This window comes from Schistocerca cancellata, chromosome 3, assembly GCF_023864275.1.
Source record: "Schistocerca cancellata isolate TAMUIC-IGC-003103 chromosome 3, iqSchCanc2.1, whole genome shotgun sequence".
Lineage (NCBI taxonomy): Eukaryota > Metazoa > Arthropoda > Insecta > Orthoptera > Acrididae > Schistocerca > Schistocerca cancellata.
In genome coordinates, this window is record NC_064628.1 from 739745260 (window position 1) to 739817348 (window position 72089).

Consider the following 72089-nt stretch of genomic DNA (forward strand, 5'->3'; position numbering starts at 1 on the left):
AGCGAATCGACTGGCATGCCCGTGTCCCCCCCCCCCCTACCCCTCCCCCCCCCCCGACTTAAATCCTGTTGAGCACGTGTAGGGTGCTGCGCTAGGTAAACGTACCGCAGCACGTCCGCCTATACAAACGACCATTCAACAGTGCTCAACCACGGCTATGGAGGAGTGGAACGCCCTGGCACAGGAACTCCTTTGATTGATTTTAATAGGGAAGCTAAAACAGCTTAGGTCTGGCCCGCCACTGCCCGCATCGAAACTAGGTTTATTGTGCGGTATCGCTCCCTGTATATCTACGAGGGTCACTCCAAAAGAAATGCACACAACTTTTTTAAAAAAAATTAATCTTTTATTCTACATGTTTGAAAGTTTTACAGTCTGTAGATACGTCCTTTAGGAACAATATTTTCATTTCTCCACATAATTTCCATCCCTCACAACTGCCTTACTCCATCTTGGAACCAGCGCCTGTATATCCGCACGGTAAAATTCTGGACCAACCTTTTGGAGCCACTTTTTGGCAGCGTGCACAAGGGCGTCATCATCTTCAAAGCTTGTTCCACGAAGAGAGTCTTTCAGTTTCCCAAAGAAATGATAGTCACATGGAGCCAGGTCAGGACTGTAAGGCGGGTGTTTCAGTGTCGTCTATCTGAGGTTTGTGATCGCTTCTATGATTTTTTGACTGACATGTTGCCGTGCATTGTCGTGCAACAGCAAAACATCCTGCTTTTGCCGATGTGGTCGAACACGATTCAGTCGAGCTTGAAGTTTCTTCATTGTCGTCACATATGCATCAGAATTTATGGTAGTTCCACTTGGCATGATCTCCACAAGCAAGAGTCCTTCGGAATCGAAAAACACCGTAGTCATAACTTTTCCAGCAGAAGGTGTGGTTTTGAATTTTTTTCTTGGGTGAATTTGCATGATGCCACTCCATTGATTGCCTCTTCGTCGCTGTTGAAAAATGATGGAGCCATGTTTCATCACCTGTCACAGTTCTCCCAAGAAATTCATCCCCACCATTCTCGTGCTGTTTCAAAAGCTCGCTGCATACCGTTCTCCTTGTTTCTTTGTGACCCACTGTCAACATCCTGTGAACCCACCTGGCACAAACCCTTTTTAACGCCAACACTTTCAGTATTCTGCAAACACTTCCTTCCCCTATCCCAACGTAGCGTGACAATTCGTTCACTGTGATGCGTCTGTCAGCAGTCACCAATTCATTAACTCTCTGCACATTGTCTGGGGTGTGTGCACCACGAGGCTTGCCGCTGCGAGGAAAATCCTCAATATTGCCGTGCCAGCTTTCATCACGTAACCTGCTTGCCCACCGATTAACTGTACTGCGATAGACAGCAGCATCTCCATACACCTTTTTCAACCTCTTGTGGATGTTTCCCACTTTCTCGTTTTCACAGCACAAGTGTAGCAGCCATCTTAAAGATGTGCTGTGACGGCGCCACTCACCGGAACAGGTTGAACTAAGTTTGAAAACAAGCAGGAAGGATGCACCTACACATTGTAAAACTTTCACAGATGCAGAATTAAAACTGTATTTTTACAAAAATAGTGTACATTTCTTTTGGAGTGACCCTCGTAGTAAAGCCAACCAGTGCGCTTAAATAGTAAAAGGAGTCCCTCTAGCAGTTTTTGTTAGACACGATTTCTTGAGGTCTTCGTATTTTACTCTCCAATGCCATGCATCCGAAGGTTAGGTGTGATGCAGTTTCTTCACTCTCATCACAGATCCTACATTTAGGGTCCCCTTCAGTTATACCCATTGTGTGTAGGTGTTCTTTGAAATTCCCATGGCCGGTCATCAGTCCAGTCATGAGTTTGATCTCTTTCCTGCTCAATCCCAGGATTACAGAGCTTCTTTTAAAACATGGCTTGGGAATCATTACCTTACCACGTTTTTGTTTATGGACCTTGGTCCAATATCCTACCTGCCTTGTGACCAGCATGGCATCACTTCACATACCAAGCACTGCCGCCCATGGTGATCACACATCATATTAAAAACCATGTCTCGCCGTTTCTAATATCCAGGGGATCATCTTGCATCGCGGGTGCTTCGGTGTATTTGTTGTCTTTGAATAAAAATGTCATTTCTGGTGATCTCATTGCTTATTTCTTTCATTCAGTTGCTGCAGTACACTACATAAGATCTTTCTATGTGTGGACCAAGTTTCGAACTGTGTTAGTTGACCGCGTTAAAAAATGGTTCAAATGGCTCTGAGCACTACGGGACTTAACTGCTGAGGTCATCAATCCCCTAGAACTTAGAACTACTTAAACCTAACTAGCCTAAGGACAACACTCACATCCATGCCCGAGGCAGGATTCGAACCTGCGACCGTAGCGGTGGCGCCTAGAACCGCTCGCCACTCAGGCCGGCTGACCGCGTTATATCACGTGACAGTTAATTTTGTTCTCAAGTTTTGCACACCAGGCTATAACCTGGATTTCCATCTGTTCATGAGTACAAATATACCTCACTACTTCTGGGTGCTTGCGTGTTTTTAAAGATCAGTTTTGGGTCGAAATCTGACTGAAATATTATATCACCAGTAGCACATTGATCAAACCTAAGGTAATGTTTATCAAAAAGTCTCGGAATGCTTCAGCAGGAATCATTATTTTGTCATATTTGTCCTTTATACAACGTAAGATCCCACCACACCAAAATCTTTAAATCGATGTCAGCAAGAGACTAAGAAAAACATCCCGGTCGCCACAAGCCTCCAACAAATTAAGCTGAGGCCGAGGCCACAGAGTGCTGATTTGTAAATCTTTGAAGCCCCGTTAGTCTCAAGGTACCTATTCCGTACTAATTACTCTTGAGCACCTCGTACTCCAACTCCTGTGAACTCGGTACTTCCGTGGCGTCAAACTGCACCAGTCAGAGCGTAATTCCCGAAGATCCATATATTTCTTTTCTTGCATAACTACAACATGGCGGGCGCGAAGTGTCGATAGACAGCAAAAGAAAATCTTTTCCGATTCTGCACAAATATGAGGCTGTTAAATCCGACGTTCCACATTTTTGGAGAATTATAAAGAATGGTTTCAAAACTAGTTGAAGAATAGTAACAATGTTGTATGATTCAAAACTCGTTTATGATCGAGAAACTGATAGGACGATCATAAAATTGATTCCGTTTCATTTATCTTTTTTTTCTTGATACTTAACGTTGTCGAGTAAAATAATGCAGTGACATGCAGCAGAAATCGCTCAGTTAGGTATTATTAAAAAATGTTCAAATATGTAAGAAATCTTATGGGACTTAACTGCTAAGGTCATCAGTCCGTAAGCTTACACACTACTTAACCTAAATTATCCTAAGGACAAACACACATACCCATGCCCGAGGGAGGACTCGAATCTCCGCCGGGACCTAGGTATTATATTAGTTAATATTGGAGAAGTAATTTGCAAACCCACGTTCGTTAATAACGCGAATGACTTGAACAAGACTGACTTCCTTTGTTCAGACGTTCAACTAATTACTATAAAAATTACGAATTAGTCAGCGAGCATTCACTATCTACAACCTGACAAAATAAATTTCAAATGTATCTAGCAGTACTTTATAAACTAAGCTGAAATAGATTTTACATACTTGGTATTTGAACTGATTCATTGTCTAACACTGTTTATGTTACGAGTAAAATGGCATGTGTTGCATCTTTGCGACTACAATAACGACCTTACTTCACCAGATACGTTTCGTTTCATTTTAAAAGATCTTCAGTGGTCACAGCAAAATGTTTTTTACAGATCTGTTTGGCGACATCGTAACCAGATCTCAAGTTTTAAATTACTATCATCAAACACGTCCCGTGTTTTAAATTACTACTAATACTCACGTTTTTGAGCTTCTTCTCCATTTGCTAACGTACCTCTGCACACAGGTGTTCGATTTAAATTGCAGTCCACTTCATTGTTTTTTACCTTTGTCTCGAGTACTTTTTGCGTCGAAATTCGATCGTGTTTTGGTTTGTTTATGTGGCAGTGGCAACGTCTGCTGTTCCTCTGTGTCTTTCTATGTTTCGACTAACTGTTTGATTAGTAACGGTACAAACAAAGGAGCGGGTAGAGGGCATTCAAGCGAAAAAATAATCCTAATACACATATTGAGGATTGATGGACCACCTTGAGATGTGAGTTTTCAATTAATTACTCATTGCGACTTGTTTCGGTGCTACACTGATCATCATCAGACCCTACTTACATCAATGTGATAACATTAGTCATCCAAGAAGCACAAAGAAAAACAATGTTACAATAACTGCTATCAAATACTTTTTCATAAATAAACAAAATGATACTTCAAATTATTGAAACTCGTTATCAGTTAGACAACGAAAATCATACATAAATCGTATTTTGTTCTGTCCACTAATAAAATTAACTTTAATCACCATATGGCTACCTGTCAGGTATGTTGCTTAACAAGGGTAGCGACTCATTAAATAAATCAACCTTCGAGAGTATTTAGTAACTGAAACATGGGACTCTGGGAAAGGTAGGATTCGGTATGGATGGGGCCTTACTCAGTTACCGTTGGTTGCTGTGTTTTTTTCTTAATCACGTACACTTTATTTAGAACCAATTGCAAATGAGGTTGACAATAAGGAACAATATCAAATTTGACTGTTAAGACACAATGTCTAATAAAAAAATTCTTAAGCAAGTTGCACTCACTCCGGAAGGCCGTATTCACCCGAAATTCAAATTATTTGTCGGCTGAAGGCCCCAATAGTAATAACTCAAAAACAATTTAACGGCTGAAAGCCTTGATTGCAGATTCTTAAGAACAGTTAAACTTCTCCAAGAAATAATAAAATATTTTCTTTTAAAAAAAACCAGTCATCAAATTTTCACTATTAAGAGACAATATCTAATTAAAATTTCTTTAGACAAATTGCATTCATGGCTGAAGACCTTACTGACCAGAAGTTCAAATTATTTGTCGGCTGAAGGCCCCAATAGTAACAACTCAAAATTAAAATATTTTTAAGAAAAAACAATCATCACAATCTGATCAAACCAAGAAAGAAGTGGGCCTCAGACAGTGCTCCAGGGATCCGCCTGGGAAAGTCGCTCAACTTCATAACCGATGAGACAGGCAGCCACGAGTAGTATTCACTTAACCACATGGCAACTCAAACTAGTGACAGTTTAAACACAGACCAACACTCTTGCAAAATCTATCTAACGTCTGGTAAGCGACACAACGATGGAATAACCCAGGCAAGGAGGAACTGGCGGACAGCACTGCGTCTTCATAATCCGGTGTTTAGAACATCCAGAAGCAGAAGGACCCAGTACGACCAAAGTAGTCCAAAAGAAACAAATACTCGAACCACAATCAAGGAGGCTGTCGAACTACACGCCTTACCGGACAATAGCGACAAGGCGAGGAAAGGCACACTGCCGCGAAAATACGCTAACGTCCAGGACAGGTAACCGGGGCGTTAGCAGCCACTAGGCAGAAAAAATACCGCTGATTGAACTTCATCAATAAACACAAGGAATTGAATGATTAATAATAAAAGGTGGAGGGCGGCTAATTAACTTCGCCAACTCCAAACACTCCACTCGCTGCTCTTAGTCTCAGCGACTCTGCGAGCAGCAACGTGCGAACAAATGGCGTGCTCTCAAAATATTGGAGGTTTCACTACAGGTTTAATGTTTACTCAACTCAAACGTCCTGGGTCCGATGGAGAACGAGGTTGTCACCCTCGTAACTACAGCCCTTCGATCCGACAATGCCTCGCGCTGCAGGACCTCACTGCTGCTCTGTCCCAACCGAACTACCCAACACACTCCGACCCAGATAACTCTTGTCGTCCCTCTTAAGATAGTACCACTGTACTAGATATCGATAACCGCTCGTGGTCAGACAACACTAGCAAACGTTGTGGCGCCATTAATCACAAGAAGAAAACGAGACGCTACTATCCCTATTACACGATGCCAACCTACCAATGGCACCAACACGAGCCTCAACAAGGCTCAGTAACAGTAATTGTGAATTCAAATGACTACAAAATATGACTTTCTCAGTGAGAGTAGCGAGTCGTATACAGGGTGACCCAGCTATCTTCAAAATGGTTCAAATGGCTCTGAGCACTATGGGACTTAACATCTGTGGTCGTCAGTCCCCCAGAACTTAGAGCTACTTAAACCTAACTAACCTAAGGACATCACACACACCCATGCCCGATGCAGGATTCGAACCTGCGACCGTAGCAGTCGCGCGGTTCCGGACTGAGCGCCTAGAACCGATAGACCACCGCGGCCGGCCCCCAGCTATCTTGACCACCCAAAATATCTCTGGAACAATAACAGCTATTGGAAAACGACTTTCACCGGTATCAATGTAGGGCTGGGGCCCATGAATGTACATATTTGGAAACATTCTAAAACGAAAGCATATGTGTTTTTTAACACAATGTTTTTTTAAATGGATCTCCTATATTTTTTCTTCAGCAATCCATAGTATGACAAAGCACATACACAATGGCGTTGATTGCATCGCAATATTCCCATTACATCCCGAGATATTGAGACGCGAAGTTGACGCTTGAAACACCAGACATGCGCTGCTAGCGCACGTCCTGAGGCTCAGGCGTGAACCCCATGCTGCCCGTAATCGCGATGTGATTGACATGCGTAATCACACTTCCATACTTATCAAGAGGTCCGAAACGAATAATACGGTCTGCTGCCATCCTGCATTAACGTCGTACATTCCAGCAGGCATTTATCCCATAGGGTAGGGGTGATGCGGTTCTGTAACATATCTGTATACCGCAACGTTAGTCACAATGTTAACTTCGCTTATCGTTAATCCGTTACTAAAAAGGTAATGCCGTTCAACGTTAAAACTTTACTTTACTGTAGACCTAGCGCAAGTGACAGTTAATCATTCACTCGTAATAGTAAAATTCATGTTGATGGTTTTAGTGAAACGAGCAAGTGGACTAGAAGTTTTACCGTTGTTTAGGTAAAAATGTTTTGATTTGGGAAGTTCAGGTAGGACATAGAAGATGAATGTAAACATGTTTAACCAATTAGTTTTATTATCACATAATTAACAATGTTATGTTTATCTAATGCGTTAAATGACAAATTGTTGCAAACAAATGTTTCTTAACATCACTGGGTAAAATGGCCCTTTGTTGAAACTTCCACTGTGATACCAGCACTACGTACTAAACATAGCGTTCACATCTCATGCTCAAAGTGATGCCCATTGGCTTGCATACATAGGGTCACTCTGCGGATGAAGGATGCCCTACTTCGTGCTTCTGTTTCCTCTTTGACGGCTGTCCAAGCATCAATAATGCGTTGCTTCATGTCCTCTGGTGTTGTTGGTTCATGTTGGTAAACAGTATCCTTCACTGCTCCCCAAAGAAAATAATCCAGCGGTGTAAGATCCGCGGGCAGGCCACCTAACTGGGCCACCTCGTCCAATCCACCTACCAGGGAACTTACGGTTCAGAAGTCGTCGTGCTCTTAAGGCGTTATGTGGAGGGCATCCGTCACGCTGATACCACATGACCATTCAGAGGTACGGTGTCCAAGAGAACAGGAAGATTGTGTCATATAAACCTGGAGTATTGTCTGCCATTTTGGATGCCATTTATAAAGAAAGGTCCGATAATGGTATCTCCAATAATCCCACACCAAACATTAACTTTCCACGGACGTTGATGCTCTACCTGACGGAGCCATTTTGGATTGTCTGCGGACCAATAATGCATATTCCTCATATTGACAATTCCTTTGTTAGAGAATGATGCCTCGTCGATAAAGAGAACATCTGCAAAAAAATTTGGATTAGTCAGAAGTTTTTGCTGAGCCCACCGACAAAATGTTACCCTATTGCGGAAGTCATTTCCAGGAAGATCCTGGTGTAAATGAACATGGTAAGGATGAAATTTATGACGTTTAAGAATACGCTATGCACTTGATTTCGACACACCAACTTCACGTTCAATTTGACGTGTGCTGATTTGAGGATTCACAGCTATGGTAGCGAGCACAGCAACTTCAGCACGTTCATCTATCCATGTTCTAGGACGATGTCGAGGTCTTGGATTTAAGCTTCCCGTTTCACGTAGACGAGATGTGAGACGACCAAACATCATGCGCGAAGGCGATGGCTTGTCAGGGAATCGTCTTCTGTACAGTCGTTCTGCCTGAACAGCATTTCGTCCACCTACAACAGGGTACAGTACAGGTATGTAGAGTAGGGTAGAAAACAGACATATTAACTTAATAATCATAATGTTCGCTAACAGTACTATCAACAAACAAGCAATCTCATAACGTATTTCCCGTCAACGTACATTCTCCATAGATCAGCAGCATTTCTACCATATCTTCATGTGTGTACATTATACTGTACAGTATAAGTTCCACAACACAACGTTTATTCACAATGTGTACTACCTCCGTGCCGTCACTAGATTACTCTGATGCACGACTACACTGGCAAGCGGTGTACTGAACGCCAAAGCAACAACAAATGGGATGCTCGGAGGGTGGTGGAGTACAGGAGTTTGCATGGGTCGCAAATCACAAACAAGGCGAAGTGGTAACTGTGGCACTAGTGGGAACTACGTTGGACACTTGACTAGGTAGAGCCAGGCCCTGCGCGACAGGCACAATGGGTCATATAACGCATTAGATAAACCTTATTTTGGGTGTGCAAGATAAATAAGACAACCTGACGGGTGTACACCGTTCGGGACTAGTTCATATTGTGTACGTAGATACGTAAAACCTGCAAGAGGGAAACCATTATGTGCTTATGAGAGTTGATGGCAGCAGACCATATTATTCGTTTCGGACCTCTTGATAAGTATGGAGGTGTGATTACACATGTCAATCACATCGGGATTACGGGCAGCATGGGGTTCACGTCTGAGCCTCAGGACGTGCGCTAGCAGCGCATGTCGGGTGTTTCAAGCGTCAACTTCGCGTCTCAATATCTCGGGATATAATGGGAATATTGCGATGAAATCAACGCCATTGTGTATGTGCTTTGTCATGCTATGGATTGCTGAAGAAAAAATATAGGAAGTCCATTTAAAAAAAACATATGTTTGTGTTAAAAAACACATATGCTCTTGTTTTAGAATGTTTCCAAATATGTACATTCATGGGCCCCAGCCCTACATTGATACCGGTGAAAGTCGTTTTCCAATAGCTGTTATTGTTCCAGAGATATTTTGGGTCGACAAGATAGCTGGGATACCCTGTATGTTGATCACATAAGTCAACCAACTTGCACATCTACAAAGTATTCCACCGTCAATATAAGCACCTTATCAATGATACATTAATCCAAAAATAGATTAACTATCTACAAAGTTCAACTATCTATGTCTCATATAAGTAAAAACGTGAGAAAATAGTTCTTAAGTAACAACAAGTGTAAAATTACAGCCCCAACAACAACGCAGCATTCAAAATCTTAAGGACTGCCCTCCAGGTTATAATAAACCGCACACATTCTCTACTCAACACAGAGATCAAGTCTGCAGTCATGGCAAAATAGGACCACAAACAAATCGTCTCTATAAAAACCTTTATAATACCATCTAGCAGACACAACCAATACAGCCTTCTACGTGACAAGGATAGCGCATAAGAAAAGTAAATTCGAACCCTACCAGGAGGTGCGTGTTGTCTCATAAATAAGATACCACTAGAATCACATAATGAACAGCCATCGCCAAAGCCTAATAGTAGTGATGTATGTGGCGAATGCGTAATAACAACTGCAACACATAGCTATGCAAATCCTAGGACATGCTGAAATTTGTGAATGGACGAGTCCAAAGCAATACTGCTCTAGCGTTAGCTACTGAAAGAACTGAATCCCTCGAAGTGCCCATAGGTCATACATAATAATACAAATCCGGCATTAGACGGATACTACAAGCAATACATAGTCTAGTATGGGTCAGCAGTGATACTTGTATTAATCACTATACACCAAATACACAGGAAATGGCCATATCGCATGTGGAGTAGTACAGGTATATCGCATGTGGAGTAGTACAGGAATAGAAAAGAGTGCCTTTCCCTGTGTGTTTTGTGTAAATTGTCTATTATTGGTATCCCTTCTGACCTGGGCTGGAAGGTATTATTTTCCAGAATGAAACTGATTCGTAGATGGGCACCAAGTTTTATTATCGCTCTGGGAAGAAGAGCGTTGTCCACCGCAAGAATGGAATGCATGCACATTTCTCCGGCGCCAAGTTTAGCGGAGGAGAGTATTGATATTAGTGCCACTCTCTTATTGAAAGAACACTGCTACGCCATGTCTAGGCGGTATTTCTGGGGTAGTGTTATAAGTATGCCATCAGCAGTGTTTGCACGAACAGCTTGACTATTGGAGGGAACAATTTTTGGTGACTCCACGTGGATTTGGTGTCGAGGAGGGAAGAGAGGAAAGATTTTTGTGGCATTTGGTGGATGTCCACTGCAGAGGACTGTCTGGAGAGATCAGTCGAGGTACGCCGTACGCTTGGCAAATTGACGGAGAGAAGCCCCTAGAGGACATTCACTGTTTTTTCGGCGTGCCAGCCGTTATTCTCTGCACATCTCGGCGCGAGGGTACGCCGGCCGCGACATTTGCAGTTACGCACCTATTGACAATTTCCACCTCAACCGTTCAGCAGTTCAGTGCTGAGCATATTTGCATCCCGGGCGTATAAGCAATCTTTGTCTGAGTCCATCTGACTGGCAGCCTCGTATTTCACCCAACCCAAGTCGTATTGACGTTCAGCCTGTGGTTCACAATCTCGGTCAATACCTCATATACAGGGTGGTCCATTGATAATGACCGGGCAAAATATGTCACGAAATAAGCGTCAAACGAAAAAACTACAAAGAACAAAACTCTAGCTTGAAGGGGGAAACCAGATGGCGCTATGGTTGGCCCGCTAGATGGCGTTGCCATAGGTCAAACGGATATCAACTGCGCTTTTTAAATAGGAACCCCCATTTTTATTACATATTCGTGTAGTACGTAAATAAATATGAATGTTTTAGTTGGACCACTTTTTCCGCTTTGTGATAGATGGCGCTGTAATAGTCACAAACGATAAGTACGTGGTATCACGTAACATTCCGCCAGTGCGGACGGTATTTGCTTCGTGATACATTACCCGTGTTAAAATGGACCGTTTACCAATTGCGGAAAACGTCGATATCGTGTTGATGTATGGCTATTGTGATCAAAATGCCCAACGGGCGTGTGCTGTGTATGCTGCTCGGTATCCTGGACGACATCATCCAAGTGTCCGGATCGTTCGCCGGATAGTTACGTTATTTAAGGAAACAGGAAGTGTTCAGCCACATGTGAAATGTTAACCACGACCTGCAACAAATGATGATGCCCAAGTAGGTATTTTACTTGCTGTGCAGCTAATCTGTACATCAGTAGCAGACAAGTTGCGCGAGAATCGCGAATCTCAAAAACGTCGGTGTTGAGAATGCTACATCATCATCGATTGCACCCGTCCCATAATTCTATATATTTCTATCATCAGGAATTGCACGTTGAACGTCGTGTACAGTTCTGCCACTGGGCACAAGAGAAATTACGGGACGATGACAGATTTTTTTTTTTTTTTTTTTTTTTTTTTTTTTTTTTTTTTTTTTTTTTTTTTTTTTGCCCGCGTCCTATTTAGGGACGAAGCGCCATTCACAAACAGCGTTAATCTAAACAGGCACAATATGCACTATTGGGCAACGGAAAATCCACGATGGTTGCGACAAGCGAGACATCAACGACCTTGGCGCGTTAATGTATGGTGCGGTATTATGGGAGGAGGGATAATTGGCCCCCATTTTATCGATGGCAATCTAAATGGTGCAATGTATGCTGATTTCCTACGTAATGTTCTATTGATGTTACTACAAGATGTTTCACTGCATAACAGAATGGCGATGTACTTCCAACATGATGTAAGTCCGGCACATAGCTCGCTTGCGGTTCAAGCGGTATTGAATAGCATATTTCATGACAGGTGGATTGGTCGTCGTAGCACCATACCACAGCCCGCACATCCCCGGATTTCTTCCTGTCGGGAAAGCTGAAGGATATTTGCTATCGTGATCCACAGAGAACGCCTGACAACATGCGTCAGCTCACTGGCAATGCATGTGCGAACATTACGAAAGGCGAATTACTCACTATTGAGAGGAATGTCGTTACACGTATTGCCAAATACACTCCTGGAAATTGAAATAAGAACACCGTGAATTCATTGTCCCAGGAAGGGGAAACTTTATTGACACATTCCTGAGGTCAGATACATCACATGATCACACTGACAGAACCACAGGCACATAGACACAGGCAACAGAGCATGCACAATGTCGGCACTAGTACAGTGTATATCCACCTTTCGCAGCAATGCAGGCTGCTATTCTCCCATGGAGACGATCGTAGAGATGCTGGATGTAGTCCTGTGGAACGGCTTGCCATGCCATTTCCACCTGGCGCCTCAGTTGGACCAGCGTTCGTGCTGGACGTGCAGACCGCGTGAGACGACGCTTCATCCAGTCCCAAACATGCTCAATGGGGGACAGATCCGGAGATCTTGCTGGCCAGGGTAGTTGACTTACACCTTCTAGAGCACGTTGGGTGGCACGGGGTACATGCGGACGTGCATTGTCCTGTTGGAACAGCAAGTTACCTTGCCGGTCTAGGAATGGTAGAACGATGGGTTCGATGACGGTTTGGATGTACCGTGCACTATTCAGTGTCCCCTCGACGATCACCAGTGGTGTACGGCCAGTGTAGGAGATCGCTCCCCACACCATGATGCCGGGTGTTGGCCCTGTGTGCCTCGGTCGTATGCAGTCCAGATTGTGGCGCTCACCTGCACGGCGCCAAACACGCATACGACCATCATTGGCACCAAGGCAGAAGCGACTCTCATCGCTGAAGACGACACGTCTCCATTCGTCCCTCCATTCACGCCTGTCGCGACACCACTGGAGGCGGGCTGCACGATGTTGGGGCGTGAGCGGAAGACGGCCTCACGGTGTGCGGGACCGTAGCCCAGCTTCATGGAGACGGTTGCGAATGGTCCTCGCCGATACCCCAGGAGCAACAGTGTCCCTAATTTGCTGGGAAGTGGCGGTGCAGTCCCCTACGGCACTGCGTAGGATCCTACGGTCTTGGCGTGCATCCGTGCGTCGCTGCGGTCCGGTCCCAGGTCGACGGGCACGTGCACCTTCCGCCGACCACTGGCGACAACATCGATGTACTGTGGAGACCTCACGCCCCACGTGTTGAGCAATTCGGCGGTACGTCCACCCGGCCTCCCGCATGCCCACTATACGCCCTCGCTCAAAGTCCGTCAACTGCACATACGGTTCACGTCCACGCTGTCGCGGCATGCTACCAGTGTTAAAGACTGCGATGGAGCTCCGTATGCCACGGCAAACTGGCTGACACTGACGGCGGCGGTGCACAGATGCTGCGCAGCTAGCGCCATTCGACGGCCAACACCGCGGTTCCTGGTGTGTCCGCTGTGCCGTGCGTGTGATCATTGCTTGTACAGCCCTCTCGCAGTGTCCGGAGCAAGTATGGTGGGTCTGACACACCGGTGTCAATGTGTTCTTTTTTCCATTTCCAGGAGTGTACACTGAAGTTGACGGACATCATTTTGAGTATTTATGGCATTAATGTGGTATTTACAGGTAATCACGCTGTTACAGCATGCGTTCTCAGAAATGATAAGTTCACAAAGGTACATGTATAAAAAAAATGGCTCTGAGCACTATGGGACTTAACTGCTGAGGTCTTCAGTCCCCTAGAACTTAGAACTACTTAAACCTAACTAGCCTAAGGACGTCACCGCAGCGGTCGCGTGGTTCCAGACTGTAGCGCCTAGAGCCGCTCGGCCACTCCGTACGTGCATCACATTGGAACAACCGAAATTAAATGTTCAAACGTATCTACGTTCTGATTTTAATTTAAGAAACCTACCTGTTACCAGCTGTTCGTCTTAAATTGTGAGCCATGTCTTAGTGACTATTACAGCGCCATCTATCACAAAGCGGAAAAAGTGGTCCAACTAAAACATTCACATTTCTTTGCGTACTACACGAATATGTAATAAAAAATGGAGTTCCTATTTTTTTAAAAACGCAGTTGATATCCGTTTGACCTATGGCAGCGCCATCTAGGAGGCCAACCATAGCGCCCTCTGGTTTCCCCCTTCAAGCTAGACAAGTTTCGTTCTTTGTAGTTTTTTCGTTTGACGCTTATTTCGTGAGATATTTGACCCGGTCACGATCAATGGACCACCCTGTATACTCAGAAAGTGTTGTTGCTATTGTATTACTGTGCAGGAGGTATCGTTTTAACTTGACCAGTTTTCCCTTTAATAACTTTGCCATCCATCAACATCACCTGTCACAGTGTATTTTGTTTCGTGTTTGCTTTGTGTAATTTTATCTGTATGCTAATTCTGGGAATTCACGTGCTGGCTTTGTAATAAAGCAAGTCTGAAAAATGCAATATTCCATTTCACTATCCTAAAATCCTGACTATTTGAACTAGAATAAATTTTTGTGAGCTGACAGTACGTAATGAGGGTAGGAAACCTTACACAATGTCTTTCAGATATGCTTCCATGTTTCCTCATTCTAAGGACTTTTCACAAATATATTTACGTGACTGTTTTCATAAAGATTGCGCTTTTTTGTATATTAGGGGCTTAGAAATTCTCTGAGTGGTTTTGCACAAGGGGGCGATGTGAATCTTTGTATCCATTCAACATTCATCTACCAGTATTTGTATCTAGTTTGACTTGCATCTTTCAAATGGAAAAGGCCGAAAACTCTCACTCGTCAATGATATTTTGCTAATATAATTTGTGGATATCTTGTATTGACGTCTGGTGAATTTATTTCCTTCGATATAGTCAGGATCGATGTGCGTTGCTGATTTGTTTCATGCAGTATGCCATCTGACGAGTTAGTCCAGAAACATTGATGGAAATACATTATGGAGGTAGCTTTCCTTATTATTATTACTATTTTGTAATTTATGTGAGAGAGGGAATCTTTTATACTGAAAATTTTCTTTAATCAGGAGACAGATGCACATCTGATTGGTGAGTACCGTGAATGTTTGCATCTACAGCAACTGGACAAATAAACAGTTGTGTTAAATTTTTGCCACCCGCAAGAGTGATTTTTCTGGAATATCTCCTCATTATCAATTGCTAGCGGTGGCCTTAAGCTTATACGAGGCCCTGATTATTCTTTGATTTATTTATCTTTTTCATGCAATCTTTTTCATGTTCCACTCTTTTGCAGCAGCAAACTGATGTGTATGTTTCTTGCTGTTTTCAGTTTTGTCGAGATAAGTTCATCGATTTGTCACCACAAAGAGTGCAATTTCTTTGTGCGTGTCAGATGTAGAACTCAGGTGAGGTCTTTGGAGATAGTTAAAAGTACACTCATGCTTCCACTTACTTTGAGCTTTCAGACAAAGCAATATAGATACCATTATTATATCAGATAAATATTATACATTTACTAATTTATGTGTGTTTATGATCATTTCTGTATGTTTGTAGACAAGTCAGGTGCGATTATTACCATTATTTTATACAACAGCACAAACAAGTGCCTTCCATGGTTTGTTCCTACAGGAAATGACCCACATACATTACAGTGTACTCAAGTGTTACGTAATTCAAGTGCTTAACCTTTTAGTTGATTACTCTGTTCAGTCTCCAATGTGTTTACGATAACGGTAGTTCAGTGAGTAGCCCAGATAGTTACTTTTACATATATGTTTCACTTGGCAACTCCACCCAGGATTTATACTAATTACTGAGATAATTATAATAATTACTCCTGTACATAAGTACCCACACTCCTACCACGATTTATTCAGCTACTAAGTTTAGTTACATTTTAATAGATACCTTTTATTCGGCGATAACTACCAAGACAGTTAATTCGTGGGTTTAAGCAGATTAGTCGAAGTTGGCTACTTCTACGAGTACTGTTTGTTCAGTAAGTCAGTCAGTAAGCTTATATGAGTATATAAACATTTAAATTATTAGCAGTGCCTGGTTGCTGGTTTTGCTTATTTGTAACACATAAGCTGTATCGCCACACAGCCACAGTCTCATTATGTCAATTTTCGACAAAATAGATTTATGAATTAGAAGCTGAATCGGCTACTAAAAACGTATGTTTTTCAGTCTTCAGTTTCTCTGCTTTATGAATGAAACGTTAGCACTCTATTCTTCAGATATAGCGTACTGTTTATTCTTACCTGATTTTTTTTTCCTGTTCATATGGGAATTATCTCCAATGAGCTGACTTATGTACGACGATTAGTTAGTATGTGGTTAACAATAGCTCCCCTGAAAGAATGATTTCATGGGTTAAAGACGTAATAATTAAGAAGACATTTGCTTATTTGCTGATAATGCAGTATTCTAAATAGCTTTTCTTTAGCAGACCATAAGGTAAAGGCATAATTGAGGCTTGTGTAACTCAATAATTAGAAACATCAAAGCATATTCAGTGACCTTGATAATCGTTATAACAAGGCATAATTGAGGCTACTGTAACTCAATAATTAGAAGCATCAAAGCATATTCAGTGACCTTGATAATCGTTATAACAATTACCGACATCACAAATACTATTTTCGTAAATTAAAAGTCTGTTTTGTGAGTCAACAGTAATTTGAAATTCGATCTCTGGACAGACATTTTAGCAAAATATTTTTTTTCTTTCTGTGCTCATTACGCTGTTTCCATATTTCGAAACCATATAAATATTAATCAGAAGCATCAACATTTCATGACAGCCACATTAGAAAAAACCATTTATTTAAATTGAGGATTACAGAGGGCTCAAATGAGAAAATAACTAATGGAAGTAGAATCAGTTTACAAAATACTGTTCAAAAGATAATCCTCAGTTCGACATCTTTTTTGGCTGGTGGGAAAACATGAACCTCCAGAGGAATTTAAGTTTTAATTTGTCAACTGAAAAGCCGATGAATGTTTTACGACCTCAGCCGCTAAATTAATCACACCGATTCGTTCCGGCGGTAATGGATTGCTGAATTTCCCTCTCTTTCGTTCCCTCTTTCTACATTGCTCTGAAGAGACAAGAGTCCGCTGTGATAAATGAAACAGGGCTGAAGGGCGTGCGTGTAAAACAGAAAGCCCACGAGGCAGCTTCCCCACCCCTCACCCCAAACACGTCTGGTGCCACACTGTGCGATGTTCGCCTCTCTGAAGCGTCTGAAAGGCCAGCAGACACAATTACTGGCGCACATGACGGCAGGTGGCGACTCTGGTGCCGGGACCGCCTCTCGGGGCTGGGTCTGTTGTCTGGAGCACGCATCCAGCCGAGAACGGCTCTCGTCTGAGCCGCCAGCCATAATTGAAGTCCGCCCGCCGTGCTGCTAGTCCCCATGTGTGCACACTGTTAGCGTGTTCAAACAAACTAACCTAGCACCGACGTCAGGATGTAATTAGAGGCGATGAATCATTTATACGCACACACTTCCTACAGAACTTCATTGTCGATCAAGTCACGCAATCTTTCGCATCCTATTCTCAACTATTCTCTACTATTACCTACAGTATATCGCCCCTCACTATTTTTTCACTCTAAACAACAGTCATGAATACTTGGCAAGGCAATGCAATTGTGTGGTCCTGGGAAAATACATAAAAACCACCGTCCATCACCACTTTTTGAGTTAGAGCATTTATCCTTGAATGAAACACATAGTGAAACATATTTACAAAATACTGCTTCGTTACAGTAAAAGTAAGTGAAATAGTATGACATGTTTGGCAGAAAAAGGCCCCTAATGGTAGGTTCAGCTGCCTAATTGGAAGGCTTTTCTCTACCTTCATGCACAAAACCACCTCTGCTTTTCGAAGTATGATAACTGTGTACTATCTAACATTGCACTGTATTACTTTAGCCGTATTCGATGGGTATGGATGGGGATGGAAAGAAGTCATAAATGTACATTTAATTTAAGTGCAAAATAGGGAAACATAATTATTATATTTTCCTGGCATTTCTAATTAATCATGGACATAAAACATCAGATTTAAGATTTTTTGTGAAGATACCCTTCAACTGAACAGAAGAAATTTCTCAACAGAAAGTCCTTTATTTCAGTCTGTATTACTTAATGTGCTCTGTATAGTAATTTGTTGAATACATGTGTAGCCATGTATCTGACGACTTTCTGTACTACCATTAAGCCCCTGAGGTATGGGGTAGAGGTTGTTTTTGGACCTAATATATATTCATGCTTTGTACTATTTTTTGTGAAAACAGAAATATCGGCAATGACAAAGGACATTATGTGTAAATTGTGAAGCAGCCTTTTTGTCGTAATATTTAGTTTTTTTTATTAAAGAGGTCGCTGTAGGGTGCTCCTGGATTAACATCAGATATAGTACCTTAACATGCTGCCATATTCTGAAAATACTATCTCCGTGAAAAATCTACAGAGCAAGAACCAACTCGTTTTGCCAACTTATTTATTAAGGAAATTACAATAAACCACCAAGAGTAACACACTCTTCAAAACCAACAAAACAATAAGGATCCCTTCAGCGGATCAAGCAAATAACAACTAATTCCTACAATCAGATTTCCCTTCGACTCTACACCCGTACAACTGTTCCACGCCGAAATCGGCTATTAACAGCTGCTACCTAGCATAACACGACGGAAGTGACGTATCACAATCGTTGCTGAAGAGAGGATAGTAGAGGTGGCACACCGCTGCACCGGGCGACCATCTCCGCACTAGGCGAGCCAAGAATTGCCCGCTCAACGGCTGGGCGCCTGCTTATCTAGCCCCGGGCGGAAGGATACTTCCCGGACTATTTGCACACACTTGATTGCCAGAAAAAAGCTCGTCGATCGTCGCGTCCCCTTCCTCTGCTATTTGTTGATGAAATCTGATGGACGCTGGCCATACCTACGTTTTTGTTGTCAACTGTGGTACTTGCTAGTAAATACTCTTGCGTCGGTCTAGCTTCGCAACAGAGACGGCAACCCGCATCGCTGATCTGTCTGCGGAGTAGCCGCTGCAGTAGGCGTCTGTGGTGACAGCAGCACCCTGTAACTGATATTTCCCCAGGAAATGATACCATAATTCATTAATTCATTAGGGTAAGTCCAGGACAGTTGGACCACTGGGCCAGACAGACCAGTGGCATATTCCACAAATGCACCACTAGAGAGCGGCTCCTTTTTCTTTTTTTCCTGAGAGCTTGCAAATGTGTATGTATGAAACTAACCTAAAGTGTCATCGAGTTCGCTGCCTGCAGACAGAAGTCGCTGTGGAACTCTCCTAGACAATTGCGAGAGATGGATGACTGTTATTTGGAAGAGATTGAGCACATGTTGTAATGAAGGAGATATGCAGTGTAATTAAATTAAGCTTCGATCCCCCTGACCCCACTGAAGACGGCAACAGTGCCAGATCATATTTAATTGTCAGAAGACACGTCTTTGTCAGCAAAAGGAAGAGCAGGAACTCACACACAGGCTACCCAATCACTTCAAATCTCATCAAAAGACCTACTAATCCCAAGCTCATCAAAAGAACAGAGTTATCTGGACATGTCAAATTCCTTCACTGGCTCAACTTCGGGCTCCATTCCTACTAAATCTACAACTTCCAAGATTTCAGACCTGACTACTCCTGACCCACCAAAGACAAAGCTTTTGGAAGAAATATCACCTATTACTGATTTAAAATCATGAATTTTAAGAGGAAGGCAGCAACTGTATCCAAAAAGCTAGACCCTGCTGAAAATACTGGAACTGTAACGAAAATGGGGAATAAGAAAAGAAAGGAAACAGAAGAAAGGCACAAAAGGATCATCAAAGGCAAACACTGGCGAAGAGGAAAAAAGACTGAAATAGCTAAAAAAGAAAAATACTGCAAACAGCTCACCATGTTCATTCGGTGCCGACATTGTAAAAGATCCCGAAAATAACTTTGCTAAATAGGATGAAAATGAATGTGTTGCGTGTTTTGAAAGCTATTACGAAACTAATGAAAATGACGATTGTATACAGCGAGTTTTCCGTTCACTATGGTCACATTAACGTTATTCAACACTTCGTAATAAGTATAACTGCTGTGGTGACATAAACATAGGTAGTGCTTGAGCAAAAGCAACAGCTCATTACAAAAGCCGATGTTCAATCAAGATTTATACTAAACTGATAGGGCTAAAATTGTTTTGGTCTAAAATATTTAACAGTACAATTCTGTGTTTATTATTATTCATGTGTAGCCATTTTCATATGCTTTTGTATTATAAGTGGCAGTACATCAATAAAATACTGTAAATAATTTTACATGGCACACTATATGAACGAGCTACCACAAGCGAAACAAGTTGAAAAACACTGATTTTTTGCTGGACTTACCCTAGTGAATGAAAATATACAGAATAAACTAGTTTCTTCACTTTTCAATTACTTATAGCAGTAATTTGTATTGCAAACATAGCTGAAGCAAGATGTTTCATTAAATATAGGCAATAAGTTTTCCAAGTGACATTGCGACCTATCTCTACACTCAAAAACCTAACACTGTCTACTTCTTGTGTTTCATTGTTCGCAAAACTACGTAGTTCTGTGAAAAGTACTGAACTGTAGCAACTCAGTCGCCTCAAAATTCAATGACAATCCATTCGCCTTTTACCATCTGTCGAGTAACTGGAGTGGTACTATTCTTTTTTTACTCCTACGCTTGTGTCATCTGCAAAAACTAAAACATTTACATCTACTGAAGCTGTAAATAGAACAACTTTTATTGTTGCATAGAATCATTATTCTTTACTTTAAAATAAATTCCAAACTGCTTGGTTTGATTATATTCGTTTATTAGGCTGGATTTCGAAGCTCTGATGATTTCATCATCAGACACATACCGTGGCCATCAAACATATGCGTATGTGCCAAATCTATATCTACATAATCGTGGGGTGGTATCGCACATAGCTTCACCTTAACTATACGTGACACTGTTCCATGAACATGCAGATATCAAGAGCACAGCAATTTGATTGTTACGGTATGTGCCTAATGTTCAAGGCATCAGAGCTTCATAGTCGATCCAATAAACCAACAATATCGAAGACAGCTGTTTTGAATTAATTTCAAAATAAAAAGCGTAAACTGTTATTCTACGAAGAAATAGTACATCAGCTGACGTCCCCATCTCTTCAGCAAAATGGAAGATGAAAGATGATCACTTATGGCCACTTGGAATAGCAGAGGGCCCGAAATCGAACCTTTATGTGTATCCTTTTATGGATCACTATGCTTTTTGCTGCGACTGCATCGCAACTCGCTTCATTATTTTACTACTGTTTTCAGCATAACTACTTAAATATTTATTTTAGGAGCATTCATAATATTCAAAGATTATGTTGGAGATTTTGATGAAGTTTAATTTTGTCCAACGTGTTTTGGAAGGTTTTTGTAAGAAATGCAAGCTGCCTGCTAAGGAAGTGTTCAAATCAAATTATCTGTTACTGACAGAAATAAATTATTAAACGTTTCATCAATTCAACGACTATTTTTGATCAGTTAACTGCGTATCTTTGACGAAATTTCTTCATTTTTAATGCTCTGTTTCTCTTGTCATATCTACATGTGCTTACATACTTTGCAAGACGATGTACGGTGCGTGTCGGATGGTGCGATGTACCACTGCTAGTCACTTCCTTTCCTGTTCCACTCGCAAATAGAGCGAGGCAAAAGCGACTGTGTATATGCTTCCGTATGAGCCCTAATATCTCATATCTTATTTTCGTGGTCCTTAACCGAAACGTTTGTTAGCGGCAGTAGAATCGTTCTCCCGTCAGCTTCAAATGCCGGTTCTCTAAATTTTCTCAATGGTCCTTCCCTTCAGCGATTCCCATTTGAGCTCCTGAAGCAGTTCCGTAACACCTGCCTGTTGTTCGAACATACCGGTAATAAATCTAGCAGCTCGCCTCTTAATTGCTTCTACGTCTACCTTTAGTTTTCCCTGATGCGGATCTCAAACACTAGAATAGTATGCAAGAATAGGTTGCACCATCGCCCTAAATGCAGTCTCCTATAAAGACGAACCACACTTTCCTAAAATTCTCCTAATGGATCCCAACCACAATCCTCACAGTGCTCGTTCGGTGCCGATTCAAGCAGCACTTTAGGACACTGTTAACGCTGTATCCAAATATTACGCATTAACCTACATTTTTCTACCTTTAAAACTAGCAGCCGTCCATCACACTAACTAGAAATTTTGTCTAGTTCATCTTGTATTCTCCTACACTCACTCAATTTCGACATCTTCCCGTACACCATCGCATCATCACCAAAAAACTGAGGATTACTGCTCACGCTGTCGAGCAGATCATTTTGTAAAAGTAAATAATAGCAGCCTTATCACACTTTCCTGGGGCACTCCTGACGGTACCGTTGTCTTTGATAAACAGTCGCTGTCGAGGACAAAAAAATGGTTCAAATGGCTCTGAGCACTATGGGACTTAACAGCTGTGGTCATCAGTCCCCTAGAACTTAGAACTACTTAAACCTAACTAACCTAAGGACATCACACACATCCATACCCGAGGCAGGATTCGAACCTGCGACCGTAGCAGTCGCGCGGTTCCGGACTGCGCGCCTAGAACCGCGAGACCACCGCACGACCACCGCACGACTCACGACTCCGCCACAGAGTGAAAATCTCATTCTGGAAACATCCCCCAGGCTGTGGCTAAGCCATGTCTCCGCTATATCCTTTCTTTCAGGAGTGCTAGTTCTGCAAGTTTCGCAGGAGAGCTTCTGTAAAGTTTGGAAGGTGGGAGACGAGATACTGGCAGAAGTAAATCTGTGAGTACCGGGCGTGAGTCGTGCTTCGGTAGCTCATATGGTAGAGCACTTGCCCGCGAAAGGCAAAGGTCCCGAGTTCGAGTCTCGGTCGGGCACACAGTTTTAATCTGCCAGGAAGTTTCATATCAGCGCACACTCCGCTGCAGAGTGAAAATCTCATTCTGAACTCTAGAACTGTCACAGTGGAATCTGGAAGCCAGTAAAAGCAGCCAACAATTATCTTGGTTTCACAGATAACTTCAATGTCACATTCAACTCTGATATCACCACAGACAATATTTTTGTCAACTACAATAAACACTACGCCTCCCATGGTGCGTAAACTGTCTTTCTGAAACACGTTCCATGACTCGACAAACATCTCAGAGCTTTCCACTTCAGATCTCAGCTACCTCTCGGTCCCAAGAAAAAGATGAGCATGAGAGCTTTCCTGGAGGGTAGTGAATCCGAGAACTTTGTTACGAATATTACTGCAGCTTACTGATAAAATTTTGATAGTCGAAGTGTCTTTACACTGAACGCGTTCTGTCTTCCTTGAGGTTGTTAGTATTACTCTTGCTGCAAATTGTACAAGGAGAGCTTGATTATGTGAAATGGCAAAGGACTCAAGTACAGTTCTAGGATAAGTATTCACTAAAATGTACATTTAAATATCCACTTAATACTAACTGATTCTACTTCGAAGTCAAGTTGTTTCATAAATAATTCAAAGTGACCAGATGGAGCCCTTATATTGTGACTTGTATTACTGTCTTCCATGAAAATCTATTTCTGTAGCACAAGATTTAAAATGGTGATCTCAGTAAAATCTGTAGGTATCTGTGCTTTTATATTTGCTTCTCTTCCTAACGCAAGTGACAATTCCTCCTCCTTTCTCGAGATTTGAAATGCAGTAACTGGAAACTACTTACATTCATCCACATTCAGTATTTCTGTATCTTTTGTTGTTCTTAATAAACCCCATATCACGTCTACAGGATTTTCAAGCTACAATTCACCTAAAGAAATCAGAGGTTCAAAATCTTAAACATGGCTGCGAAATTTTATTTTTAACTCTTTAATATTTTGATGCAGTATATTTATACACGAACTACCACCACAGAAGATGAAGAGATGGAAGGAATGTGTCAGATAAAAGAAATTACTCGGACAGTTGAGGGAGCAGAAAATTTAATTGTGATGGAGGAATGAAATTCGATAATAGGAAAAGAAAGAGAAGGCAAAATACAAGAGAATACGTACTGTGAGAAAGAAAGAAAGAGAAAGCCACCGGAAGAATTTTTCACACAGCATACTGTACGATAACCGGTAACACAATAAGAATCACGAAAGAGAGCTGTATATGTGAAGAGACCTGGAAACTTTCGGAGGTTTCGAACTGGTTATATAATGGTAAGACAGATAGTTTGAAACAGTAAGACATATCGAGGAGCAGATCTGGACTGTAATTTATTGGATATGAACTGTAGATTGAAACTGAAGAAATTGCATAAACGTAGTAAAGTTGAAGGAACCGGAGGTTTTTGGAAGTTTCGGAGGGAGCATTAGCTAACGATTGATTTAAACAGGAGAATGGAAGAGAGTAGAAAACGAATGGGTAGCTATGAGAGTTGAAATAGTGAAGGGAGTATAGGATCAAATATACTGGGGTCCATAATTAAGGCAATAAACCGCTATGTTTCTGTCCTGTGTCTAATTCACGATATAATTATACATATCCGTATGTTCGTGTTCTGCACGGAAGAAGGCATTCGGGTCAACGGACAACCACGGTAACGATGACGTCAGGGTATCTACCCAACGAGTTAGTGCTTGCCAGGCAGTCCCACATCCACAGTCGTAGTGTATACAAGTACAGATGGTGCAGTATGGCATAGAGAAGACGCCAACCTGCGGTGGAAGGCCATAGGAGGAATGGATGCAGGACAGTCAGAAACTGTTGTGGCCTATGACTTAATGTGAATCGTTCTTCTGCTTCTCGAATGTAGCGAGAGTTTATAGAGGCCGAAACTGTATACCGAAGACCAGGCCACGGTCGATCCCATGTGCCATCAGAAAGAGAGGACAATTATTTGGCTGTAAGGGCACTACGGTACCGGCTCAGTATTGCATGGCAGCTGGCATCTGACCTCGCAGCATCAACTTGACGTGTTGTGTCGAGGCGAACGTGTACAGAATGCTTCGGCTGAGAGACCTTTACTATCGTATACTTGCTGTACGTGTACCTCTGACGCGTCTTCGCAGAATGGTACTTCTCTAGTAGAGATGTCAACATGCCACCTGGGTGGTCGAACAGTGGGCCAATGTTCTTTTCGCAGATGATTCCCGATTTCGTCCGATGTGTGATTCTCGACGAACTGAGATCTAAAGGGAGCGTGAAACACGATTTCGGAACCCAAACATTCTGAAAAGAGACCGATATCGAGGATCCCTACTGGTGTGAGCAGGGATTGTGTTGACCACTCGAACGTCTCTGCATGAAATTGTGTGGGTGAATCGGCAACGCTTAATGGCTGTCAGGTATCGTGACGAGGTCTTGGGACCTAATGTGTCGTTGTTGTTGGGTACTGTGATCCCAGACTTCGTAATGATGGACAATAACGCTCGACCTCATAGAGCACGGGTGGTTGATGTTTTCCTGGAAACAGAAGATGTTGCACGAATGGCGTGGCCTACACGCACTCGCTATTTGAATCCCATAGAGCATTTCTCGTATGCACTAGAGAGACGGCTTGCATCACGTCAGCATCCACTAACCACTCTGCAAGAGTTTCAAACAGCTGTGCAGGAAGAATGGGCGTTATTGCCTCAACGTGAGATTGATAACATCATTCACGAAATGCCCCGTCGTTGTCAGGCCTATATTGCTGCTACAGGTAGCCACACTTCGTACTGGGCGCATTAACTAGTTGCCGGAATGCGTGTGCGCAAATCCGTTAAGTTAGAAAAACCAAGAACGTTTTTGTCTATCGTTATGCCAGTTGCATTCTGTATTCTTTACATTGTTTCTACTTTACTACCATCTGTTTATACTGTTTTTTGGAATAATAATAAACGTAACCTTGCAAAATTTCCGTTTGTTGCTTTAATTTTGGGCACCAGTGTAGGTAAAAAGACAAGGCCTAGTAAAAATACTTGGGTACTACAGGAGATATTGAATTTAACTGATGAAAGGAGGAAACATAAAAATGCAGCAAATGAAGCAGTCGAAAGAGAATACAAACGCTAAAAAATGAGATTGACAGAAGGTGCAAAACGGCTAAGCACATATGGCTACAGTATAAACGCACATGCAAAGAAGCATGTGAAGCTAGCGGAAAGGTTGATACCGCCTGTAAGACAACTAGAGCATCATTTGGAGAAAAGAGAAGCAGATGTACAAGTAACAAGAGCTCAGATAGAAAACCAGTTCTTAGCAAAGAATGCAAATCTGTAATGTGGTAGAATTGTATAAATGGTTAATAGAAGCATTAACGTGAAGGCAACATTACTGAGAGAAAGAGAGAGAGAAGCAAAGAATGCAAATTTCTAATGAGGTAGAATTGTATAAATGATTAATAGAAGCATTAACGTGAAGGCAACATTGCTGAGAGAGAGAGAGAGAGAGAGAGAGAAGAGAAAGTCGAAACAAGGCCCCTGGAGAAGCTGACATTCAGTCTGAGCTACTGATAGCATTGGCAGAGGCCTCCATGACAAAACTACTCCACCTGGTATGTGAAATGTACGAGATAGGCGAAATACTCTGTTTCCACGAAGGAAGTAATAATTCTAATTCCATAAAAGCTAGTGCTGACAGGTATGAATATTAACTATCAGTTTAATAAGTGATGATTTGAAAATACTCATACGCACTGTTTACAAAGAAATGGAAGAACTCGTAGAAGATCAGTTTGGGTTCCACAGGAAGGTGTGAAGAAGCGAGGCAATACTGCCCCTCAGACTTCTCTTAGAAGATTGATTAAGGAAAGACACATCTACATGTATAGCACTGGTAGACCCAGAAAAAGCTTTCGTCAACGTTGACCGAAATACGCTCTTTAAAAACTACTTCCAACTTCAACGGAAACCAGATGGCAATTATGAGTCCAAGTGCATGAAACGGAAACAGTTGTTGAGAAGAGATTGAGATAGGATTGTAGCTTAACCCTGATGTTACCCACGTGTACTTCTTCGAACCAATTGCCAACAATTGTGGCCCGATGACATGACATCGTTGCTTGGGAATATGAAGTCTATGAATGGCTGCAAATGGTCTCCAGATAACCGAACGTAACGATATCCATTCAATGAACGGATCAATTGGAGGAGAGGGCCCTGTCTGTTCGATGTGTAAACACAGACCTTGTAAACACAGACCACACCATTACGGAGCTACCACCAGCATGCACAGTGCCTTGAAGTCAACTTGGGTCAAGGCTTCGTGGAGGTCTGCTCCACACTCTAATCCTACTATCATCTCTTACCAACTGAAACCGGAACTCATCTGACAAGGCCACGGTTTTCCAGTCGTCTATGGCCCAAATGATATGACCACGAGGCCAGGAGAGGTAATATCGTGTTTTTAGCCCAAGAGCGCCAAATTTCGCAGCACTGTCTTAATGGATACGTTGTTAGTAAGCCCCTATTTCTGCGTATCTCACGCCGTGTTGCTTGTCTGTTAGCACCGACAACTCTACACAAACACCCCAGTTCTCCGACGTTAAGCGAAGGCCTTGAGTAGAGGAATGCCTGAAATTTGTTTTCAAAAATGGTTCAAATGGCTCTGAGCACTATGGGACTCAACTGCTGTGGTCATAAGTCCCCTAGAACTTAGAACTACTTAAACCTAACTAACCTAAGGACATCACACACATCCATGCCCGAGGCAGGATTCGAACCTGCGACCGTAGCGGTCGTGCGGTTCCAGACTGTAGTGCCTTTAACCGCTCGGCCACTCCGGCCGGCTAAAATTTGTTTTCCCGCCACCTTGACACAGTGGATCTCGGAATATTGAATTCCCTAACGAGTTCCGAAATACGTTTCATGCGTCTAGCAACCCTACATCAGGATCTCCCACACATCAGTATTAAAATTCTCTCTCTTTGCACAAGTTTTGAAAGCTTCGTGAGGCGTAAGGTATACAAAAGAAAAACTTTTTACTAATCTTCATTTTCTCTTGTTGTTGTTGTTGTTGGCTCCAGTTATTGTGTCTAGGGGTACATTTGTGCGGCTGAAATTTTTATTAAACGTTGTAGGTTCTAGATGACTAAATAACTGATAAAGAATTGCCTGCACATTTCTTGAATTTTATTCTTTGTCACATTATTAAATACCACACCGTTATTACAATTTCCACTTAATATTCCAAATTACATTGTTAGTGTCGATCATACAAATACTTCTGTCTCCATCAGAGGCACGCCTACTACTACTTACATTCTGCGGTACTCACAATATGCCAAAGAGCTTACAAATCAACGGAGTTTACGTACTTTCTTGACAAAAGAAGAATCTTTACCTAGTTATATTACTATTTTATAAAAGAATCCACAAACAAATTTTATAATTAGCGTTAGATTGTGCAATTAATAACATGAATTTTAAATATGCCAAATATTTCGTAATTTCAAATATTTTTAAAAGAAAAGTAATTTTAACCGCACTTACAGATTTAGTACTTATTGATTCTAAAAAATTAATTTTCTGTTTTATACATTTTAGCGTGAAATATCATACATCATATACAAAATCATATGAAGTTCAGGCAGTTAAACAGCCGATATAATGTTCACCTATGTAGGAATCGATAATATACATGATATAGGTTATTTCTGTAAAAAGAAAGGTAATGTTAGAGGAGGGTGTCCCATTTGAAGCTCGAACAAACATTCCGCGTTCAAAGTCTGTTGATTCAGGTCGTGCGGCCGTAATCACGTCAGAAATATTTTCACGTGAATCACGTAAGTACAAATGACGGTTGCGCCAATGCGCTGACCTTGCCGGCCGCGGTGGCCGAGCGGTTCTAGGCACTTTAGTCCGGAACCGCGCGACTGCTACGGTCGCAGGTTCGAATCCTGCCTCGGGCATCGATGTGTCTGATGTCCTTAGGTTAATTAGGTTTCAGTAGTTCTAGGGGACTGATGAGCTCAGATGTTAAGTCCCATAGTGCTCAGAGCCATTTGAACTATTTGCCCTGACCTTTTATACCTTGTGTACGCTATACTGCCATCATATGTATACATGCATATCGCTATAGCGGAGATTTTGTCACCTCCAACGGTGAATTATCTACATTTATGAGGATGTGAATGTGGTCCGATGTTGGACTGCATGGAACGTGTTAGCAACCACATTAGTCGTCAGCGTTCCTTTTGACCACACCTGACAGATACAAGGGAGAATTGCACATCTTAACGCGTTCACATCTGCACCTGCCATCCAAGAATATGTAATGAACTCCCTGCAGTATTCTGTGTCACTGTGCATCATTGCTCGGAGACTAGCTACAACCGGACTGGGGAATTACCGTGCCACACATAGACTGCCGTTAGCATGCCTGTATTTTAGTAGTGCCGTCAAGAGGAAGCATGTACTGTTGAGGAATGGCATAGCATTGTGTTCAGCGATGAATTGTGGATCTTCCCTACTGTGGATCTCTGTTGAATATGGCAGTGACCTGAGCAGAGGGCCTATTCCTCCAATGGTTCCCTGCACTTCCTATTTATTTCATTCCTCAGCGACTTGTATTTCTGTATTTCTTGTTTGTACTTCCTCCTTTCATCAATCAACTGAAGTATTTCTTCTGTTACTCATGGTTTCTTCGCAGCTACCTTCTTTGTACCTATGTTTTCCTTCCCAACTTCTGTGATGGCCCTTTTTAGAGATGTCCATTCCTCTTCTACTGTACTGCCTACTGCGCTATTCCTTATTGCTGTATCTATAGCGTTAGAGAACTTCGAACGTATCTCGTCATTCCTTAGTACTTACGTATCCCACTTCTTTGCGTATTGATTCTTCCTGACTAACGTCTTGAACTTCAGCCTACTCTTCATCACTACTATATTGTGATCTGAGTCTATATCTGCTCCTGGGTATGCCTTACAATCCAGTATCTGATTTCGGCATCTCTGTCTGATCATGATGTAATCTAATTGAAATCTTCCCGTATCTCCTGGCCTTTTCCAAGTATACCTCCTCCTCTTGCGATTTCTATTACCAGCTGAAATGTTTTACAGAACTCAATTAATCTTTCTATTTACTTGTCCCAAGCTCATATTCTCCTGTAGCCTTTTCTTCTACTCCTTCCCCTACAACTGCATTCCAGTCGCCCATGACTATTAGATTTTCGTCCCCCTTTACATACTGCATTACCCTTTCAATATCCTCATATACGTTCTCTATCTGTTCATCTTCAGCTTCGGTGTTGGTCTGCTGTCGATTCTGATTAGAACAACCCAGTCACTGAACTGTTCAAAATAACACACCCTCTGCCCTACCTTCCTATTCATAACGAATCCTACACCTGTTGTAGCATTTTCTGCTGCTTTTGATATTACCCAATACTCATCTGACCAGAAATCCTTGTCTTCCTTCCACTTCACTTCACTGACCCCTACTATATCTAGCTCAAGCCTTTGCATTTCCCTTTTCAGATTTTCTAGTTTCCCTACCACGTTCAAGCTTCTGACATTCCACACCCCGACTCGTAGAACGTTACCCTTTCGTTGATTATTCAATCTTTTTCTCATGGTAACCTCCCCCTTGGCAGTCCCCTCCCGGAGATCCGAATGGGGGACTATTCCGGAATCTTTTGCCAATGGAGAGATCATCATGACACTTCTTCAATTACAGGCCACGTGTCCTGTGGATACACGTTACGTGTCTTTAATGCAGTGGTTTCCATTGCCTTCTGCATCCTCATGTCGTTGATCATTGCTGATTCTTCCGCCTTTAGGGGCAATTTCCCACCCCTAGGACAAGAGAGTGCCCTGAACCTCTATCCGCTCCTCCGCCCTCTTTGACAAGGCCGTTGGCAGAATGAGGCTGACTCCTTATGCCGGAAGTCTTCGGCCGCCAATGCTGATTATTTATCAAAATTTAGGCAGTGGCGGGGATCGAACCCGGGACCGAAGACGTTTTGATTATGAATCAAAGACGCTACCCCTAGACCCTTGCATTCCTCCAATGCAAGGAATGAAACTGGCATCATTGTGGGTCTCCATTTGACCGGATGGTCGAAACGTGATTTAGATTTGTGGGGTATTCGGATGTGGCAGTTGCCTGATGAAGGGTTGCTTGGGAATATGTGGCAGGTTCCTGGTAGATCACGTCTGACCAAAAGGGATGGGCGCTGCCCCTTTTCATATGTGTCTGTCATTGCAGTACAAGTAATTCACTGCCACAACATTAGCTGGAGACTAGCAGATACCGTACTAGGGATCTGCCATTCAATGGGTGCGCTTCCGTTAACACCGTACTGCGTCTGGAGTTGTGCAGTGACTGGGAAGCGTGTAATGTTGTACCCTCGATGATAATTGTCGGTAAGTGTGGTGGAGACCTGGGGAGATGTTTTCTAGAGGCACAGTGATGTTATTCCTGACGCCATGGTTTGGAGAACCACCAGGCATGACTTCAGGTCATGGCTGGTAATATTTGAGAGAATTCTGGAGGCACAGTGCTACGTCACGGACATTCTTCGTCATCATGTGTTACCTCTCTTGTGACAGAAATGTGGTGCCATTTTTCGTCAGGACAACGTTCAATCACACGTGTCACCTGTCTCTATGAACTCTATTCGTGATGTTGAAGTACTCCCATGACCACCAACAAGAACACGCATGGGGCCAGCTAGGACATCAAAACCGTCCCTGTGCCAGTATCCAACACATCAAGGAGCAGTTATAACAGCTGCATGCCAGAATGCTTCAGTAGAGGATAGATCGTCTTCTCAAACGAACGAGTGCATGCATCCAGACCAGACTGCGTACAACTTCAGTGGGATCCCACTGCCAAGTTCTTCGTAATTCTGATTCGATTTTATAATCAATGAAGTCACATTCTCTCAGTCCGTGAAGTTTCATATGATTTCCACGCCTCTCCCCCACACCCCGCACACCCCCCTCCCCACCCGCTTTGTGCGTCACCATTTTTGCCTGGCAGTGTATTAAATACACATTGACGAGAGAAGAGTTAGGGGATATCTCCTAATATCGTGTCGGACCTCCTTTTTCCCTGCGTAGTGCAGCAACTCGCCATGGCATGGACTCAACAAGCTTTTGAAAGTCCCATGGAGAAATATTGAGCCAAGCTGCCTCTAAGGCTGCACGTAATTGGGAAAATGGCGCCGGTTGAGGATTTTGTGCACAAACTGACCTCTCGATTATGTCCCATAAATTTTAGAAGGATTTATTTCGAGCGATCTGGGTGGCGAAATCACTCGCTCAAAGCTGCGAACAGCTGTGGCCCAGTGATATGATGCATTGTCATCCATAACAATTCCATCGTTTTTTGGTATCATGAAGTCCAAGAACGCCTTTCCGGGCAATGAATGGTTCAGTTGGACCAGAGGACTCAGTTCATTCCATGTAAACACAGGCCACACCATTACGGAACCACCACCAGCTTGCAACGCGCGCAATCGTACCGTCAGTTTTTATCAACTGAAACCGGGACTCCTCCGACCACGGTTTTCCAGCCAGCCGGCTGTGGGCAATGCCGCGCTGAAAGCAAAGGCATTCGTTCAAACGTCTGCTGCTATGGCTTATTAACGCCAAATTTCACCGCACAGTCCCATCGAACACGGTCATTGTACGTACCACTGATTTCTGCGGTTATTTCACGCAGTGTTGCTTGTCTGTTAGCATTGACAGTTCTACCCAAGTGCCGCTGCTCTCGGTCTTTAAGTGGAGGCCATCAACCACAGCGTTGTCCATGATGAGAGGTAAAGACTGAAATTTGCTTTCTAAGCACTTCCTTGACACTGCAGATCTCGGAATCTTGAATTCCCTAACGATTTCCGAGATAACATGTCCCATGCGTCTGGCTCCAACTACCATTCCGCGTTCAAAATCTTTTAATTCCCGGCGTGCGGTCGTAATCACTTTGGAAACATTTTCATATGAATCGTACGTGTACAAATGACAGCTCCGCCAATGCACTGCCCTTTGATACCTTATGCATACAATGCTACCGCCACCTGTTTACGTACATTTTGCTGTCCTATGACTTCTGTTACCTCAGTGTATGTAGCTAATATTTGGTTACGGAGCTAATATTGGCATGATATGATCTGATAATTTGATCAGAGAGGCTTTTGATATTGGACTTCCCATTTGGTAAATATGTTTCTACAGGTACAGCATGTGTTGACAAAACCTCTTGACCCAAGACACAACAACCATCCGCTTGAAAGCATACGAAATAGAGTAGCACGTCTCTGGCACGTGAATTCTACAAGTTCTTTATAGGTGTCTTGAGATATGTGGAACAATAATCTACACGTTTCTCCTAAATTACAGGCCGGTGTGCCAGTTGTGATCCATCGGATTGAGATTAGGCGACTTTGGTGGGCAAGACATGGGCGTGAGTTCGCCGTCAAACTCCTCAAGCCACTGTAGAACGATATGGGCCTTCTGAAACGGACTGTTCTCCCGCTGGAACATCCCATCTTCGGCGGGGAACACATCAAGCACGAAAGGATGCAGGAGTTTCCCAATAATTTTCGCATTGTCCATAGCTCTCATGTTGCCTTCGTTTACAACCACAGGACCCATAGAAGCCCTGGTGAATATCCCATATAACCCCACCGGCGTTTGCACGTGGCAGGTTGTGCTTCGAAATAGTAGTGCCTGCTGCAGCATTGTACTCTATCGTCAGATCTGTAACAGACCGCCACCTATCCACATTCATGGTGTGAGCAAGCCTCTGACGTGCACTTTCTGTGATTATGCGTGGCCGTCTAACATCTTGTCGTGGTTTTAACGTCTTTCAACCACTTCCTATAGAAGATTATGCACATGACAATAGAACGCGATCAGCCGGCCATCTAGCTATGTCACTTCCGATATGCTCGTTCCCAGGTGCCACAACAGTTTTTCATTTGTTAAAATCGCATATGTCAGTGGCTATGTGTGGTTCACTGTCCGTATCGTACTTAGAATGAGTCCCCATTCGTCCATGTTTCGCTTATCTACTTCATTTACCGCGTCATGTGGTCGTAGCGCCAGCAGGTGACGTTCACTCTGTCGGTGGACAGTGGTCGTAACATTTTTGCTACTTGAAGTATATGCCCATAGTTTCAAGCGAAAAAATATCTGATTTATGACTCTTTTGAATCTGTTGGTCATAACTGCATGTTACACAATATTGTTTCTTCAGTGACACGTGATTCTACAATTTTTTTTCCTAACAAGTTATAGTTTTCGCTCCCCATACGGAATAACAACGTAGAGATGTGGTGCAGTGGTTAACACTTTAACATACTGGACACACACGCGGGAGGACGCCGGTTCAAACCGGTGTACTGCCGATTTCCTTTCCCATCCTTGGCACAATCCGAGCTTGTGTCCCGTGTCTAATGACCTCGATGTCGACGGAATGTTAAATCCAGACTCCCTTCCTCTATCGTCTTTCATGAACTCACTGATTCTCGCTGATTAAAGAATGTTTTCGTGATACCTGGTGTTGGGGAAAGATTGCAAGTATATGGATAAGCTGTGATAATGCAGTGTAGCCGTTGGGTGATAAATGACAGGTTTTTTTTATCATTATACGAATTTGATGTGTCGCCCCCCCCGCCCCCTCCCCTCCACGAATTCATGTCCTGTGCCAATCTCTTCGTCTAAGAGTGTCACCCGAAACTTACGTCCTCAATTATTTTTTGGACGTATTCCCGTCTCTGTCTTCCTCTATAGTATGTGACTTATCATGTTAAGCAAATAGAGGGTTACCCAGAAAGTAATGCACCGCATTTTTTTCTCAGCAGAAAACAATGCTACGAATGCGAAATGTTACGTATGTATCATTTGAAGTCTCCACGAGTGAGCGCGCCAAGTTTCCGTCACTTCCGACAGATAGCGTAGCTGCAGGACAGTTTCAAAATGGCCTCTGTAGGTGATGTACGTTACAAGTAACGTGCCGTCATTGGATTTCTCACTGTAAAGAAAGAAATTGTGAGGAATATTCACAAACGCTTGTGCAAAGTCTATGGAGCATCTGCTGTCGACAGAAGTACAATTAGCAGCTGGGTACGGAGGGTGAGGACATCACAAGGCGGTTCGGCGGAGCTCCACGATTTGCAGCGGTCGGGGAGACCATTCACGGCTGTCACACGTGACATGTTTAGCAAGGCCCCTCGAAGTTCCACTTGTTTGGGCCATTAAAGGATGTCATTCGTGGAAGACATTCGAGGACGATGAGGATGTGATTCATACAGTGAAGCACTAGCTCCGCCATCAGAACAAGGATTGGTACCGACGGGGCATACACGCCCTTGTTTCACGCTGGACGAATGTCATAGAACCGGATGGAGATTACGTGGAAAAATAAGATGTATAGGCACATCACCATTCTTTCGTGTGTAATTCTCATTATGTTCAATAAATAATTGTTGAAGGAAGAAAAGTGCAATGTATGACTTTCTGGGTAACCCTCGTACAATAATAATATGTTAAAATGAATAGGATATAAAGAACAATGTCTGAATGAAACTGAATCTTTGAACGAAAAGATTTTTTAAAAATGATGGAGATTGAACTTGTTATGAGAGGCTTTTTTTCTATTTTTTAACGTAGGATGGATAATTTAATGTTTAATGTAAAACAGAACAACATGTTTGACTTTTTCATTGGCTCCCTCATTTAGTGAAATGAGGAGATACCGATATGTAACTATATTAATGGTGTTTGGGTAGAGACAAATATAAAAGAAGTAGTTGAACAGTATTGTTTCTCTTCAAATTAAACATATTTTTGTTGTATAAAGCTTTTTATATTAGCTGAGTATAAAATGAAGTGAGTCAAGTAGATTCATTTGCAGTATTATTATTTCGAGATAAAATTTGAGTTAGGTCACCGTGAAGTATTATGTCGTAGCAGTATACGGTTTTTTTATCTTCATCGACATTATTAACAAATATAAGAAAAAAGTGTAGCTCTTTCTGTGGTATCGATAGCTACGATGCCACGGCGTAGGTGCAAGTTCGTAGGTTGGCACTACACCGACACCGACGACAGCGCCCTCTAGCTGGCGCTGTGCAGCTCTAGGAGCGCCGCTGAAGATTCAGCCCATTTGATTCCGAGGAGACGACCAAGCAACATTGTTTCTATTTCATAGTGGGCGAGCCACTACAGATATGCCTTTGTAACTTCTAGTAGGTGTTAGCGTTGATACCTGTACGGCTTCGCATCTACGTGCTCATAACAGCCAAAGTTTAAGTACAACTGACACATTCCAGTTATTGTGTGATGATATAGTAAAACCACTTTTAATTGTAGTAACACGTGTTCTTTCTCACCTGCTCATCCTAGCTTCCTACATTCGGCCTACCCTTCGGTTTTCAGGAACAGACCCACGCGCTTCCTATCCAGGCGGGATACAAAACTTTCCACATAACACATTCGTGGCATAGGGAATATTCTAATTGCACTAAGAATTATTTTACCGGTAACGTGTTTCTTTTCGTGCAGCTCGATAAAGACGCTAACGAAAAAGTAAACAGTGCCATTAATCATATGACTCTGAACTGGAGCCGAGTGACAGATATAAAAGTATTGTAGCTTATCTTATAGCAGGATTAATAACTTTTTTTCTGCCAGTGAACGACTACAGCAACAGATTCTATAGTGGTAAATTGGTCCTGCCTCTTGCTAGTCTAGACAAAGGGACTCGCACTTTCATAGATTGTACGCCAATTTAAAGTATAAATTACCTTGACGTACAACGCACCCATGTCCTTATTTTAAAATCCGATGAGACAGATGACCGTGCTGTTTGGTCTCTTCCACCAAATCAACCCCCCCCCTTCCCCCCTTATTTTAAAATTATCTTTATTCTGTTTTAACCATTTGGTCTCTTGTGAGTATAATGTCAAAAATGATGGTGACACTGGAGCATTGGAGCAGTGTAGTATTGATAGCACAGTGCTTGTAGCCACGTGGCCTAACAGCCCACTTGTTATTCATGAAGCCCGGCAAAGCCGTATCCTTCGCCACCGAGGTGTCAAGTCTGCTAGCAAGCAAATCCATCTTTCGGAGCCCTCTTGTTACCGACTACTCAGCCTTCACCTGCCAGGCTAAAGAGAAAGGAGACCCGAGAGTTCCAACGTGTTGCTCATAAAGCATTCAAAATTTGCGCATAGGCCGTGTCTTTCCGCGCGAGGGGAGGAAGTGAAAGGGAGTCTGGAGGGGTGAGGGCTGCGTCGCTGCTGGCTAAGCGCAAGAAACCTGATGCCTCGGAGAGTTCCCGGCCCTTATCAATGCGTCCCGCTTCCGTTATTAAAGTCTGCTCCCCGAGCTTCATCTACCTTCCGTTTTACGAGCGTTAGCTCGGCATCATATTACCGCCATTAAATGTTTATCTTCAAACAGCGAACCGAGGTCACGCGAGAAATTTAGGCAAGGTTTCGTTCTCATTTCTTTTCTCCCGAGAACTCGTTTCCGTGCCACAGAGATAAAAATTAAAATTGTCGGGTAACGCTTGATGCCGATGCTCTTCACAGAAAACTTTTTATGGCTTTCTTCTTAGAAATCAAGAATAATGTGCACTGGGCATTTGTGTATCATGATATTGCCCAAATTCCACTTTAATGGAATACAAATACAGTACGTAACAGTACATAGTTTATGACACTAATGCCCGCTACTATGGTAGTGCTCAACAAGGAGGCACCTTCTTCGAATTTTTTTTCTCTTACTTTCTTTTCAAAAATTTAAAAAAATGCTGAGCTGTCTGTAATAATTTGGTTTTATTTTGCTACTGCTACCGGTTCCGGTTCTGAACCATCATCAACGACAGGAAAATTATTACGGATGTATCACAGGTCATTCATGCTTCAACGTAAGTTATCACAGGAGACCATCATTGCCCAGATAATATAAAACCTAAAGTTGTAACAAAATAAAAATGTAATGACACATTAACACAAGAATAACAAGTGATACATCTGTGATAATTTTGCTGCCGTTGATAGTGTTTTAGAACCGAAACTGGTAGCAAAATAAAATAACATTAAAGATTATTACAGTGTTATGCATTTTTTAAATATTTGTACATGCTGTTGACCATCGCCGAAGTAAGATCTTCACTTTATTTTCAATTGTCGCTCAAATGTCTGATTTGATGCGACCTACCACAACTTCCTTTCCTGGGCCAACATCTTCATTTCTACACAGTATCTTAACTCTGACACTCGACAAAACAGTATTTGTTCACAAAGACATCTTTGTTCAACAGAATTTGGCATTAATGACAATTTCGTGAGTGATCATATAGTGTACATAATTTTTATTTAACTGTCTTGATCGTAAAGTTTCTTGAACAGCATTAGAGGTTTTGGTTGTACAATAGCCATCTTCAAACTTTCTCGTTCTACTGCACTGCAACAAGTTATATTATATTTGCATGATTACAACCTGTTGCAGGGCAGCAGAATGAGACATTCTGAACATGGTAATTATGTCCAAAACATTTTCTGATGAAGGCAGTTAAAGAATTATGTACATTTTTGCTCTCTGAGAGACAGTATACCGAGCGAGGTGGCGCAGTGGTTAGCACACTGGACTCGCATTCGGGAGGACGACGGTCCAATCCCGTCTCCAGCCATCCTGATTTAGGTTTTCCGTGATTTCCCTAAATCGTTTCAGGCAAATGCCGGGATGGTTCCTTTGAAAGGGCACGACCGATTTCCTTCTCAGTCCTTCCCTAAATCGTTTCAGGCAAATGCCGGGATGGTTCCTTTGAAAGGGCACGGCCGATTTCCTTCTCAATCCTTCCCTAACCCGAGCTTGCACTCCGTCTCTAATGGCCTCGTTGTCGACGGGACGTTAAACACTAACCACCACCAGAGACAGTATGGAACAGCATCTAACGTCTTCCGAAATCAAGGAACATGGCATCAGCTCGGGTGTCGTTATCTATCCATTCTGGATATCATGGACATACAGCTACTTGAGATATGTGTTTGCGGAATCCATCCTGAAATTTTCTGTTTCCATTAATATTACAGCAGACTGGCATCAGTTATGTAAGCCAATAATTTTGTGCACCTATCCGGTAACTTTTAATGGAAACAGAAATCATCAACGTACCTTTTTCTTTCCGATCGCTTGCTACCCTTCGTTGTCAGTGACCTACGAAGCAAACAGGTGCAAAAGGAGAGAAAATCTTTTGTATAACCTGTGTAGAATGTCGCCTTTACCTCATCACCAATGACGCCGTTTCTTCGTTCGATTTTAGTGGAATTCCTTCTCTGGGACCATTCACCTCAATAAAGAACCCCATTACCTGTCACTAGCCATTTCGGTGCCAGTATCTGAGTAGATGATTTTGGTTCAACTACTGACTGTGTATTACGCCAAAATCTCAGTGTTTTTCCTCCAATCAGACACCAACATTTGTCTCTGAATTCTTGGACGCTTCTCGCTGTGATCACCAAACGTCAAATTTGAATTCGTTCAGTTTTATTTTGACGACAGTCGATCCACGGTTCTTGCATCAGATTCTATTCTCTTTTCTACTACCGAGACACGTTTGCTTACAGTTTTTTCTGCCTGTATTCGTATCACTAACTTCCTGTGTGAAATTACGATGTAGATCATCTATCGCTCCTTTTATTGCTTTTTTCTCTTAGACAAAAAAATTGAAATGGTCGTAAGGCACTGATGTCCGGGAGTCCCAACCCGGGGAAGTTCAGCCGCCGCGCTGCAAGTCTTATTTCAGGTGACGCCACATTGGACGTCTTGCGTGACGGTGATGATGAGGACAACACAGCACCCAGTTCACGAGCGGAGAAAATGTCCAACCCAGTCGAGAATCGAAGCCGGGCCCGCCGCATGGCAGGCAAACGGGTTAACCACTCAGCTAAGCAGGCGGACTTGTCGTACACAAACTTTTAATTAGTTTCAGTCAGGTACAATGTCGCTATTGTCTCATGAACAATCTGACGAAGATCCTACTTCCTCTCGACGCTTTGTCTAATTCATTTTGTTCGTTGCCTTATATTTAGAAAAAGTAATGTACAGGCAGCTTCTCAACCATCTGACCACAAATAACATATTATCAAGAACACAGTTTGGATTTCTGAAGGGTTCTGATATCGAGAAGGCTATTTACACCTATGAAAATGTACTTAATTCTTTAAATAACAAGCAGCAGGTATGTCTGCTGTTTTACATAAAATTAAAATTTTACATAAATTAAACAACTTCTCCCCAATTGTCCTTTAAGAAGTTCAGAACATCATCTCAGTGGTGGAAGGCAACGCCGAGACAAGACGAATGCACAGAATGACTAAGCTCACAGAAACACTCTTGAAATGCCTTCCACAGCCAAATGACTTACACTCTATAACATCTTTCAATTATTGCTAACGACTTATCAGTTTTCTGCTCCTTCAGTTTAGGTTATTGTTTGTATGAGATGTTTTAGTTTCAATACAAATTTAGTAAATTCAGGAAAAAGTCCCAGAACAACTAAAATATAAGCATTTAATCGCACATCGAGCAGTACATTGCGAATAGTTTGTAAACCCCACGATAGACAGCTATTTTAATACAAATTTTAACTAAACTTTTAAATACTACAGATTTTACGAAAGGAAAGTTACAATGTTCCTAGACCTTGTACTATCAAAAATGCAGTTTATCATAATAATGCTCCAACTTCAGGATGAGTAAACTCAGTTCCTTCTGGAGAAAGAAAAATATGGAAATCAGTCACTTATGAGGAGAAGTTCAGTGTGAGACCCTACAAATAACGCTAGGTTACTTTGAGAATATATTCAAAAATCAATTGAATATTTTTTGCTGAACGACATTATACAATTACTTAATGAACTGGTGGAGGAAACAGGGCATGATCTAATAACGATCATAATGAAGTCTTCAGAAAGAGGAATGTGTAAGGATATTCTACATTTGATAAGACTTTTGATTAATCTCTGTTCTGTGAATCTTAAAAATAAACGAATAAAATCACATGAACTAAAAAAACTTTTCTTCAAAAAGGGTGTTACCAGTTATAATAACTGTCTTCCCACTATGCAATTGGATGAAAAAACTCGCAAGTAAATGCAAAAAAAATGTAATACAAGTATCTACTACTGGTAGTTATTGGAATCTATTAATTGTGGAAACTCTCTATAACGTCAGTCACATTCAGCTGTTACTTTAGTGACTAACTACCTCTAAAAGTAAAGTCATATGGCACGAATGTATGGGAGACCCCATGGGGCATGTACATCCGCCTAATTGGAAAGGTTTTTCTGTCCTCCGTGCACACTGGATTAGATTAGATTAGATTTTCGTTCCATAGATCCGTGTTGAGGAGATCCTTGGGGGTTGTGGAACATGTCACTTTTTTTTACAGCTGAAATAACAATACTAATAGTATGAATATATACAATATATCATTTGTTTCTATTAAAAAATTCGTCAATGGAGTAGAAGGAGTTGGCCACTAGTAAGTCTTTCAGGCTCCTTTTAAACGGATCTTCATTTGTAACTAATTTTTTTATGTTTGCTGGCAAATTATTGAAGATGAGTGTTCCTGAGTAGTGGACCCCTTTTTGAACTAAAGTAAGTGCTTTTAAGTCCTTGTGCAGATCATTTTTTTTCCTGGTATTGTATGTATGAAGTGAGCTGTTTGTTAGAAAAAGAGAGATATTATTTAGGATAAATTTCATTAAGGAGTAAATATACTGAGAGGCAGTAGTTAGTATACCCAGTTCTTTGAAGAGGTTTCTACAAGACGTCCGTGAGTTTACTCCACAAATAGTACGTATTACTCGCTTTTGGACTCAGAAACCTTTTGTTTGACTTGAAGAGTTACCCCAAAATATTATACCATATGACATTATGGACTGAAAGTAGGCAAAGTATGCAGGCTTTTTCACTTTTATGTCGCCTATGTCTGCTAACACTCGAATTGCAAATACAGTTTTCTTAAGGCGTTTCTGCAGTTCTGTGGTGTGCTCCTCCCAACTGAATTTATTATCAAGTTGTAATCCCAGGAATTTAAGACTGTCAACCTCTTCTATCTGCTCTTCTTCGTACTTCATGCATATGCTGGGTGGAAACCTCTTACAGGTTCTGAATTGCATATAGTGAGTCTTTTCGAAGTTTAATGTCAGTGAGTTGGCTTTAAACCATTTATTAATATCCATGAAAATATCATTAGCAGATCTTTCTAGAACTACACTTGACATACTATTTATTGCAATACTTGTGTCATCTGCAAACAAAACGAACTCTGCTTCTGGCAGTGTAACTGATGAGAGATCATTAATGTACACAACAAAAAGCAATGGCCCTAAGATGGATCCTTGTGGGACACCACATGTAATTTCTTCCCATTCTGATGATGACTGATCACTTAATTCACTAGTCCCTTGCACTGACACCCTTTGTTTCCTGTTAGCGGGGTATGACTTGAACCATTTTGCAGCACTGCCTGTGACACCATAGAATTCTAATTTATTTAAAAGGATGTTGTGGTTTACATAATCGAATGCCTTTGACAAATCACAGAAAATACCTGCTGCTTGTAACTTGTTATTTAAAGAATTAAGTACATTTTCACTGCAGGTGTAAATAGCCTTTTCGATATCAGAACCCTTCAGAAATCCAAACTGTGTTCTTGATAATATGTTATTTGTGGTCAGATGGTTGAGAAGCTGCCTGTACATTACTTTTTCTAAAATTTTTGAGAATGCTGGAGAAAGTGAAATCGGTCTGTAGTTTGATGGCATCTCTTTATCCCCTTTCTTGAATAGAGGCTTAACATCTGCATATTTCAGCCAGTCAGGAAATGTCCCAGTTATAATTGACTGGTTACAAAAGTAACTTAGAATTGTACTAAACTCACAAGAACATGCCTTAATTAACTTTGCTGATATTTCATCATAACCACTAGAATGCTTTGTTTTTAAAGATTTTATTATGGAAGTTATTTATTTTGGTGAAGTGAGTCACATATTCATGTACCTGAAGCTATTTGTAAAGGCTAGTTTCAGATATTGAAGGGCATTATTCACTGAACCTGACAATCCCATTCTATCAGTAACGGATATAAAGTACTTGTTAAATAGATTTGCCACACTATGCCCATCGGTTACTAATGTGTCATCTACCCTTAATGTTATTTGCTCCTGTTCCTTTCTAGTTCTACCAGTCTCCTCTTCCACTATATCCCATATTGTTTTTATTTTGTTCCCTGACATTGCTATCTTCTTCTCGCAGTGCATTTGTTTAGATGTCTGAATTTTTTTTATCTTTATTTTACAGTATTCCTTGTATTTAGCTAAACCATCAGCATTGGAGCTATTCTTGGTCGACAGATACATTTTCCTTTTTGTCTTACAGGAAATCTTTATTCCTTGTGTGATCCATGGCTTTATTATAGACTTCTGTTTAATTTGAGTAACTTTTAGAGGAAAACAGTCTTCATTCATGGTACTGACATTGTTCATGAATGTGTTATATTTTTCATTCATGTCATGGCCCCTTCTTTGTGAGAGTTGTACATTTAAGAGTATCTGATAAGCTTAGGCAACTGTAATTTGAGGAAGCATTGTGAAGATGGTTGGATGAACCCTCTGCCAGGCACTTTAATGTGATTTGCAGAGTATCCGTGTAGCTGTAGATGTAGATGAAGAAATTTCTGAGACTGTACTTTTGAAGCACAGCATTGTACAGTAGTGAAACATGGACTGTGAGAAACGGAACAGAAGAGATTCGAAGCATTTGAGATATGGTGTTACAGAAGAATTTTGAAAATTAGGTGGACTGATAAGGTAAGGATTGAGAAAGTTCTTCCCAGAATTAGCGAGGGTAGGAATATACTTAAAACACTGGCAGGAAGAAAGGACAGTATGATAGGACATCTGCTAAGATATCAGGGAATAACTTCTGTAATACTAGAGGCAGCTGTAGATGGTAAAAACCTGTGGAAGAATAGAGCAATTGGAATATATCCAACAAATAATGGATGATGTAGGTTCCCAAGTGCTACTCAGAGATGAAGAGGTTGTTACAGGAGAGGAATTCATGACAAGCCACATCAAACCAGTCAGATGAGTGATGACTTACAAGTAACTGGGTGTGAGTAATGTGCCGTCATTTTAATGTTGTTTGATGATGATGAGAGAAGGAAGTGGTAAAACCCACTGCCGTCATATAGACTACACCTCTTGAATAGCACTAGCAGTGTCATGTACCTTAATGTCCTAATCCAATGGACGGATCACCATCAAAAGTGTTGCATGTCCTCACTTCATAGACAATGCAGGCAAGTTCGGATTTAATCTGGAACACTTCCACTAAGTCTGATGATCAGGAACTTTAAGGTTCCACCCCTCCTTCTTTACTTCCAGTGTCCCAAATGCCAAAACTGCAGTTTATCAATCAAGATAAATTCATGATCACTACAAGAAAATAATATTTAAAATCATGAAGCAATATTTTTCTGAAGAGATACAAATGAGGGAACTACAATCTATCTTTTACAACAAGCATGATGATAGGAAAACATCTAAGATTTAAAATCTGTAAGCAGTTTGAGTAGTGCTCACTTTTGCGACCCAGTTATCTGTGTTTGACAATAATGAGACAAAGCCATTTCTGGTATATTTTGTTTGCTGTTATGTTAATTGGTTTATGACTCCCTGGTTGTTGATTTATGATGCCCTGGGGGCAATGTGTTCTGAGAAAAAACCCCACCCCTCCCCTCCCCCTCCTCCTTCAACATTTGTTCGGTTCTGAGCCACTTTCCACCTCCTGGGAAATCCTTCAGCCCCACCTTCCCTCCCCCACTTCCTCACTCCTCTCCTACATCTGGGAATTAGCAGGAAAAGGATTCAGTCTTTGCTGAGCTGCTGGAGAGGAAGGACACAGACTAGTTTATTTCCTTTATTTTGAGCGCCATCCCGTTGGAAGCTGGCAGCAAAAGTTCAGCCTCTCCCCTCTTCCAATCATAGGGCATGCTCAGTCTGTGCTGAGCTGTTGGCCTGGAAAGATCTCATATGACATGAAATTCAAATCAAAATCAATAATATACTGTTCAATTCAATTTGCATATTCTTTATTTGATCAGTTTTCAGGAGACAGGACTCATCCCTCCCCTCCCCACTTGTGAATTGGCTGGAAGAAGGCTGGAAAGATTTATTTTTGGCAGGAAATATGTTCAGTTGACGATATGTTGGTGTTGGACAGTGAGGAGTTTAATATGCATATTATCTGTAAATATTCAGCTGAAGACTTCGCCCATAGCCTCCTATGTGAGTAATGGAAGGAGGTGATAACAGATGAGCAAGGGGTAAATACTTTTCAACACATAATGGTGATGCAGCAGGATGGGGTGAAGATACATTTCACAACTCGAAAAGAATAGTGCCTATGCTGGAGCTGCTCGTGTTTTTAGAAATGACCTGTCAATCCACAGTGCAGGAGACAACTTCATCCTATTCCATTACCCCAGACAGAATGAACCAGAGATATTTCTCTTTGGTATGCGAGGTTCGACAGAATGAACCAGAGATATTTCTCTTTGGTATACGAGGTTCAACTGAGCTAGTTCACAGAGAGTGTTTGCAAACCCACCACTTCCCTTGGGAACTAATAGGAATATCGAATTCGTCTGCCCCCTGCATCTGGTCATGTATTTGTGATGCCAGGTGGATATAGGACGGATGCGGTCTCAGTTGCAGACAGTCAGTGGAAGATCTATGAAATGTTAACAGCATCTGAGATCCTCATCCATCTCTATGGCATAGAAGAGACATAAAAATAAGTACATGTGTTTCAGTTCCATGTCCTTGTTCGGTTTCATGTCTTTGTTTGCGGAGTTTTGTTGTTTCTTCTTCTTTTCAGCAGCCTCCAGAATGTCCAGACCGGCAGCGTTTTCTGGCTCATCCAGGCCATCAGATGCGACTGCCAGCTCATTGGGAGCTGCCTGCCAGCCTGCCAACCTGCCCCTGGCCTGTTGGGGCCAGCAGCAGCAGCTCTGAGAGATCCTGTAGCGACCTTTGAACTGTTGGAGCCAGTAGAAGCTGAGTGTCTGCATCAATGGATAATGGTAGCCCATTGTCCTGTTTAAACATGCTCATCAGGTGCACTAAGTGATCCCATGGTACTGCAGCTGCAGTACTACAGGATCACTTAATGCACCTGACCAGCATTTTTGAACAGGACAGTGAGCTACTAACATCCATCCTGTTCATTAATGCAGACACTCAGCCAGTCCCTGACTCTCAGAAGAACTATGCTGGGGTTTCTACACTACACAGTGCAGGTCAGTACTAGTCTCAAAATACGCAACATCCCGGAACATTCTGGCGTTACTGCAAGAAAATAATGTTGATGTGGTGGATGAGAAGTTGCCGATTCCTTCCAGTGTGCTATTTCTTTTATTCTATTCAACTTATAATTAAATAGCTAGCGGGTCAAATCACTCAAATATTAGTGTAGAAGCATTAGTGGACAGTGACTGGTGTGTTGTGTTAGAGATTGAAAATACGTCAAGAAGTATTGAAGTGCAGTTCATATAGTTGGCAGAGGTTGAAAATACCACTTTAGTTGTAAATTACTTTATTTTCACACGACAGGTTTCGGACTGTTATAAGCCCTTCCTCAGGTGTCGTAACTGTGCTGTGGTCCCCGAGCGCCGCGTGTACCAAGCGCGGTGTGTTGCCTACCAGCTCAGTTGCGGATGTTCTTCCAACAGAATTGTTTGTTTCATCTGCTTGGAATGGCATGAACTCTGTTGTGCAGAAGCATACATCAATCAACAGATGACCACTGAGTATAATCCATCCCATTCTCCCCCAGACATTTACTGTGCTAGCGTGACAATATCTGCGACATCATCATACGACAAAGTGGCGTTCATTCTGAGATCTGGAGCGCGATCAATTTATTTAAAGCACACTACTGTTGCAAACTTGTTCAGCCTAGGCATGGCGGTATCCATGGTGTTGGAAAGCCTGAACTGTGGGCTACATTATATTCTATCTGTGTATAAAGACATTGTGAACTATCTCCGTATATATAGTGTGCATGCAGATGATTTAGAACACTCCATCAATGTGATGTCAAAAGAAGAAGCTAAAGGAATACCTATCAGTTTGAGAGAAATGCACGCTGAATTCTGTGCATACACGAAACCTTTATTTCCAAATTATTGCAAAATACTGTACTGTTGCGAAGACTGAACCACCGAATTCTTACTGATATACATCATTGCTGATGTGCAAATAAAAAAAAAATATTATCGCAATCTTCGTTGCCTTTCTTATTTAACGACCTCATCATTATATAATGTAAGGTGTAGCCAACGTAGCTCAGTCAGTAGGATGATTGTGTTATAGCATCCACACATATTACTACTATTATTATTATTACAGGTGTTCATTTTTCTATAAAAGCCGATTGCACACCAAAACCTGATGTAGTCGCTATCATGGTGGGGTGGATGAAACATCAGAACTTTGTTGTGACTGGCCCTTTGAAGGTGCAGAAGAAGAGTAAAAGAAGAAGAAGAAGATTGAGAAACTCCTACCTGATCATATACAAGCGATAACTGTACGTTCATCCAACTATGCAAGATAAATGTTCTCACATCACTACTAATACACCTTGATGGAGTCTGCTTTGAGCAAATATGTGAATTTTCAAAAACGCTGTTTCAGCCCAAGTACAGGTTACTACAAAAGGTACTGCAGGATGTAGATAGTATATCATACACAACATTCAATCAAACCAGTCAGATCTCTCTGCCAGAAAAAGGAAACACAAACATAGTGTTTGTATTTGATATGTTGCTGTGAAAGACCAGGATCAAATTCTATGATTATCCGTTTTGGTTGTCATATGAGAGTTGACTATTTTATTAGTCAAACATATTCCAGAATCCCGAAAAGGTTGGTGAGGGGTAATGCAAACCTTGTTATAGCTTTCAGACAAGACAATTTAAAACACATTTACTGGGACCATGTAGGAACTGACATGTCATTCGATGATTTGTAAAGATATGCACAGATTGTTGAAATCACACACAGCATGAGTCTCTCGTTATTGATAAATCAAGAAAAGTGAATGATGGTAGGTATAGACAGAACTTCAAGGGATTTCTTTATATTCATTTTAACTGAAGACATTTAAATATCTCGAAAACTACACATCGGATCAAAAAAGTTATAAATCCAATCTGATTGTTTCAGAGGTAGACATCTAATGATACCACACTCGACCCATACCCCACCCTGTACGTGGTTGGCAGGGGGTAACTTTTAAATCTATAATGGGAACCCCGACTTTTTTATTGCAGTTTATGATTTTACAGCAAAATCTACATACGTTCTGTCCAAAGAATCTTCTTCGTTTCGCCACAGCTGGTGCTGGCGGTGTAATGGGAGGGGGGGGGGGGGTGTACTACATCGTAACTTACGACATGCTGCTCAATGGCCCACGAACATCCAGTGGTACGTGGGACCCCATCTCCAGGCTGCGAGGGTAGGACAGATCATTATTTCACAACATCCAATTGTAAACCCCCTTTTTCAATTTTGTATTCCTCTGACATATTAAACAGGGGACTACTCGATGCACTACTGTGGCCATGTAACGAACTACAACGTATCATAACAGGCAGTACAGTACAACCAGAGCTCACATATCTTGCATCTACATCTACATCTACATCCATACTCCGCAAGCCACCTGACGGTGTGTGGCGGAGGGTACCTTCAGTACCTCTATCGGTTCTCCCTTCTATTCCAGTCTCGTATTGTTCGTGGAAAGAAGGATTGTCGGTATGCCTCTGTGTGGGCTCTAATCTCTCTGATTTTATCCTCATGGTCTCTTCGCGAGATATACGTAGGAGGGAGCAATATACTGCTTGACTCTTCGGTGAAGGTATGTTCTCGAAACTTTGACAAAAGCCCATACCGAGCTACTGAGCGTCTCTCCTGCAGAGTCTTCCACTGGAGTTTATCTATCATCTCCGTAACGCTTTCGCGATTACTAAATGATCCTGTAACGTAGTGCGCTGCTCTCCGTTGGATCTTCTCTATGTCTTGTATCAACCCTATCTGGTACGGATCCCACATTGCTGAGCAGTATTCAAGCAGTGGGCGAACAAGCGTACTGTAACCTACTTCCTTTGTTTTCGGATTGCATTTCCTTAGAATTCTTCCAATGAATCTCAGTCTGGCATCTGCTTTACCGACGATCAACATTATATGATCATTCCATTTTAAATCACTCCTAATGCGTACTCCCAGATAATTTATGGTATTAACTGCTTCCAGTTGCTGACCTGCTATTTTGTAGCTAAATGATAAAGGATCTATCTTTCTGTGTATTCGCAGCACATTACACTTGTCTACATTGAGATTCAATTGCCATTCCCTGCATCATGCGTCAATTCGCTGCAGATCCTCCTGCATTTCAGTACAATTTTCCATTGTTACAACCTCTCGATATACCACAGCATCATCTGCAAAAAGCCTCAGTGAACTTCCGATGTCATCCACCAGGTCATTTATGTATATTGTGAATAGCAACGGTCCTATGACACTCCCCTGGGGCACACCTGAAATCACTCTTACTTCGGAAGACATCTCTCCACTGTGAATAACATGCTGCGTCCTGGAACTCCTCAATCCAATCACACAATTGGTCTGATGCAGATGCAGAACAGATATGACTCAAAACATTACAATAATTGTGTTTATTGTATGCACACTTACCTATCATTTGTAGAACATACGTGCAAGTGGATAATGAATGTTGCAACCACAAAAGAAAAAATTGAATTTAACCTGAGCGATGGAGAATGTAGGAGAAATGTTGAGGCTGCTGTTGCCTTGTATGCCGAACGTTATCCAGAGAAAGCAGGCTCTAAATATTTTTTTGTTTATTTATAGACGCAATCACATGGTTATGACACATTCATAACCGGTTTCAGTCATACAATGACCATCTTCAGATTCTAAAGGCGGTATACACTGAAAACAGGTTCAGCGCATGAACCTGTGTTCAGTGTATGCCGCCTTTAGAATCTGAAGATGGTCATTGTATAGCCGAAACCGGTTATGACTGTGTGATAAACATGTGATTGCGTCTATAAATAAACAAAAAACATTTACAAAATAATCAATCACGCACTCCAAAGACAAAATGTCGTTTTTTCCCAAAAGCTGGCTCTGTTTTTCTTTTAGAAGACTGAGAAGGCCTTTATGTCTGGTGCCAGTGTACAATCCAAAAAAAGGAAACAAAGCTAATGAAATATCTGTATTAGTGGCAGTGCACCACAACCCACGGATCAGCGCCTGACAATCATACCACGATTCCCATATGTCTGTAGGTAGTATTTTCACAATACTGCATCAGCGAAAGTACCACTGTAACCATGTGTCACTGCATCAAGAACTCCATGGCGCCAATTTCCATAACTGGGTGGTATTTTGTGAATGGTCAACAAATACAAAAGACTCCATATTCTTTGCTGAGGTACTATTTTCCGATGAGTCTACATTCACAAACCATGGTAGCATTAACTGATATAACATGCGATACTGGAGTGTAGACAGTTACCACTGGTTGCAACAAGTTGATCATCGAAGTCCTTGGTCAGTTAACGTATGCTGTGGTATCATGAGGAACCAACTCATTTGTCTGTATTTTACTGACAGCAGTTGAATAGATGCAAATGTCGAACGTTTTAGGAACAGGAACTACCGGTAATACTGCTGGATGTTGCCTTAGACATTCGACATCTTATGAGGTTTCAGATTGATGGTTGCCCAGCGAATTGCACAAATGAAGCACGAAGATGTTGGACGTGTTTACACTGGTCGGTGGATCAGCAGAGGTGGCCCTATTAACTAGCCAGCAGGTCGCCGAATTTGTTTCTGAGGGGATATTTAAAAGATAAGATGTACCGGCAAGAGCCTACAGGCCATGAAGACATGGTTGGCAGCATCAGAAACGCCTGTGCTGACACTGCGGCAGATGTGTTTCTGTCCTCTGTATGGTCATTCAAAAAGAGGACCCCTAAGTGTATGGAAGTTGGCGATACAATGTTTGAACACTTACTCTAACTGGAAAAGTAGAGTAGTGTTTGCCTCGAGCGATAGCCATAGTTGTGGGTCGAGTAGTCCCCTATTTGATAAATCAGAGGAACAACGTTGCGAAGAAGTTTTCAATTAGAAATTTTGAAGTATTGGCCTTAACTACCCTCACATCGTGGAGACGGGGTCTCTCGTGCCACTGGATATTCAAGGACCGTTGAGTAGCATGTCATAAATTACAATTATATACCCATTTCTATTCTTCTGACTACAACGCCATCTGAGGCGAAACATAGAAAATACTTCAGACAAAGATGGTGGCTCTCGTTGAAGATTTCTAAGTTGCCCCCGCTACCCACACACAGGGAGGAATGGTGGGTCAAATTTTGTAGCACTAAATGTCCTCCTCCAACACAAACAAATTGGAATTATAACTTTTTTGATCTGACGTGTAGTTTTAGAGAAATTTTAATGTCTTCAGTTAAAATGAACACCGTGTATAGATATGAAAAAGTGATGAATATGTTAGTTTACATCAAACCATGAGCAACCCACATATGTCAGGCACTCAGCCTGAAAGGATAGGTGTGCATAAACAGAGAATGTAACTATAGATAGACGGAAAATTTCAAAGTCTTGAACATAAAGTAAGGACCTAGAGACGTATGCCCAGATCACAATTTAGGTGCTAGGTTTAGGAAGGGACGGAATGTGTATAATATACACGCTGCAAAGGAGTCTGACTAAGAATGAAGTCATCGTGGCACAGAAGGCTGTTCGATAGAAGTGATGATTGCTTAGGTCACGACATTTGGATCGGGAGCAGATACTGAGAGAAACTTTGAAACCAGCTACTGGATCTCTTAATAAACTCTCAGCGAAATTACACTACAACGACAGTACTGTTGATTTTATTAATCATTTCAGCGATAACAGAACAAACTAAAACATTCGGTGTCGGTGGTAAAAACCATGCATGTTGAGCATACACCCTATAATTGTAAAAGAAAAAATAATACAGGTAGACAAACGGAAGTTTCAAAGAAGAATAGGTCTAATGAACCTCATTTTCCTAAATCCCACTCAAAGATCTAGAGATGTATGGTGAAATACTGCAAATGACCGGTGTACACTTGAAAACGGGAAACAAATGCAGTACGAAATACAGGACCATTATAAAACGCATATTAGATGCTCTATATAGATCTGGTTATGGTATTGACATTCACCATAAAAGAGTCAGCAATCGACCCCCAAGTGTATATGCCATAGTGATCCAAATGAGCTAACAGATAGACTGTGACTGCTCATGGCATCAGCTGTTGCTGGTAATACTGCTCATTCGAATGACGTTCTTTCAGTAATCTCCGAGCTTAAAGAGAAAGATACAATCGTATAGTATCGACACAGTAGTTTAAGAACTGCATGAACCACAATGCAAAACATACTGTCGTAGGCATGTTCTGATTAAAGATTTGGATGACTTATGACACGCTGATCTTGTAGATATGCGGGAATATTCGCATGCAAATAATGAATTCAAATATATTTTAATAGTTACTGATATATACTCCAATTTTGCTTGTGAATTACCTGTTAAAACATTGTATTAAAATGCTGGATCCTCGTAAACAGATGTTTAATGTGGATGATTTGGTACGTATCCCTAACACAAGACAGCATTTGACAAGTCATACCTCGCAAACTACTCGAAGGAGATATTCACAGTTTCTAAAGTATAGAGAAAAAAATTCTAGTTATTTGTTAAAGAATGTCTGTGGCACTCAAATTTCAGGATGCTTTTACATAGAGGAAACGCAGAAGCGCTCAGAACCACATTTGTCTCTCATATATGTACGAAACGAGGGTTGCCTAGCTTTCGAATACCTAGTTTTGGCTATTCTTCCAGGTCATCCAACGACCCACTTTCTGCTGCTTTGCACTATAAGCATACAAAAGACGCGTACGGTATGGGTTATCGTAAATAGGAGACTATTTGTGGACTTATAGTAGGGTAAGGTGTTCTTGCAACGCAGTAGGTAGTTGGGTGACCTGGCAAAGTAGCAAGAACTGGGTACTCGAGAGCAAGTCAACGCTTGTTTCGTAAATATATGACCAAACAAGTGCTTAAACTATAGGAATTTTCTCCAGAAATAATGAATATTCTGTAAAGAATTCAAAAATTACAAACATACTGTACAAAATTCGAAAATGTCAGCACATTCCGATCAAGTAGGTACGAAACAAGATTTTCCTTGCTTTCGTCTAGCTAGTTTTAGTTACTTTTCCTGGTCACCCAAATACCCACTGCTTTGCAAGAACACCTTACCCTGCCATAAGTACATAAGTAGTCCCCTATTTACGATATTCCACAGACGTCTTTTTCATGGTTATAGTGCAAAGAACCAGGATGTTGGTAGATCTGAAAAAGAAGTCAAAACTATGTATTCAAAAGCAAAGCAACTCTGATTTCGTAACTTTTGGCCGAACAAGTGCTTAAAATTTAGAAATCTTCACCATAAAGAATCAATAGTCTAAAGAAAATTCCAAAATTTCAGACGTTTTCGATAGTATAGGGATGAAACGAAGGTTGCCTTGCTATCTTTTAACTACTTAATTTCGGCAACTTTTTCAGGTCATCCACCCACTTAGTTTTGCAAGAACAGCTTACCCGAGAAGAAGTCCACAAATAGTCTGCTATTTACGATAATTCATACACACCTTTTGCATGGTTATATTCCAAAGGAGCAGAAACTGGGAAGTTGTGTGACCTGGAAAAGTAGCTGAAACTAGGTGGTCAAAAGCAAGGTAGCCATGGTTTCGCACCTATCTGGCCGAACAAGAGCTTAAAGCTTGGGAATTTTTGCCTTAAAAAGCTAATTCAAAAATTCCAGTACTAGTCGATCATATAAATATGAAACGAGGGTTGCCTTGCCTTCAACTACCTAGCTTCAACTACTTCTCAAGGTCATCCAACTATCCACTATCCACATCCAAAATACATACTCATAGATCATCGGAAATAGGAAAATTCTTCGGATTTTTTATCCACTGTTGTTGTTGTGGTCTTCAGTCCTGAGACTAGTTTGATGCAGCTCTCCATGCTACTCTATCCCGTGCAAGCTGCTTCATCTCCCAGTACCTACTGCAGCCTACATCCTTCTGAATCTGCTTAGTGTATTCAACTCTAGGTCTCCCTCTACGCTTTTTACCCTCCTCGCTGCCCTCCAATACTAAATTGGTGATCCCTTGATGCCTCATATGCCCTAGCAACCGATCCCTTCTTCTAGTCAAGTTGTGCCACAAACTCCTCTTCTCCCCAATTCTATACAATACCTCCTCATTAGTTATGTGATCTACCCATCTTATCTTCAGAATTCTCCCAGTACCTACTGCAGCCTACATCCTTCTGAATCTGCTTAGTGTATTCAACTCTAGGTCTCCCTCTACGCTTTTTACCCTCCTCGCTGCCCTCCAATACTAAATTGGTGATCCCTTGATGCCTCATATGCCCTAGCAACCGATCCCTTCTTCTAGTCAAGTTGTGCCACAAACTCCTCTTCTCCCCAATTCTATACAATACCTCCTCATTAGTCATGTGATCTACCCATCTTATCTTCAGAATTCTTCTGTAGCACCACATTTCGAAAGCTTCTATTCTCTTCTCGTCCAAGCTGTTTATCGTCCATGTTTCACTTCCATACATGGCTACACTCCATACAAATACTTTCAGAAACGACTTTCTGATACTTAAATCTACACTCGATGTTAACAAATTTCTCTTCTTCAGAAACGCTTTCCTTGCCATTGCCAGTCTACATTTTATATCCTCTCTACTTCGACCATCATGAGTTATTTTGCTCCACAAATAGCAAAACTCTTTTACTACTTTAAGTGTCTCATTTCCTAATCTAATTCCCTCAGCATCACCTGACTCAATTCGACTCCATTCCATTATCCTCGTTTTCCTTTTGTTGATGTTCATCTTATACCCTCCTTTAAAGACACTGTCCATTCCATTCAACTGCTCTTCCAAGTCCTTTGCTGTCTCTGACAGAATTACAATGTCATCTGCGAACCTCAAAAATTTTTATTTTTTCTCCATGGATTTTAATACCTACTCCGAATTTTTTTTGTTTCCTTTACTTCTTGCTCAATATACAGATTAAATAACATTGGGGAGAGGCTACAACGCTGTCTGACTCCCTTCCCAAGCACTGCTTCCCTTTCGTGCCCCTCGAATCTTATAACTGCCATCTGGTTTCCTTACAAATTGTAAATAGCCTTTCACTTCCTATATTTTATCCCTGCCACCTTCAGAATTCGAAAGAGAGTATTCCAGTGAACATTGTCAAAAGCTTTCTCTAAGTCTACAAATGCTATAAACGTAGGTTTGCCTTTTCTTAATCTAGCTTCTAAGATAAGTCGTAGAGTCAGTATTGCCTCACGTGTTCCAATATTTCTACGGAATCCAAACTAATCTTCCCCGAGGTCAGCTTCTACCTCTTTTTCCATTTGTTTGTAAAGAATTCGCGTTAGTATCCACTAACCTAATAAAAATCCCATGAATTTCTGGGATTATGTATGTGCATGCGTTTTGGATGCGGATAGTAGGTTGTTGGAAGACCTTGAGAAGTATTGTAACTAGACAGCTGAATGCAAGGCAACCCTCGTTTTGTACCTACATGAAACAATATGAAAAAGTCATTTACACAGTACTATGTAATTCTTAGTGACTGAATTGTGGAAAAAGAAAAAGTTACGGTTATCGATTGGAATATGTACTTATTCAGTAATTCTCCTTGCCTCGGGCGTTTTCCCACTAGCTGATGCTGACTGCTGACCACTTCATGGTAGATGCACTATCGAGTACTCAGTGCACCAACTGAACATACAGACTACAGCAGAATGAGGACAACTGTGGTAGGTTTTATATACCTTCCCTGGTTCAGCATTAGCCAGTAGGAACATGGTACTCTGAGGAGGGATGAAAACCTTCATCTATGTGCTTGGACACAATCGTTCTTGCATGGGTTCCCACACTCAGAAAGAAATCACCTGAGAGAGTAAAAGACCAGCAGCGAGTTTGGAATTTCTCAGTCAAAGGACTGCCTCCATCTGATGCTTTATTCAGGGCCTGAGAGGAATGGGTGGTCCATAGGTCAGGTAGGCATGTGCATCCACTCAGACCAGTATTGGTACATAGGGCAGCTGACTGTGAGGCATCTAACAAGGGTTTCCTGTGGCCTACAATAGTGATTTCTCCTTCAGTGTGGGGGGTGGGCGCCTCACACATGCACTGTCTCACCATAGTACCACTGCCTGCAGCCTGATATGTTTAGCATGTTTCCTGATACGTTTAGCATGTTTTATGTTGACATTGATGCCGGTTTTGTGGCAGTATTGCAACAGCAGATATTGGTGAGCTTTCCCTGCAAAATATACAATGTAGTGAGATCATTCCAGTCCAAAAGCTCAGCACAGATTTTTACTGCAATTTTTCTGAGTAGGAGAGGAAGCAGAGGGGCTGAGATTCTTCCACTAGTTTCCAACAGGGTACCACCCAAAATAAAGAAAGTATTTTTCCCACCAATTTCCATATGGAGAGTGGAGATCAGAAGTGGGGAAGGGTACACCTTAGGAGAGTTCCCAGAAGGTGGACAAGTGGCTTTGAATAAGTGTGTCTTTTCCCAGACAGGTAGTGGGGATAGGAAATAAGGGGGAGGGGTGGGGTTTCTCAGGACAGATTATGCCCAGGGGCACACAAATCAATACCCAGGAGGTCATAAATCAATTAGCATGACAATAGGTTAAGGGGAGGTGGAGGGGATAATTTACCTCTATATGTATGCTTGCCCCTGGATGTGTGCAACCCACACAAACAAAATGTGCCATAAATGACTTTGTTCCACTACTTCTGGTCTGTGTGCTTAAAAGTGGCAGTATTAATGCAGAGTGGCTTTTTTTGTAGCACTTTATAATAAATAACATTGGCCTAACACCAGGTCCTTAATAGCTCTTCTAGGTAACCATCGGTGTTTCTTGTGGTGTGGACAAATGCATTGCTCACTTATCTTAGTACACACAACACCCATTCTTTGGCAGGTATTGTGCGGTGTGCCCCTGTGCCACTATTAAGAAAATACTGTCACATTTCAATATGTGATGGGCACTGAAGGATAAGGCCACTGACAAATCTGCAGAGTGGTGGACCCAGAATATGCCACTCAGTGATTGGCGAATTGGCAGGCCAACTATAGGACATCAAATTACTCCAGCGTTCATCAGCAAACCAGCAGCACTTTGGCCATCAGACTGCCTCCATGACAAACTAACAATAAGGAGAAATGCAGTAAGTAGACAACACTCATAAGGCTGCCTCCAATTTGTGTGAAGTCGTTTATCACCTTACATCTTTCAAACATTTGCAGATCTCTGGAATTCTCTCCACTAATTACAAAAGATGATACTTCTGCTTGTTGTTGGTCTTCAATGTCTTCCGTCTCTTCATATCGCCGTTTTCCCTTTACCGAAGTAAGGAAATCGTGATGTCCCTAGCCTCCCGCCACCACTGAGAGACCCATGTGATAACGTGTCGTGGTCTTTGCTCTCACTGCTCCTTCTTACCTTAATAAGAATGAGCTGTCCTCGCAAAAATTACTCTAGTAAGTCCATAATTTTATTGCATAGTGATGGGCATGTAGTAGTTGTTGTTGTTGTTATACCCATCCAATTTTAATATCCCAATCCTCCAGTTGTTCTTCCTGATGTGACTTGTGGATATTCTCAAATTAATCTGAGATGTCTTCGCGCATCCCATATCAAATGGCAGAGTCCACATACAGATGAGGAAACATGAGCGACTTCCAAGTAAATCATGAAACAACTGAGTGGCAATTTTGTGGGATTCATGCATTCCTAGTTAATTACTTATTTCCATGTTCTATGGATCATTTGAAAGATCCTTTTATCGAAACCATGTGGAACGAGACAGTTTATGGGATTTGCAAAGATTCATGAAGATACACACATCAAAAAAAGTTTGGCATCACCTCAGTTCCGCGAATTCCGGAACCTGTAAAGAAAATTGGAATAGAGATCAGCATAAACATAATTTCTGCTCTTTTTACTGCTCATGAAAACCACACATTGAAAGGTGTACCACCATACAGCGAGACCTTCAGAGGTGGTGGTCCACTTCTAATGCCCAGTAGCACATCCACTTGCATTGATGTATGCCTATGTCCATTGTGGCATACCATCCACAAGTTCATCAAGGCACTGTTGGCCCAGATTGTCCTACTCCTCAATGGCGATTCAGCATAGATCCGTCAGAGTGGTTGGTGGGTCACTTCATCCATAAACAGCCCTTTTCAATCTATCCCAGGCATGTTTGATAGGGTTCATGTCTGGAGAACATGCTGGCCACTCTAGTCGAGCGATGTCATTATCCTGAAGGAAGTCATTCACAAGATGTGCATGAGGGGGAAGCGAATTGTCGTTCATGAAGACGAATGTCTCACCATTATGCTGCCAATATGTTTGCACTGTCGGTCGGAGGATGGCATTCACGTATTGTACAGCCGTTATGGCGCCTTCCATCACCACCAGCGGCATTCGTCGGCCCCACGTAATGCTACTCCAAAACATCTGGGAACCACCACCATTCTGCACTCACTGGACAGGGTGTCTAAGCCATTCAGCCTGCCCGGATTGCCTCCAATCACGATTTTCTGGTTGAAGGCATATGTGACACTCATCGGTGAAGAGAACGTGGTGCCCATCCTGAGAGGTCCATTCGGCATGTTGTTGGGCCCATCTGTACCGCGCTGCATGGTGTCGTGGTTGCAAAGATGGACATCGCCATGGACGTTGGGAGTGAAGTTGCGCATCATACAGCTTATTGCTCATAGTTTAAGTCGTAACACGACGTCTTGTGGCTGCACGAGAAGCATTATTCAGCGTGGTGGCGTTGCTGTCAGGATTCCTCCAAGCCATAATCCGTAGGTAGCGGTCATCCACTGCAGTAGTAGCCCTTGGGCGGGCTGAGCGAGGCACGTCATCGACAGTTCCTGTCTCCCTGTATATCCTCCATGTCCGAACAACGTCGGTTTCGTTCTCTCCTAGACGTCTGCACACTTCCCTTGTTGAGAGCTCTTCCTGACACAAAGTAACAATGCGGACGTGATCGGACCACGATATTGACCGTCTAGGCATGGCTGAGCTATAGACAACACGAGCCGTGTTCCTCCTTCCTGGTGGAATGAATGGAACTGATCGGCTGTCGCACATCCTACGTCTAATAGGCGCTGCTCATGCATGGTCGTTTACATCTTTGGGCGGTTTTAATGCCATGTCCGAACAGTCAAGGGGGCTGTGCCTGTGATACAATATCCACAGTCAACGTCTATCTTCAGGTGTTGTGGGAACCGGGGTGATGCAAAACTTTTTTGATGTGTGTACAATTTTTAGGCCTAATCATGCAACAGCACTTAAAAACAATTTTTTTCTACAGGCTACCATTTATTAAATAAAGATGTCCAGGAAAAATAGTTTTACGTTTGATTTAACGCTTGCTTTGCCGGCTGTTGGATATTTTATGATATTGGGTAAATGATAAGAAATTTTTGTTCCTGCTTATTGAACTTCTTTCTGAGCCATTGACAGCTTTAATAATAGGTGATAAAGGTAATTTTTACTCTAGTATTGCGGGTATTGACGTCACTGCTCTTCTGAAATAGGGATGAATTGTTTATGATGAACTGTATATATCTGTTCTACAAAACTAAATATAATTTGTTTATGGAAAATTTAGGTTGAATCTATTTTTAGGGAACCACCTAGTAAATCTTTTAAAAACATCATTAACAAACTCCTCTGTCGCTTTCTCTCTAATGGGATTTATTATAACACTAGTACCGTCTGCAAGAAGTACGAGTTCTGCTTGGTGGGAACGTTAGTGGAAGGTCATTAACAGATGTACATAGCTGACAGGTGTGGCCCTAAAATTAAACTTATTGGGTCTCCATTCGCGATTTCTTCCCAGTCACTAACATAATCTGTCCTTTCAACATCCTTTGATATATACAGAACAGCTCCTTACATTCTGTTTGTTAGGTACGATTCAAACAAGTTGTGTTTAAGCCGTCAGTTCCGTTAAACTTGAGCTTTTCTAAGATTTATTGAGTCGAATGTCTACACAAGTTCTCAAAAATACCAACTGGCGATATTTAAATGTTTAACGCGTGTAAGTTTTGGTGATATAATGTATAAATAACATTTTCAGTCGAGCAAACTTTCTGGAATACAATTGTGACATACTAAGCAATGTGTTTCTTCTTAAATGTGAGGCTACTCTTCAAGTTCATCACCTTTCCGAATGTTTTGGTAAAAGACATCACTGAGGAAACTGGATGATAATTATTTATTGTTTCTTATCTTATAAAGAGGTTTAACGATTGCATATTTTAATCTGCCTGGAAAAATTTCCTTTGACAGTGATGCATTACACAGATTACTAAGGACATTAATTATCAAAGCAAAACAACTTTTCGGAATTCTTTTTGAAATTTCATGAACACATATGAGGTTTTGCTTCCAGAACTTTTATAATTCTATTAATTTCAATCAAGGATGTTGGTGCTACTGTTCGTCGAATTCATTTTATATGGAGTATTTTATGTAAGTGCAGCTCACGTATAAAGGGTACCGTGCGTAGAACATTAGTGCATGAGTACCGCTCGAGTGTTTGGGATCCCGACCAGATTAGATTCAAGGAAGAGTTTGAAGAAATTCAGAGGTGTGTTGCTAGATTTTCTACTAGTTGTTTCTAACAATCTGCTATTATTACAGATGTGCTGTGTGAACTCAAATTGAATACGACATTCTTTTCGCGAAAAACTATTCATAAAATATAGAGAATCGACATTGAATCCCGACTGCAGACCGTTTCTACTGCTGCCAATGCGCATTTCGCGTAAGGACCATGAAGGTAAGAGAAATTAGTTTTTGTAGAGAGGCATTTACACAGTATTTTTCCCCTCTTCCCATTTGTGACTGAAACAGGAAAGGAAATGACCAGAAGAGGTACCATACGGTGGCTCGTGGGGTTTTTATGTAGATGCAGTTGCTTCTCCAACTAAATCATTTATGTTGCTAAATATATAAAGAGACTGTTAAAAATGTTAAATGTTTATTATTACTCCAAACATAGTCATGTAACTTAACTGTTGTGGTATCTCGTACACTGACTGGTTATCCTGTCTTCCGTTTCACAATATCTCATATAGTTTTAGTATTATTATCTGGATTATTACTTTCTGTCGGGACGTGCATATTTATGGACATTTTAATGACTTTTCCTTACAACATTACAGTATTTTTTGTAGAACACAAAAAACGTCAGATCTGGATTTATTCAGACCTCTTTATAAATTTCCCTTTCCTCTTACAGGAAAATTTAATCTCTCTAGATAACTATGGCTTATTTGTTTTCTTAATCGGATTTCTGGGTAACTTTTTAGGAAAGCTACTTTCCAACAATGACATAAATTTAGTATGGAATATATTTAATTGCACATTAGCATCCGTTTCTATATCTGTTTGCTGAACGAATAATTGCTTCATACGTTAGATGAAACATGTAAAGTACATAGCTATGGAAATAACAAATGCTGAACGAATGAAAATTTTAAAACTGTAACAACTGTTAGAGAGTTATGCTTGCAAAAAAGTAATTGTTATGACATTGAAGAAGGGTAATATTTTACAGTTTTTTTCTGTAACTGGAATTACAAATTTGTAAAATTAATATTGTGAAATGAGTAACTGCCAGATTTGTCTGTTCATGAAGCATTTATAACAGATGTACAAAAGAAGAAATGCAGAATTGTGCTAGTAACATTAGCTACTACTAGAAGGGTATGAATTAAACAGACGTGAGGCAGAATTTTTGCTTATTTTACTCGACGCGTTAGTGTATATGCTGCGTTATTGGGTAGTGTTGCAGGAATTATGGCTGCAATCAATAATATACTGAAGAAGAAACTAAAGTAAAGGAATCATTCTACTAATGTTTGTGAAACAAGACTGATACTATGAAATTTTATTTTACAAGTTATGTCACTACAAAAAAGATGCTTTTTTAGTGTGCACTTAACGATATGGGGAATACATGAGTTGCAAGCAATAACCACGACACGTTAAGGGTTCGCAGTTCAGGAATAACAGTCCAGTTCATTTCTCTTCAAAATTGTCCCATTATTTCTAACATCGCACCTCTCTACCTACTGCAGCAGATGATTTAGCTCTCTTGTGATTGGTACAGTCACAGCTGAGGATAGAGAACATTTTTTTATTCTTTTCTTTAGTGGTGGTCAACTTCGCTTCTACCTCTCCTCCTGCTGTCAGTTGCCTACAGCCTTCACGAAACTCCGTAAATATCTTCATGTAGCCGTTATTACGCAAAGAAGCCCTCTTGGTAAAATTATTTTCAATCTGACAGTACCTACAACTCTTTTTTAACGAGACGCAGAATTTATTTGCGGAAGAAATCACCTGTCAAAGCGGCTTCGCGTAATTTCATTTCTCCAATTACGTATTTAGCGAGGGAACGTCAGTCTCACTGGTGCCTTCTCAGTAAGTTTATTTTTTGACACTGCTGTGTCTTAGGCACTGCAATCTATTTAACGTTGGTTGAGATTGAGTTGTGCCTAGGAGAATGCTTTGGAGAATTGCATGGTTCACTGCAATCTCATACTCTAATTATTTCATAGAAACACGCAAGAGGCACGACATTGCCGTTTCCAACATAAATTTTACGGTACTGAATCTGAAAGTATTGGTTTGGATACGGTAAATCATGTAGAGACATAGGTCACGTGACTCTTATTATAACGAAAATTGTACTACAACGGAAAATTTTTTGGTAACATTTACTGAAAGCTTTTAACATCTTCTCAAAATTTTAAACCTAATAAACTGAAATTCTTAGAAATGACACTGATCAAGTTAAGTGAGAATTTAACAAGAAAAAGTAGGATATATCAGATTTCTTTAAGAAAATATCAAAGACATAATCAACAAGGACGATCTAAGCATTTTCGCCATCAGTTAAAAATAATATCTTACAAAAACGATTTTTCTGTTAAAATAAATCTTTAAGAACCTAAATAAATTATTCAGTAGTGAATTATGGAATGCATTAAACGACATAGCCAAATAAATGGACTATCGAATCAGTTTTCGCGGAAGAGGAATGGGCAACATAATGAACACTTAGTGTTTGTGATGCACTTGCAGAACAAATCTAAAGAAGAATTGGGGGAGTAATTAAAAATTTGAGGACGCAAGTCTTTAAGAACATTTCAGTAACCATGTAGCCAAATCAAATATTACCAATTCTTATTACAAGATGGTTACTGAAAATCCGTTGTCAATTTTTCTGTCAGGATCTGAGTTAATACCATATATTAACCTTATACAAAAGCAACATGACAAAGTCGATGACAGCCTAGTTAAAAAGCATATTTTGTAACAGGAAATTTCATTTCCACTGGGAGCATAGCTCCTACAAGCTTCAGTTTACACTTCTAAGAAGACACACAAACACATAACTACTTTGTACATTGGAACACTGCACACGGTACGCTATAATTTAAATATTGAACAATTAAATGTAAAGTGAGTTATTTACGTTTTTCATTAAATTAGAGATATATCAGGGTAGTGTAGAGTTTCGTTGTCTTTCGAGACGAAGAAATGCACTGACGTTCAGCAAAAATGAGTATCCATTGAAACTGATATGGTAATTTCCCACTCTTCCGAATATTATTATAATAGATAGATGTAAGGATATTTTCTGTATGAACTGTACAACATCATTTGTTGATGCACATTTTGCTGGCGTGACAATTTCTTATTCTTTCGAGTATTTATTATTATGGGCAGATACAAGGATCTTGTCTGTATGAACTTCATTACTTCACTTATTGATGCACACAGCCACCAACGCACGATTGCTTAATTTTTTATCGATGCGTATGTACACTAAAATACAAACGCGGTCAGTGCAGTGCTATATAGTGGTACTACTTGACAAACCCTCCCGGTTAGCCGTCTAACGCACGGCTTTCCGGACGGGAAGGAGCACCTGGTCCCCGGCTCGAATCCACCCGGAGGACTTGTGTCGAGGTCCGGTGAGCCGGCCAGTCTGTGGATGGCTTTTAGGCGATCTGCCACGGCAAATGCGGGCTGGTTCCCCTTATTCCGCCTCAGCTACTCGGCGATTGATGCTCAAAGAAGTTCTCCACGTACCCGTACACCACCATTACTCTGCCACGCATACATAAAGGTTACATTGTTTCGTGTGAGACGTTCCCTGGAGAGGGGAGGGGGGGGGGAGGTGTCCACGGGGGCCGAACCGCACAATAACCCTGGGTGCGGAGTGGGGCGGCAGAGGGGTGAAGTGGACTGCAGTAGTCGTCGTGGGGTTGTGGATCACTGATGCTGCGGCGGAGATGGAGCCTCCTCATCTTTTCTAGGCCCCCATTTAACATAGAACACAATACAATACATACAAATACTACTTGACAATGGCTTAATGCCTGAAGTAGATCTACAGCGGATATCGACAAATTTTCTGTTTTCACAAAAGTTTACAACTGCTATGGAACCTTTGTTCTAATCTCAAAAAAGTTGTGTTTAATTCAGCAAATTTATTCGTGTTTATGTTACCATTTTTGTTAAGCTACCGCCTTCTCTACAGCAAATAGCTAATTCAATATCGGATTTTCGTTTCTCTGCGTTTCTTCGTACCTGGAACATGTGCAAAAGAGCCTCCCTCTACCTTTCGCTCAATGTGTGTGTCTGTTTGGTTTTCGTTTTCTGGTGTATCATCTTTCTTGTTAAGCAGTGCATTACCGAGGTACGAGGTGTCACAAAGATTCATTTCACGTGGAGGTCAACTGACGATCAACAGCTTTTCAGAATCGCTCTTTAGAAAGAGCAACTACTGGTTAATACTTGTTTCTCTTCCTCTCTCATACCCGCTGCCTGTATATCTGGCGTATATCCATTGTTACTGCCGTTTCTCTCCGTCGGCTAAAGCAGATAACAAGTGTAATCGATGGTTGGAAATTAAATGCCTCTCAACTCTTGTGTTTGCTGCTTGAATGTACAAGGTTCGCAGCTGTCATAACATTGTTTGTACTGATAAATTTCTAATGAGCCAAGAAATCGATCAAACACGCTCTCACCCCGCCATTTACCGTGTCACAAGAGGTGTATTAGCGCTTGACTGCGAAATATCCAATTTAACCGTACTCGTTGTCGGTGTTATTGTGGAACGCTAACTGCGTACATCTACCTCGTAGTTCACGTTATCGCCCCTTATGTTGGCTTTCCATCAAGTACTACCACCCAATTACGTATTGTTCATCTTCCCGCCAGAACACGTCTCTCGAACTGTGAGTCGCTCCACGACGAACTAGAGTGGTGGTGCGCTGCAGGACTATTCAAACAGAGGTCCGGCACACGCCGCTGACGCCCAGCTCCTGTTCAGCGTGTAGCGTGGGAGGTGACGAGAGCTGGAGGGTATGCGGGTGGAAAATAGGATTACGAGGGTCGTCCACAAAGGAAGTTCCGTTTCTATTTCTATCCGCAGCAGCGCTACGATCGCAGTTCCGAGGATGCGTGGCAGTTACTCTGACTCAAGGAGAAGCCATGTACGCCATTTTCAGATCGCTGCTGCCGACGTGTGTTTTGTAGTGCTTCTTTATAATGTCAGCCGTAATTTAAATTGCTGCCGCGTGTTACATCAGATCTGTGATTCGTTTTCTAAATGCAAAGAAAGTTAAACCAAAGGAAATTCATCGGAGAATCTGCGAGGTTTACGGACAAAATGCTATGAGTGATTCAATGGTTAGCAGATGGGTCAGACTGTTCAATGAAGGACGTGATCAAGTGCACGATGAAGAACGAAGTGGACGCCAGGCTGTGGTTAATGATGAACTGGTTCACACAATTGAAGAGATTAAGCCCAACAGTAAATTTACACTTAGTGCCCTTGCTATGGAAGTTCCCTGGTGGTCAACACTTCAACAATGATGATGAGCTGAAAAAACATGTTAGTACATGGTTGAATATACAGGCGGCAACCTTCTATGAAGAAGGTATACAAAAACTTGTGCCACACTATGACAAGAGCCTACAATATTTCGGAAGCTTTGTACAAAAGTAGTTTAACAGTTGTAGATTTTTGTACAATAAATATTTTTTCTGTATCTGTACACGTTTCTTTGTATAACCACACTGAACTTACTTTGTGAACGTACCTCGTGTATAGAGGCTGCGGCACGTTATTTAGCGATCCTTGCGGTGACACACCGTACTATCAGCCATATTGGTGTCGTCCCCAGTACGAAGATTGGTTTGATGCACCTCTCCAAGCTGCTCTACCCTGTGCGCGCTTCTTCTTCTCCGAATAAGTACTGCAACCGACATCCTTCTGAATCTGCTTATTGTATTCACCTCTTGCTCGCTCTACAATTTTTCACGCCCACACTTCCCTTCAACTCTAAACTGATGATACCTTGAATTCCCAGAATTTTTCCTGTCAATCTATCCCTTCTTTTGGTCAAGTTGTTCCACAAATTTCTTGTCTCCCCTTTTCTTTTCAATACCTTCATTAAGTCCAACCTTCAACATTCTTCTGCAGCACCACGTTTCGAAAGCTTCTATTGCATTTTGTCTGAACTGTTTACTGTCCATGTTCCACTTCCATACATGGCTACACTCCAGACAAATACCTTCAGAAAAGACTTCCTAATACTTAAATCTATATTCGATGTTAACAAATTTCTCTTCTTCAGAAACTCTTTTCTTGCCATTACCAATCTACACTTTTATATCCTCTCTACGTCGGTCATCGTCGGTTATTTTGCTGCCAAATAGCAAAGCTCATCTTCTTCTTTAAATGTCCCGTTTCCCAATCCAATTCCCTTAGAATCAACTGATTTAATTAGACTACATTCCATTATACTTGTTTTGCTTTTGTTGATCTTCATCTTATATCCTCCTTTCAAGTCTCTGTCCATTCCGTTCAACTGCTCTTCCATGTCCTTTGGTGTCTGAGTCAGAATTACAATGTAACCTCAAATTTTTTGTTCCTTCTTCCTGAACTTTAATCCCGACTCCAAATTTTTCTTCGTTTTTCTTTACAGCTTGCTCACTGTACAGATTGACTAACATCGGGTATAGGCTACAATCCACTCTCACTCCCTTCTCCACCACTCCTTGCCTTTCATGCACCTCTACTCTTACAACCTTCGTCTGGTTTCTGTACAAGTTGTAAATAGCCTCTCGCTCCCCGTCTTCTGCCCCATCTTCAGAATTTCAAGATTTTCAAAGCTTTCTCCACGTCTACAAATGCTATAAACATAGGTTTCCTTTACTTAACCCGTCTTCTAACAGACGTCTTAGGGTCAGTATTTCCTCTCGTTATCTTGCGTTTCTCCGGAATCCAGTCTGAACTTCCCTGAGGTCGGCTACTAACAGTTTTTCCATTCTTCTGTAAGGAATTCGTGTCATTATTTGCAAACATGACTTATTAAACTTATAGTACGGTAATACACACACATGTCAGCAACTGATTTCTTTGGAATTGGAGTTCTTATACTCCTCTTGAAGTCTGAGAGCATTTGGCCTATGTCATGCATCTGGCACGCCAGATGGAAGAGTTTTGTAATGGCTAGCTCTCCCAGGAATATCAGCAGTTCTGACAAAATACCGTCTACTTTTGGGGCCTTGTTCCCACTTAGATCTTTAGACATCTGCCAACTTCTTCTACCAATACCATATTTCCTATCTCATCTTCATCTACGTCCACTTCCCTTTCTTTGCTTGGCACTGGTTTTATATTTCGGTTCTTGATATCAATACAAACGTTTCTCCTTTCTCCAAAGGCCTTTTCAGTTTTCATGCTGGCGATATCTATCTTTCTCCTGGTGAAATACTCTTCTAAATACTTACATTTGGCCTTTAGCCATTCAGCCGTATTAGCCACATTTTATATAGGCATTCAGTTAATAATTTGTAAGCGACAGAGTTTGTATTTGGTTTGGTTTTGTAAGCTACGCAACTGTCTTAGGTATTAATTTCATAAACATACGGTCAGAAAATTAGAAGACACGAGGCAATACTTACTTTATGACTAATATTAGAAGATAGTTTAAGGAAAGACAAGCCTACGTTTGTAGAATTTGTAGACTTAGAGAAAGTTTTTGACAATGTTGACTGGACTGCACCGTTTGAAATTATGTACGTAGCAGAGCTAAAATACAGTGAGCAATATGTTATTTACAACTTGCACACAAACCAGACTGCCGAAGCAATTAAATTGGGAAATGAGACACTAAAAGTAGTAGATGAGTTTCGTTATTTGGACACTGAAATAACTGATGATGTTCGAAGTAGAAGGGATATAAATAGTAGCCTGGTAACGCGAAGGAAAGCTTTCTTGAAGAAGAAAAATTTCTTAACTTTAGATGTAAATTTCAAAGTTAGGAAGTCTTTTCGGAAGATATTTGTCTGGAGTTTATCCTTGTATGGAAGTGAAAAGTGGGCAATTAACAACTGAGACAAGAACAGAAATTTTTGAAATGTGGGGCTTGTAACGTGGCATCCACCTCTAGCATTACTTTTCCTCAACAGTAGTTGTCGATACCAGTATAATTTTTCGAATTTTGGACAGGTCAAGATTATCTCAGTTGCTTTTATGAAAATTTTCATGTAATTTTATACACAGTACTTTATGATTCAAACTAAAACGTACGAAAAGGAATTACTTTGTAAAATATTTTAGTTTCGATGTTATAATCGATAAGTACTAGTTCTGAATGAACAGTTAAAATTATTTTTTTAGAAACAGTTGAAATTACGGATTTTTGCACACTTAAAATTTCTGTTATTAATTACGCAATCCTGTACTATTTACCATGTTTATTTTTTGATTTATTTGTGAACTACTAATCGAAATTAATAACGCAACAAAAACTAGTAGGAATTCGTTTGGTTACAAAAATTGAAACCCTCTGGAATATGGTTATTTCCATAGAGCGTGAGGGTCATAAGCTTTCCTCTGATGAGGTCGGACGTATTTTTGTATAACAGGTGCGAACAATGTAAGTTCGGCTTTGTTAATCTGAAAAATCAAAATACTGTGTGATATACTAAAATGTGAGAAAATCAGTGGACAATATATTTACGTAAAAAGTTCTGCAACAACAATCTTCCAATTTATTTAGTTCAAACTAACCGTGAGGACTTGACGTTAGATTTTCAGCTTCAGGAATCAGACCCCTAGATAAGAAGGAGTGAAGCCATCTCAACATGACAAGCTGAGTAAACTTGAAGGTTTACTGTAACCTTCCCTCCTCTCAAATCTTCATAAAAGACTTTGTAGTGACTTGGCAAGACAGCCAAGTCACAATGCGAGGATGCCGAAATGTACGCGTTAAAGCTCACGCAGACTGGCGTGAGGTCTGGAACAGTTAAAGGAGTTGAGTCTAATAAATAAAGTACGAAGCTCTTTGAATACTTAACTTTAATCTACTATTGGAGAACATCGGTCTGACTGTACAGGCTTTATAATCACTATACACTGGTAATGGCGCCTTGCTAGGTCGTAGCAAATGACGTAGCTGAAGGCTATGCTAACTATCGTCTCGGCAAATGAGAGCGTAGTTGTCAGTGATCCATCTCTGGCTAAGTCGGCTGTACAACTGGGGCGAGTCCTAGGAAGTGTCTCTAGACCTGCCATGTGGCGGCGCTCGGTCTGCAATCACTGATAGTGGCGACACGCGGGTCCGACGTATACTAGCGGACCGCGGCCGATTTAAAAGCTACCACCTAGCAAGTGTGGTGTCTGGCGGTGACACCACAGACTTTACTTATTAATTACTTGGACTGGGCATTGTTTAATGTGGACAATTGATGGAAGAAGGAAGAAGGGGAGAGATTACAGGGTAAAGTAGAAAGCTGAAGATTAGATGGGTGGAACATGTAACTAACTAACCAGGAGGAACCGAACAGAACTATGGAGAAAATAAATCTATGGTACACTTCACTAAAAGAAGCAATCGGTTGGTAGGCAACATTTTAAAACATCGAGGGATTACCAATTTAGTTCTGGAGGGAAGTATAGGAAAGGGAAGTGGCAAACATTTTAGATGGATACAGTAAGTAGGTTCAAAAAGAAGTCAGTTGCGTTAGTTATTCGGAAATGAGAACTGCAAAGGGTAGAATAGCGTCGACAGCTGCATCAAACTAGACGTTGGACTGAATACCACAACAACAACCAAATCAGTCAGCAGCTTTGTTGCATATTCAAGTCGGCGGGTAGGTTAGGTTGTCCTGCACTTGACCCAAAAAATAATGTTCAAATGTGTATGAAATCTTATGAGACTTAGCTGCTAAGGTCATCAGTCCCTGAGCTTACACACTACTTAACCTAAATTATCCTAAGCACAAACACACACACACACGCCCGAGGGAGGACTCGAACCTCCGCCGGGACCACCCGCACAGACCATGACTGCAGCGCCCGAGACCGCTAGACTAATCCCGCGCGGCACTTGACCCATCAATGGAATTTTTCGTATATGACTCGCTAATGACGAAGATTATTTCAAATTTAGATCAATATTAATCACATGCTACAAATAATTTACATAAAAGTAAACTTTTTCGTGCATTTTTTTTTCTATGAACTGTCTACTGTTCTCCATAAGTTGTGAATCACACTTATCTCCTAAATATTTCGGTATTTTTCTATATTGGATGTATCTTTTGTGTACAAAAGTAAGTATTAAATAACATGAAAACTTATCCTAAACTTGACTTTACAGGACGTGTCTTTTCATTGTGAAAGTAACGCAGTGATCGTCTGGGACAATAGTGTTCAATATATTTTTGTGTCGTAGTCGATGCTGAGAGGCGACCTATATCAACTATGCGTCCACTGTAGTCAGAGATAATTTCGTGTCTGGCTGAAAGAAATTAGTTTTCTGCATTTTGCTGTTTCTTATATTCATTTTATTTTTGTTTTGCGTATTGGGACGTTCCAGCTCGTAGCAATTTCAAGTAAAATGTTTGACCTATTAAACAAGTGTGTTTTGGGGTACAGCCTTACAGTTTCATGTATAGTAGGTGATTGTGCAGGGCTTGAGAACTATAGCTATAACATCTGGTTCCGTAGAAACACTACCACACAGCAAAGCTATTTATTAGTGTGACTGGGCGCTGAACTGTGTGCAGCAACAAGTTTCTCGTCTGCACAATCGCTTTTTTCCTTATTATCGTCAATAAATTTAATTTTCTTAACAGCAAGCTTGTGTGAAAGTTTTAGTTTGAGAAGACTGCCATAATTTTTTTTCTTTAATTTAAAATTTCTGTACTCTAGGCATTAAATATGAATGGGTAAACATTCTCTATAGTAACTTAGACGTACTATGAATAACCATTAAATACGATTTCCATTTTGATAACGAATCATTTAACTGTGTAATATGTACGATGTTAAGTTTCTCCTTGTATTCCGTAATTTCTGTCTGAGGTCTTCGCTGAGCTTCGTGAGATGCTCTGACGTCAGCACGGGTGTACCAGAGAACCCGCAACGCTATCCGTCGTTCCATGGAATTCTTCAAGCAGAAGCCTTTCTTGGAAATCTATTAACAGTGTTGTAGAATAAAAAAGGATATGTTTCAGGTTAAGAGGGAAAGTAATTCGTTTGCGATACTTTAAGTTGAAAAGGTCTATGTATCTAAACACGGCAATAAATTTGTTTGTTATACTGAAGTCTTCGATTACACG